General features: G+C 44.2%; 1 protein-coding gene across 1 annotated transcript; it reads right to left on the bottom strand.

The window, feature by feature from the left end:
• Positions 1 to 14035: 14035 nt before the first annotated feature.
• On the bottom strand, positions 14036 to 71637 carry LOC147443229 (uncharacterized). The gene is made up of 10 exons (XM_086529138.1): positions 71586 to 71637; positions 71305 to 71374; positions 38444 to 38599; positions 38254 to 38370; positions 15922 to 16050; positions 15653 to 15829; positions 15434 to 15574; positions 15143 to 15334; positions 14993 to 15064; positions 14036 to 14235 (listed from the first exon to the last, which is right to left on the bottom strand). The coding sequence occupies exons 3-10, from the start codon at positions 38552 to 38554 to the stop codon at positions 14080 to 14082; spliced, it is 1095 nt and encodes a 364-aa protein (XP_086385264.1). The 5' UTR covers positions 38555 to 38599; positions 71305 to 71374; positions 71586 to 71637; the 3' UTR covers positions 14036 to 14079.
• Positions 71638 to 72089: the final 452 nt, after the last annotated feature.

The following is a 72089-nucleotide window of genomic DNA, read 5'->3' as shown; positions in this document are numbered from 1 at the left end:
ATAGGTGGACTTTGAAGTCTGCTATGAAGCTTGCTCAACTGGCTACCTACTTTAAAGAAGTCAGTGATGTGCCTTTGTGAATGTCTCCCATTGTCTTATCTCAGAGAGAGAGAGAGAGAGAGAGAGAGAGAGAGAGAGAGATTTTATTATTATCCTCGGAGGTCAAATATGACCTATGGGACCAAACTTACATGTGATGTAGTATGTGTGTGGCTGATGAATGAATTTTGATGCTCCCAAATTAAGGTGATGAGAGTCACAATGGAGAGCCCACACTGTGGCTAGGAGAGGAAAGTGTGTAGGTCTAAGTCATGGCTAAAAATGTGAGGGAAGCAAGTTTGGATGTAACCAAAAGCTGAGCACTCTAGTAGTGTGTGGTACTCAGACTTAAACTTGCAATGACCATAATGTGCACAATTGGTTTGACTTCTCTCCATTGCCCCAACACGTTGTCTCGCATCGAAGGGAGTGGGAGCTAAGCCGAATGAGTGCAATAGTGCATATCGCTAACAAGGGGATATGCTCAAGCATATCCCCTTGACAAGGGGATATGCTCAAGCATGTAAGGGGGAGTATAGTTTCCTCTTTCAACAAAGAACATGGTTTTGTAGTTGGGGGCAATATGGGTGGTGTACTACATGAAGCGCGACCCACCAGATTTCTCCAAAGCCGTAATACACTGGTGTTGTAGAAAAGCTTCATTGACTTGGGAGTCTATTGAGGCATGATATAACTCTTTCCAAGTAGACTTTGAGATGCTTCCTTGTTACCATATACATGTGGTAGTGATGTGTGTGAACACACTTAGGACCGTCGGGGCATTTTTTCTCTCACTAGGAGGTTTCCCCCACGTGCATTGTATATACGCCCATCACTCTAGGGCTATCTTATCTTTCCATTTCACACTAAGTAATACACTCTCTGTTGTGTGCCTTGAGCTTCCTTTGTCTTCTTCAAGCTCTGTGTGTTTTCTTGCAACCCTAATTTCAACAATTGGTATCAGAGTAGGTTGCGTCCTCCCGGGCTTAGTCACCAACACCTCCAGCACACGCCTGCTCGCTCTCTTCGATTTTTGTGAGCTTTGGTGAGAATCAACAGGTTCTGGGCTCATTTCAATTTGGGCTCATTTCGGCCTCCATTTCCACTACAGGCAATACTATGCATGCAATTTTTTCATTTTGTGTAAAATTTTGTTAGTGCCGTTTTTTGTATAACAGTTCCCTTACAGTCTTCTATAGTTTGTGCTATATAGAATGTGTTGTTAACACTCTATTTCTCCTCTTTTTGGACAGTTTTCACATCAGGTGCAACATTCACTATGGCTAACAACAACACAGATGCGTTCAAGATTTTTGTTGTTGAGGAAAAATTGGATGGGGACAATTACCCTATGTGGGATTACATGATGCACCATGTCCTCATGTCAAAGGGCGTTTGGAACATTGTGCATGGCATTGATGTACGTCCCGGTTTTGAGGATGCAGGCGATGTTGAGGATGTTGCAGGTTTTGGTGACAGTGTTGCTACTGCCAGAGCTGTTTTGCCTACAACTGAGCAAGCTCGTTGAGATGTAAAAGATGGGTAGGCTCATGCATTGATTGTGTTGTCTATGAATCGCACCATTACTCCTCACATTCATTCAGCAAAATCTACAAAACATGCTTGGGATATTCTGGTTGGTCTTTATGCAAGTCGCAATGAGGCAAAAATTGCATTGCTACGTAAAGAGTTGGAGTCGAAGATTATGCATGAGGAAGATGACATGGACACTTTCCTTGTTGTTGTCAAGGATATCAATGAGCAACTTATTTCTGCAGGTGAAGTCATTTTTGGCAGTTCCCTTGTGCAAATTGTTCTTGATGCTTTGTCGGATTCTTACCAGACTTTTGCTAGTACTTGGAGACTCAGGACCCAAGGAAATCTAGAAGTTGTCAAGTTTGATGCATTATGCACATTGCTGTTGCAAGAGTCACTTTCCAAAAAAAAAGGACTAGATAGCATGCAGTTGAACATGCCTTTATTGCTGCTCAAAGAAAAGGTGGTAACAACAATGTAGCCACTTCTCATGGTTCTTTTGCGAGTGGTAAATCACCTGTTCCTAATGCTTCTGCTAGCAGTAATTCGTCTAGGAATTTTGGTGACAAGGGAAAAAAGAAGATGCATTGCCATTATTTTAAAGCTAATGATCACTTGATCAAGTAGTGTCCTAAGTTGAAGGCCAAAGAGGCTAAGAAGAAAGAGGCTGGTTCCACTACAAATGCTGCTATTGTTGATTCTTCTATGAAAGGAGACTATGATGTTGATGTTGATGCAGAATGGGCTTTTAGTGCAGAGTGCACTTATGATCCTTTTGTCCATGATCTATGTTTGTCAATTGCTGCAGATGCTCAAGTGTGGTAGTTTGACACTGGTTCTACAAAGCACATTACCTCCCATCGTGACTTGTTTACCTCTCTCGAGGATATCCCACATGGGAATTCTGTCACTTGTGCCAACATTGCCTCTTATCCAGTCAAGGGAGTTGGAAAGATTGTGCTTGTGCTTACTGCTGCAAATGGTAGCTCTTTCACACTTGTTGATGCATTGAATGTACCTGGGATAAAGAAGAATCTTTTGTCTGTATTTGCACTTGCTAGACTTGGACTTGTAGTCAAATTTGTGGATGACAAATGTACAATACATGATCTCAGTTTCGGTGATGAAATTGTTGCATCTAGCATTTTATGTCGTGGGCTGTATAAGCTCACTTTGTATGACAAGTGTGGGAAAATTTTTACAAATGCATTTGTGGATTCTAAGGCTATTTCATATGAAAAACTTTGGCATGCACGTTTTGGACATCTGAATTTTGCCAGTTTGTTGCGTTTGTAGAAATCTGATATGGTTGCTTCTTTGCCACCTCTTGAGGCATTTGCCAAACATGTTTGTGAAGGTTGTATCATGGGTAAGATGTAGCATTCAAAGTTTCCAAAGGATGGTTTAGTTAGGGTCACATGCAGGTTGCAGCTTATGCATAGTGATGTTCGTGGGCCCATGCAAACTCTGTCCTTGGGAAATTACCTTTACTTCATGACTTTCATTGATGATTACTCCAGGCATGCATGAGTATATCCGCTCAAAGCAAAGTCCGAAGTATTTATGTGCTTCAAACAATTTTTGGCTATGGCTGAAAATGTCTCGAAATGTACTATGGACACCCTTCGTTCCGATTGAGGGGGGGAATATATGTCTTATGAATTTAATGCATTTTTGGCTAGTCGTGGGATAAAACACCAATGTACAGTGCCTTATATGCCTCAGCAAAATGGTGTTGCCGAGAGGAAAGATAGGTCACTTATAGAAATGACATGATGTATGGTCAAAAGTCAAGCTTTGCCGCATTCGTTTTGGCTTGAGGACATCATGTGTGCCACTTATGTACTTAACAGGATTTCTACGAAATCTTTGCAGTCTATCACTCCATATGAAACATGGCATGATAGAAAGCTTCTATTGAGCACATGCGTGTTTTTGGCTGTTTGGCATATGCTTTGGTGCCACAAACGCAGTGCAAAAAATTGGATGATAAGGCTGCCAAATGTTTTCTTTTTGTTATAGTGGTGAAAGAAAAGGTTACAGGTTGTATCATCTGCAAACAAAGCATACCTTGGTCTCACATGATGTTGTGTTTGTGCAAGATTCTGTTCAGCCCTTGCTGCCATGTACTAGAGATAGTAATGTAAGCTCGCAAGACATTTATGACACTTTGTTGCCTCTTTCCAGTGGTGGAAGCTTGAATGTAACTTCCAATGAGGCAAATGTACAGCCTATGGGGGTTTTTGAAAATGTTACAGATCAGCTTATTACTCATGCAGATGTACATCATGTACTTGATGAGGAAAGGGCTGAGAATGAGTAGGCTAGAGGTATGCCAAAATGGCTGGTGCATACTTTGCATGACAGTATGGATGCACCTTTGTTTAGTCGTACTCATTCAGGTTCTCGCCATGCATCTTATGCATTAGATTGTTATGCTTTGGTTGTATCTAGCTCACATGATTTTGAGGAACCTTTGTCTTTTGATGAAGCACAGAATTCAGAAAATTGGATGGCTGCCATGCAATCAAAATATGATGCACTTATAGAAAATGACACATGGACTTTATGTGATTTGCCTCTGGCAAAAAAGACCATTGGTATGAAGTGGGTTTACAAGAAGTTGAAACGCAAGCCAGATGGTGACATTGATCACTATAAGGCTCGATTTGTTGCAAAGGGTTATGCACAACAAAAAGGCATAGATTATGAAGAGACTTTTGCTCCCACTTGTCGTATGACTACCGTGCAAGCTTGAAGAACTCCAAGTGACACCATTTTTACTCCTCCCAAATCTTTGGCAATTAAGGAGTATGTCTTCTGATCAAAAGACGCAAATGTTTCATGAGGATTGGAATTATGCTCAAAATGTCTAAACAGAGCTAGGATTCAATGTTTAGCTCTGATTGATCTACCCTAAGCATTCAAAAGAAATCCAAGAAAGTATAATGTCAAGTGATGGTTTCCAAAGACATGCAAGAAGAAGTAGTACTTGGGAAACAATGGGTTGCATAATGCAAATGCTACCTATGAGCTACTAGTCTCATATCTCTTCCAAGAAAAGCAAGTCCTCAAATACAAGTACCTCTCATGGAAGATGCAACTCCAAAGTCAATTTTGGCTCCTTCCAGCCCACTGATTTCTTATCTAAATATCAACCAAACCACTTATCAAGAGAAGGGAAAAGTTGAAGTGGATATCACCAATGCCTCTAACTTTGAATTTCCCTACCCATCAAAGATCTAAATGTCAACAAAGGTCATCAAAATATCGGAGGAAGCAACCCAATTCTACCCAAGAAGTAAAGTTGTTACATGTACTTCCACGACCCACAAATATTAACAACACCTAGTACAAAAGTGGGTTCCTAAGGATCTTCTTATTGCCAAAGGCTACTACACATGAAATTATAAATTATAGCTCCACCTAGAGCAATATACAACATAATCAAAGACACAAGATGAGAGTAGATTATCACTAGTGGTGTTTGATTCAATAGAGAGCATATGTATCAGCTTTCCCCTCAAACTGGCCAACGTACAAGCCTTTAACTACTACTCCACCTCAAAATTCTTTTTCATTCCACTTATCCTCCTATATTCTCATTGTTTGATATATTGCTTTTGTTAACTTTGGAAGGTATGAGTCCCCGTTTGCCTCACCTTTTGGAGAATGTTTGATAGTGTATAAGCTGCTAAAATTTTCCTTTTTTCATTTATTTGGAGCTCTTGCATTTGCTTGTGCCAACACTGAGCCACAACCAAACATATATTTTCCATAATTTAGTTTCTTTCCTTCACTGTTTGTGCTTCTTTGATGCCCAATAATTGTGGATATAAACTTGTTTAGTGAGAGATTCATCAGTAGAAGTAGGCACACCAATTTCCATAGCATTCCATGTATATGGCCGCTCTGAGTCAACATGGCTAGAGAGGCTTGCGTGGCTTTCCACAAAGAAGAAGAAGAAGATTGTTTTAACGTCGTAGGAAACTATCCCAAGAGACCTTAAAGATGTATCCGACGAGGAGAGTTGAACTCAAGACCTGTTATTCAAGAGGGAAATGGCATAACCAATCTACCACACTTGGGTCATAGAAAGATTATACCATTGTCCTCTTTTAATTAGCACGCACGCACGCGCACGGGCACACACACACACAGAGAGCTTGTTTATGGAGGACGTAGCAAGCTGCACGTACGCATGCATGCACGCGTGCACACACACATAGCATAAATTGGCACTGGCTATGGAGGGCATTGGGCTTGTGAATTGGAAGCACAACAAGCTGCACACACACACACAAAGAGAGAGAGAGAGAGAGAGAGAGAGAGAGAGAGAGAGAGAGAGAGAGAGAGAGAGAGAGAGACTGTGGAATTCAACAGAGAGTGTAGTAGCAACTACAGAGTCGATCAACTCCCCTATTATCCACATTGTGAAGGTCCCTTAATTCATTGTTTGAAATGTTTGTAAAAAAGAAATGAAGCCATCATTTAGAAATGGTAAAGGCAATCCAATATGATGTCAATAACACTCCTTTTTGCACTTTCAACAATATAGATTCTATAGATGATGGTGCAAGTTCTAGCAATACTGTTGCTAGAATTGTTTTTCCTGCTACTTATTAGGCATATTGGGATGATAAGGATATGCAGGCTCATGCACCAATCGCATTTTCTGTCAAGTGTTCAATTATTCCACACATATGTTCAACACAAACAACAAAACAGACTTGGAATAGACTAGCTTCTTTATATGCAGGTTATTCATGAGGGATTGTATGGATGTAAAGAGCTAGAGTCTGAGGTTATGCACGAGGAGATCATATAGATCTATTTCTTGTAGGGATTAAAGAACTCAATGAGTAGTTAACTACCATCAATGAGATCAATGCAGATAGTCCTTGATATTTTGTTAGATTCTTATTAGACTTTTGCCTCCACCTTTAGAATTGCGACTAAGAGTAAACATGATGATGTAAATTCTAATGTTCTTCTCTATATTGTTGCAACAACCCCAACTCTAGAAAAAAAGGACCAAGCAACATGCTATTGAATAGGCATTTGGGGCTGCACAACAAAAAGAAAAATGTCATAGTTGCCAATTCCAATGCTTCTACAGGTAGTAAGCTTGCCCCCACAGTTCTTGGCTCTTTAAACGACAATAGATCTAAAAAATCTAGTGATAAAGGCAAGAAGAAGTTAAAATGTCATTCTTATAAGGAAAATGATCATCTCATCAAGCAATGCCCTAAGATCAAAGCAAAAGAGGCTGAGAAGAAAGAAGCAAATGTAGCCATTGCAGATGCTTTTTCCAATGCAAATTCGGCAAACATTGTGTAGGATGCAAAATAGGCTTTTAGTGTGTAGTGTCTATATGACCCATATATTCATGATGCACATACCGCAAAATCAGTGGACCATGTGCAATGCAACTGAGTACATTATGTCTCATTGTGATTTGTTCGCCCCTTTCATGTCACAATCGAATCATATATGTCAAGGGTGTATTTTGAGCAAAATGAAATGTTCCAAGTTTCAAATAATAGTTCTGTGCGGGTTACTAAAAAATTGCAGCTTACTTGTAATGACGTTTGTGGTCCAATGCATAGTGCATCTTTTGGGAATCATTTTTACTTTGTGACTTTTATTGATGATTTCTCCAAGCATGCATTGATGTATTCGCTTTAGGCAAATTTTGAAGTGTTATGTGCTTCAAGATATTTCTACTTATGGCTGAAAATGTATATGAGTGTAGTGTAAGAACTCTTTGTTTCCGATCAAGGGGGTGAGTATAGGTTTAAAGAATTCAATGCATTTCTAGTGAGTCGTGGGATAAAACACCAATACATAGTGTTGTATATATCAAAGTTGACGATGTAGAAGCGTAGAGGAATGGAAAGAATACGAGAGAGAGAGAGAGAGAGAGAGAGAGAGAGAGAGAGTACTGAACCAACCAACCTTGCCAATGAATTGATGATTATACAATGGGGGCTAGTTGTACTTATATAGTCACCTTAGCAAATTCCCCTACCAAGAATTTGACAAATAAAGTAAAATAAATACCTAAAGCCAAAATAAAATTTGGGATCACATTGGGTAGTTCACTTGAGATGCTATAACTTTAACACCCTCTCTGCATCTCATAGTAGACATAAATAATGAGGTCAAGTCAACGAAGAAGCTACCATGGATACCCCACAAGCTGTCGACTACTTGGTACAATGCCATCTTGAGCATCGATCGCCTTATAGAAAATTGAACTGTAGAACACTCTATGTCCAAGAATCCCCATTCGTGAATTGTAAACACATCACATCCAAAATTTCCACATTTCGTCCATAATCTGGCCAACAACAATGGATTGGTACACTCATGGATAGTGTTTTAGATTCATCTGATTGGTTCCTTATTAGATGCATGTGCCTTGAACTCCAACCCACAGGTTCAAACAACGATAACTTGACCTCCAACACAAGGGCCCAAATAATTTGTAGGGAGCACTGTTTGCCCCTCTCTACCACTCACAAGCCTCTCCCAGACTGAAGCTAGTGGCGACAACTGTCAACTGACTAGAAATATGGCATCATGGCCACTGTGGTCGCTACCATGTGTGCCATGCCAATCTCCTTTGTCGAATCTTTATCACGGTTATCTCTATCTAGCTTGCCTTTGCCTTTTCATCTTGGGAGTTCTTGCTTTTTCTTTGGCTTCGAACTCCTGAGCCAAACAAAGCATCGTGTCACATCTATAACAACAATTGTCGAACCTTGTGAGTACCGAGGCAACTAACTGAGTACTCGTACTACCATCCTTGTCAAGTTTTTCTTTGCCTCTTTCCTCTAGAAAACTAGTGCATTTGCTTTTGGCTTCACAATCTCGAGCCAAACAAATTGGCGGCTTCCTTGAGAACTTCACCCACACATAGGCTGCTAGCTGGAAACTGGTCGATCGGCTCTCCATAGCCGATAGTTAGTGTTGGTCATCACTATCGTTGGTGCTAGATCAAGGGGGTTCCATCACAAGGATTTCTTTGAAAATCGCTTTTACAGACCAAGGCGGAGAACACAAAAGTTCCTCTTGTCCCAAGTTACAAAACTTTAAAAAGGGGCCTCATGTGCCATTAAAAGAGAATTCTTCAAGTGCTCAAGGTGAAGCTTGAGGCCCCTCTCTTAATGCGTATAATCTCCCAAGGTAGGCCAAAGGAGCGTTACAAAACACTACCTGACAATGAGAAAAAAGACGCTTAAAAGAGTTAGGGAGTCTCAATGGTCGCCGCCAAACACACCATTGGGAACTTTCCCTCTCTAAATGTTGTCAAAGTTATAGCCGGCCAACTTTCAGGACAAAGGGATAGCCGGCCAACTTTCAGGTAGCATATGGAACTTTAGACATATAGACTATCTCCTCTTGTGTCTTTGGACACATATCCTTGGTTAGTTTAAAGCGACTAGCTAAAGGTGTAGAAATCGATTTTGCATCTTGCATTACAAACCTTTCTAGTGCCTTCTTGATGTAATCCTCTTGAGATAGCTTTATTGTCTTCTTCGTCCTGTCCCTTGATATCTTTATATTGAGTATCCGCTTTGTAGCACCTAAATCTTCCATTGAAAAAGATTTAAACAGCTCCTCTTTTAGGTCTTTGATATTTTGCATGTTAGCGCTTGTAACCATCCATGTAATCAACATATAGCATTAGGATGACTTCCCATCTCCCAAATTCTTTGTGTAGATACAATGGTCTGAATCTGTGATCCAACATCCATCGGTTGAACATCAAGTGCCACTATCTTGATGCTTGCTTTAGACCATACAAGCTCTTCTTTGATGTGCAAACCATTTTTTCTTACCCTTCACATCCCTTTGGTTGAAGCATGTAAATTTCCTCCTCTAAGTAACAACGAGGGAATGCCGTATTTACATCCATTTGCTCAAGATTTAAGTCATGAGGAGCCCACAAGGCTTAAAACAAGTTTAATTGAGTTTATTTCTACATTAGGAGAAAATATTTCATTGAAATCAATACCTTTCTTTTAAGAAAACCCTTTTATTATAAGCTTAGACTTGTACTTTTTCTTCCCACCTTCTTCTTCCTTCAGTTTCTACACCCATTTTTTTGTAGTGCCCGATTACCTTTAGGCAACTCAATCAACTCCCATGTTTGGTTGCAATGTGATGAGTACATCTCCATTTGCATTCCCTTTATCCATTCTTCTTTAGATGCGTGTTGCATAGCTTCTTTGTTTGATTCCGGCTCTCCAGAATCTGAGACCAAGAGATGGTTGAAGAAAGGAATGAGCATTTCTGGAGGTCTACTTGCTCTCATAGATCTTCGGGGCATAGGTTAAGGCTCCTCATTCGGTTGACGTTGTTGCACGTTGTCACCGTTTGCACTCTTTGAGTATTCACTGTCCTCAAACTCCATGTACTTATCACATATATCTTTTATTTGGTTTTTTTCAAGTAATCTTTGTACATATTTTGTTTGTTGAAAATTACATCCCTACTTCTAAAGATTTTACCATCTTCACGCTTCCATAGGCAATACTCAACGTCACCTTCTCTATAGCCAATGAAAAAACACTTTTTGGACTTTGCATCTAGCTTTGACCTTAGGCTTCTATCTATAGCCTCGCACCCAAACGCTTTGAGAAATGCATAATTCATCGGTTTACATGTCCATGCCTCTTCTGGAAACCCCCCCTCCATTCAATGCCGTTGAGGGTGATCCATTGATCAAGTACATAGACGTACTTTGTCATTTTGTTGAGGTTTTCTTGGGATTGTCTTTTGTCTCCGAATGCCATTGCTAGCACAAAAGCTTTTAAAAGCTTGACTGTAATATTTGTTTCCATTGTCGGATATGAAGCATTTAAGCTTGATACCCGCTTCATTCTTCACAAACGCTTTCCACCTTTGAAATATGAAAAACACATCAGATTTATTCTTCATTATATAATCCCATGTGTTTCTAGTTGCATCGTCTATGACTGTTACATAGTACAACGGGCCACCAAGGGATGGTGTACTTGTTTGCAGGACTCTAAACATCAGAATGAACCAATTTAAGTTTTTTTTTTTTCATTTCTTGTTTTTTGAAATTTAACCCTCCTTTTTTTTAGCATAAACACGATCTTCACAGAGCTCTAAATCCACTTCTTTCAAACCTGGTAGAAGCTTCTTTGATTGAAGGATTGCATTCCTTTGGCACTCATATGTCCAAGCCGATAGTGCCACACCGCACTATCGACTTATGTAACTGTTGCACAAGTTGAAGATTGCGTGTTGATCGTACACAAGTAGAGTATACCAATCTTTTCTCCTTTGGCAACCGCCAAAAATCCCTTTGATATCGTCCACCGTTTGTTTCCGAATGCAATACTGATACCTTCATTGTCCAATTGTGTTGTAGAAATCAAATTTTTGCGAAGAGAAGGGAAACATGCTTAATATCTTTAAGCTTCCATTCATTTTTATTAGCAGTTTTGACACAAACTGTACCTTTGCCAACAATTTTACATGCTTCATCATCTCCCAAGTATACATATCCAAAATTATCTTTGGTGTAATCTTGAAAATGCTGCATGTGCGATGTCGCATGGAATGAAGCCCCGAAATCTACTATCCAAGAATTAGACACATTGCCTAATGAGATAATTAAACCATCTTACTCTACTTCAACTGCTACATTGGCTTCAGTTCTAACATTCAAAAATTGACTTTGTGCGTGACTTGCTTCGCCTTGACTTTTCACAATCCTTTTCATTTTTGAACCTCTCCTTTGATCTTCCCCTCGTTTCCGCTAACAGTGCAGCACTTGATGATTCACATGTGCTTCTCCTTCCCATTTTCTCGCTTAAGAGAACACCCATAACATCATCAAACTTAAGAGTCTTTGTGTCAGAGACAAATTTTACTTACAACCATCACAAGGTTGTCCCAACTATTCGATAGAGACGATAGTATAAGAAGGGCTAGCAACCTTCACCGATCGAAGTTGACTTATATTGGTGTTAAAATCGTTTAAGTGTTCTGCAACTGAATCACTCTGTCATTTTTAGATTGAACAAACGCTTCATGAGAAATACCTTATTAGATGTCGATGGTTTCTCGTAAAAGTCACCAAGTGATTTCATCAAGTTCCCCGTGATCTTCATTTTTGAAATGTTGAAGGCCACCGTTGACGCCAAGCTTATTCGGATTGTTCCTAATGCTTTTCAATCAAAGACAATCCATGCTTCATCTGCCATTGTTGCGGGCTTCTTTGCAAGACCGCAGTGACAAATAGAGGTCCTTCTAGTAGAGATAGTTTTCAATTTACATCTTCCAATGTTGGTGGTTTTTGCCGTTGAACTTATTGATCTTGAGCTTATCTTCTTCCTTCATTACTTCCACTCAATTCAAGGAATCCTTTTTTTAAGACACTTTAGCTATGAGCAAACTTTGCTATGATACCAATTTTTAAAAAATAGGACGTAGCTAAGTAGATATTAAAGTAATTTACTTAATAGAGAGAGAGATAATTTTCACACATATAAGAGAGAGAGAGAGAGAGAGCACGATATACATGGTTCACCCATTGTGGGCTATGTCATTGGGAAAACAACCACTCAATGGCTTTAGTACTTCAAACTAGAAGTAGATTACAAAGGGATTATGCTCTTCATGAAACTCTCGCCTTGCTTCACTCTCACCACCTCACATTCACCTTGTTTCATCAACTTCACAACGTTTTGTGTGTGTAGAAGAGGCTTCCTTTTATAGGCTAAAAAAGGCTACTCTCTCTCATGAAAGGCAATCGTGTATAGCCATCCTTGTGTAAACAAGTTAAGTAAGACTCTACAATGTGCCCATATGTGACCGCCCTTGAGAAAACAAGTCTGCATAGAAATCGGCCACCGGCCGCCGGTCAACCGGCCATTAACTTCCGACCACCACCGACCAACCGATCGGCCGTTTTTCAATCACTTTCTGCCGTCTGGCAAGTGATTTTTCTTACGCACAATGGCTTCTCATAATAGGGGCTTTACAAATGGGGATCTTACAAATAAGGATCTTACAAATGTGTGTGTTTAAAAAAAACTAAAAGTTACAAGGGATAAATTAAGCTCCATACTTAACACGTGCCACCACTCTTCCCTAATCAAGGAACACATAGGTCTGATACCATGTCAAAGTTGACAATGCAAAAGTGAAGAGTAATGGGGACAATGAGAGAGAGAGAGAGAGAGAGAGAGAGAGAGAGAGACTACTGAACCAACCAACCTTGGCAATGAATGAATGATTATACAATGGAGATTAGGTGTACTTATATAGTCACCTTAGCAAATTTCCCTACTAGAGTTTGACAATTAAGTAAAATAAATTCTCAAATCCAACATAAATAATGGGATCACACTCGCAATTTACATGAGATGCTATAACTTTAACAATAGACCACTAAACAAAATAGTGTAGTTGGCACGATGTATGGTCAAAAGCTAAGCTTTGCCCCACACATTTTGACTAAATGTTTGTCATTTGTATTGTGTATGCACTAAACAAGTGTCCCGCTAAAGCATTGCACATTATCACTCCTTATGAGTTTTGGCACGGCAAGAAGATATCCATTAGTCACTTGTGTGTGTTTGGTTGCTTAGCTCATGCTTTGGTGCCTGAGCAACACTGCAAAAAATTGGATGACAAAGCTATGAAACATATTTCTGTTGGCTATAGTTTCGAAAGCACGGGCTACAGGTTGTATCATCCACAAACTAAGTGTATCTTGATTAATCAATATGTGTTTGTGGAAGATACAACCGAACCCTTATTAGCATGTACCAAAGAGACAAATGTGTGCTCACAAACTGTATATAATGCATTATTGCCTTTATTCAATGGCGGAAGTAAAAATGTAAGCCCTAAAGAGGTGCATGTGCAACCTACTCAAGTTTCAAATAACATTATAAATCAATCATTTTCTCCTACAAATTTACAAGATGTAATTGATGAGGATAGGGCAAGGAATGACTTGGCAAATAGTCCTTGGTTGAAAAGATCTTATTGCTGATATGTTAAATTAGAGGAGCTTCTCTTAGTAGAGCTCAACTCAAGTATTCAGTTGTTGAGTTGGGTACAATGCTAGGAGAGCCACTAAAACAAATCAACAGGATTGTGGATGGAAGTCTTATGGTTATGTCCTTTTAGCATAGTCATAGGGTACTGAGACTTACTATATTCTACCAATGGACTTCTATGAGAAGAATGGCTGCACCATTCTGTCTCGAGAGAACTCACCAGCATGCCAAAGACTAAATGAGTTGAAGAGAAAGGTGAGTATGCAGGATTCTTATATAAGTGAAAAGAAGACTTTTGAATCAGCCTTTCATTCCAAGTTCTCTCCGAGGTTATAGTAATCCATTCTATTTTTTATCTGATTCATAGGAGTCATTGCCCCAACACAAGAAAATTTGTAAAGCTGGACTTCAAGAAAAGGACCCTTTTCCTATCAAATAGTGCACAATGAAACTATACAGAAATTTTGGTTCCATCACTTTGCAATCCACTCAAATTGTTACAATGTCCAATATGTCTCACTCCAAACCTCCGTAATGATTGAGGATCAACTCCTGCCTTATGTGCAGCCATGATCCCCAAAGCCTCCCAATAGTTTGCAGCTCGAACCTGTAAGGAAAAACACTCTCTCTCTCTCTCTCTCTCTCTCAAGGTTGCAATGCCTTGGCAAGCATGTAGCCATATCATTCATGGGGAAGTCCACCAATTATCTTACCCACATGACGCTCTCAACGATTACACAACACAATAAAAAGAGCTTGCCAAATAACAGAGGGGACAAGGGAGCACCACACACAGAGATAAGCCAGTCACTTTATGTACCAACATTACATGCAGCTAGGAAAGGTTTTGCGCATGGCGGGTTTTCAATGGCGGCAAGAGCCAACAAATCCACAGTGAGCCATTTAATATGCACGACTTGCAGATGCCATGTATTGAGAATAGAGGACTAGTGGAGGTAGCTACCCCATTACACTACTAATGGAGTACAAGATACAAACATCTCCTAATGGCTTCCAAAAGAATAAACTCAGTACATACATAGTGCAAGGAAACCTTAAGGAGAAGAAATCACTGAGGGAAAGATAAAGAAAAAGAAGATTGCAAATGTAACATGACACACATATAGAATACACACTCCACCGCTTCTTTATATAGACATGCAAAGTCTTTGAAATGTAACATGACACACATATTGAATACACACTCCACATGCAAAGTCTTTGCCTTTCCACTTTCACAAGGCTTTTCACTTCCTAGACTCACCCTTCATTTATGCATTTAGAGGTTTTGAGAGAATTTTTATTTTTCCAAAATTGTGGAGACATAATGCCTTACAACTGAGTTGAACATCAGAAAATCATACCGCACTAATTTGAAGCTTTTCAGGCGTATCGTCCAAAACTGTCTCATTTTCCTCCACAGCAATGACCAAAGGCTGTATAATTTTCAGAATATAATGTCAAGTTGGTCACTAGAAAAGTACCTGTGTTTTTAATTAATTCACTCCACCCACCGTATGCTTCCTCTGACTGAAAGCAACCGTGCCAACACCTCCACATGCACTAATAGGAACCACAACACTATCAACATCATGGGCCCAAAGGGAACTGGGATGCGAGTACTGGACCGAGTCCTCCTTTCTGATTATGTATTGAGGAGCCCTGCTTAGACCAGCAAGTACAGAGGGCAGGAATGTGTACCCAATCTGTAGGTATCACAAGGCAAAACCAAGCTAAATCAGCAAAATCGCCACATGAGGGCCAAAAAAGTAATTACTGGTATTAGCAATGCCTTATCCAAATACCTCCTCAGCGGCTGAGCGGGGAGAGACGGTAGGATCTAGAGGGAGTGGAGAAAGAGCAGGCGCATGTGCACATGGAATTCGAAATGATTCAACAACCATATGACTTATAACTGCCTCAACACCTGCTAAGGCATCAACTCCCTGCTTTACATGTTAACATGAGTAAGTTTACAAATGCTCTGAAAATTGAAAATCAAGAGAATGCAAGGATTCTCTTACCTGGCCTTGACGATAATCATTAATGTCTTCTATGCTATCATCTGGAAAACGGGCAACCACTGCTATTGCATTAACATCTGTCTCATTCAGCATGGAGTCCACAGCTCTCTTCAATGAATCCGGATGAAGCAAACGGCCCGTTGACTGTCCCGTTGCCCCATCTATCCATTTTTCAACCTGCAAGTTCATGTATAAAGCAAATCATTAAACATTCATCCACTGTAGTGCCACCCATGATGAAATAAGCTTTGCACATCAATAAAACACACCCCTAGCGGCTCATCGGTGACAATATGGTCCACTATCGATAAGCCGAGTGATGCACGAGCTGCATCAATTACTTGCAGATGCCGAAGTTGCAAATCTCTTTCCATGCCCGAGTCTAGAACTAGTCCAATCTGATATTAGAAAAAAATGTTAATATGTTAAATGCATCAACATAAGAGAAACAGAAGCCTCTTCCGAGATCACAAAAACACCCTATTACAGCTTAGTGTGCTTCCAACAGAAACAACCAGTTTTCCACCCTCTTTCCTTCCCACCTGCTCACTATGTCTGCGGGCACGTGTGCGCGTGTGAATTGATGCAAGATGTCACGTGACACATCCCAACCCTATGTGTCCGTGGACAAGCTACACCATAGCAGGGTTCCCGTCAGTCAAGTCAAGTTTAGATTAGCAGTGATCTGGCACTTTTGTGAGTCTATTCGTAGACCGCGCATGCCCAGTCACTTAGCATAGATGCATATCCTCCGGTTGCACACAGCATGATCATCGGAATTCCCATCAGAATCCATTAGCATCAATTAAGGGAATTTTCCAATGCATTTAGCCTATTTTCCTATTTATTGGTTATTTTCACTTATTATTTTTAAGTGACTTTCCAACAAAAGTAGGTAGGGCAATTTTGCTAAGTTAATATATAAGCAAACCCAAGTTAGAACTTTCTGACAGAAGAGGCAGCAGGAGCTTCCCGCTCAACAAGCAACTTCTCAGCAGTACCCCCAGCACACCCAGTGTTTTGGAGTTCATCCTCGCCGGGCCAGATCCCCACCATTGGCGTTTCCCTCATTTGCAGATATCGCCGTCATCACCTAGATCCCCTAGCATTGCAGTTCCTCCCTGTGCTAGCAGTAGAAAGCCTAGCGTTTTTGCTTGCAAAAACGCCACAGCCCAGCGTTTTCTTCACAAAAACGCCAGCCACTTTGCAGATTCCAGCGTTTTTGCTTTGCAGAGTCGGATCAGCCTCGCATGCACCAGATCCATCAGCGTTTTGTGTTTGCAGATACAAATCAGCCTATCGTTTTGGTGAAAGCCAGATTCAGCCAGCATTTTGTGTTTTCAGCCCTAAGCCACTTCAGACCACAGGTTTTCAGCCATGACACAGTAGCAGGATCCCCGGCCTAGCCCCCATTTTCAGCCCTTAAAGACAGCCATAAACAGAGAATTCCAACCCCGAAACAGTCCAAGAAATTCAGCATTAAGTAGATCCCAGATTTCAGCCCAAGTCGCCGTCGTCATCGGCATAGTCCCATTGCATCAGTCCATTGCATACGCATTGTACACCTTTGTGCAATCAAAGTAGACCACTCTCGCCGACAAGAGTGGGGCCTTCGGAGGAGGGTTTTACAAACTCTCAGGTGTCGAATCTCTTCTCTCTCCTTCTCTCAGTCTCATTCACTTGCACACACAATCCCCTCACTTTGTTCGTGATCATAGCACTCTCCATAAGATGGAAAGCTCTCTTTCCCTAAGAACTAAAAGGAACCTTGAGCAATAAAGATCACTAATCTTGAGAAAATACAACATTCATTCCGCTGCACCTTACATTGGTATCAGCTTTGGAAGTGTTCTGCATTACTCAAGGAAAGAACCACAAGAATTTTTTTTTGCTTGTTGCGATCGCATGACATCAAGTTTACTTGGGCGTGGCGATTCCTAATCGTGTTTTGTTGAAGAGTGACAGGAATCCCAAGAAAGAAGGGCTTGTCCAGCCTCCCCTTGTGTCTCTTTTCACTCATTGAGAGCGGACCGTGCACTTAGCGGCCGGCCAATCAACGTGAGGTGGGAAAAAGCAACCTTGGTGTGAGCGCAAGGCCGCCAAGGGGTGCGCCCGCAGAAAAGAGTAGAACTCGGGTGAAGAGAAGATCCTTCTCAACGAGATTTGCAAGCGAAAGAAAACCTCAAGAACCCAAGACCCTCAAGACTCAAGAACCTCAAGAACCCAAGATTCTCACGAATCAAGGACCTCAAGAACCTCAAGACCCTCAAGAACCCAAGTTCCTCGCGAGCTTAAGAACCCAAGATTATAGTGCATGGTCGTCACCCGAAGCGGAATGGATACTTCGCATACAGGTGATGAGCATGAGAGAGGTGACGGAGACTCCTCCCGACCCGGAGATGATTTCTTCAACTCTCCACCTTCGCCATCTACGCCAGACCCTATGGAGGCAATGATGAAGCAGATGATGGCCATGATGGATAAACAGGAAGACAAGCGCCTTGCTTTAGAACGCGAGCGCGACGAAAGAAACGCAAGACTGGCCGCACAACAAGAAGAAAATCGACTTGCTCTCGAGCACGAGCGCGGTGAACGAAAAGAACGCAAAGCAGAAAGGGACGCCGTGCGTGAAGCTCAAAGGGAGCTTCGCAATCAAGAATTTATTGCCAAAGTCCTAGCCTCGAAGACCGAACCACCCAAGATCGTGGGAGTTCGTCAAGCGACGCAAGCCACGATGCGGATTCCAACCATCCAGTTACAGAAAAGTTGATTTTCAGTAAGTATGATGGTAAGATGGATGCTACTCTTATTCATTCTTGGTTGCATCAATTTAATGCTTATTTTGCGACAACTAAGAAGACAAGCAATAGCAAAGTTTTGACGGCAGCTATGTACCTTGCCGGTGATGCCATTAATTGGTACCACGCATGGCAAGAGGCACAGCTAGCCGGGCACCTAGAGACAGCCGACGATTTCACGCCCCTCTCTTTTAGTTGGGCTAATTTCCAAGACAAGCTCAAGGCGCGGTTTATGCCACCTCAGTACCTTGCACGATTGAAGGACGATTGGCGCGCTCTCAAGCAAAATGGTATGCCGGTTATGTCTTTTTCTAATCGTGTTTTGCAGCTAGGTACCCAACTACGCATGTCGGATGAAGAGCGAAAAGAGGCTTTTCTCTTTGGATTGGACGAGTATATCAAGTACGATGTCGAGGTATTCGATCCAATCGATCTCAACAAGGCGGTAGCGATTGCTCTCGCACAGGAGATGAAGCACAACAAGGGAAAGCCTAGGGAGAACAAGACTTCCACAAGTACCTCGCAGACTCCTCAGAACGGTAAGAATGGTAAGAATAGTAAGAATGATAACTCTTCTAACCAATCTACCAACAGTATCTCATCAAAGAATTCTTCCAATGAATCTAAGGGTAAGGCTAACACAACTGCTAAACCTAAGCTTACTCCATATGAAAAGGTAGCACAAGGAATTGTAGGAGGTTACATCACGTCGGAAGAACAAAGCACTTATTCTAAAGAAGGTCGTTGTTTTCATTGTCACATAAAAAGAACATGTCCTAAGCTTGAATCGAATGAATCTAAAGAACCCACAGCACCCACTACATCTGTCAATGCAATGAATGATAACACCATTGTGCCCACAGTTTCTCAGGACCCTCCCATTGATGATTCTCTCATTAAATGTTACGATCGTACGTCGGGGCACCGTTTTGTCATAGTGTTTGACCCAGGTAGTATGCATGATGTGATCAGTTCCTCTCTTGTTGAGAGAGCCCGCCTCGAAGTTAGTCTGAGATCTCCTATCGAGGTCTCTGGCTTTCGTCCTGGTATGGACGCTCTCATCACCGAGGAATGCCTTGATGTGTTATTTGCAATTAAACAGATTGTCTTCACTAGAAGATCTGTTGTTTCTCCTCTCTCAGGATGTGATATGATTTTGGGCATTCGATGGTTTCGTGATAATGACGCTCTCATGGATTTTCTGACTAACACTATAACTCTCAATGCCAAAAGTGATTCTCCTATTGTCATTCATGGAGAGGACATTGCTCATTCTCCATCTTTCATTGCTAATATGCAGGACAAGATTGAAAGGATTCGGGATAAGGAGATTATCTTAGTCTCTTTTTCTCCACAGCATGACACACAGGATTTGCATGATTATGAGAAGCATGATGATTTGATGGATAATGATTTGCATGATGATTTGGATGGAAAAGACAAACATGATGAATTGCATGAAGATGACGTGATTGTTCACAAGGATGATGTGTTAGTGGATGCTTTGCCTAGCGAAGCTAACCTCGTTGTAGATTCGATCAATCACGAAGATCCGATCTTGGCTTTCGAGTCGAGGTCCAAAGAACCCCCACAGGACGATTCGATCATTCAGAACGAAGCGATCTTGGCTCTCGAGCCTTGGTCCAAAGAACCATCACAAGAAGTATTATGTGTTCGCATGATTGGTACGCACGCATTGTTCGAGTGTTTCATTCGTGAAGGTTTCCTGTATTTTAGTCAGCATCGTTATGTGATCCCTTTTACTAGGCATGACATATTGTATGTTGAGCACGATTCTCTCATGGATGAGCACGAATGTATGCAAATTTTTTGTGAAAAGTTGAAAAGTTTGTATGTAAGGAAGTCGCATTCCATGTCTCTTCCTTGGCATGACACAGTTTCCGAAAGAACACATGATAGTATGAGCACCAAGCATGGGCATTTCCATTGTGATTTGCCACAGTTGATTGATTTTGATCAAACAGAAATGATTCGATCGTATTGTTTGCATATGTTTGATGAACGGGTTGTCACTCCGTCTCTATGTTCATCTACATTGCATACACAGTCTTTAGAGAAGAAAAGATTTTTTTCCTTCACTTTACATGGAATGGGTATGTTCATGGTTTTGTGTTGGAGATGGTTTCAGGAATTTTCAGCCATGGAGATTCTTGAAGACGAAAGAAGCAGGTCTCTAGACGAAGTTGAAGGCATCAAAGGAGCCACAGAAGACTTTGAGTCGCTTTCGGCGCGGCCCAAAGAAGCAAGCGTTCCAGACCTTTATGAAGTTCAAGTACCGCTCGACCCACACAGCAGAGTGGGCCGGCGAAGAGTCCCTTCCAGGGTTCCGGATGCTGTTGGCGATCTCTCTCGACGCCATACAGTTCGGTATCAATACCTCACTTTGAAAAGGAGGGGAAGTCACGTGACACATCCCAACCCTATGTGTCCGTGGACAAGCTACACCATAGCAGGGTTCCCGTCAGTCAAGTCAAGTTTAGATTAGCAGTGATCCAGCACTTTTGTGAGTCTATTCGTAGACCGTGCATGCCCAGTCACTTAGCATAGATGCATATCCTCCGGTTGCACACAGCATGATCATCGGAATTCCCATCAGAATCCATTAGCATCAGTTACGGGAACTTTCCAGTGCATTTAGCCTATTTTCCTATTTATTGGTTATTTTCACTTATTATTTTTAAGTGCCTTTCCAACAAAAGTAGGTAGGGCAATTTTGCTAAGTTAATATATAAGCAAGCCCAAGTTAGCACTTTCTGGCAGAAGAGGAAGCAGGAGCTTCCCGCTCAACAGGCAACTTCTCAGCAGTATCCCCCAGCACACCCAACGTTTTGGAGTTCATCCTCGCCGGGCCAGATCCCCACCATTGGCGTCTCCCTCATTTGCAGATATCGCCGTCATCACCTAGATCCCCCAGCATTGCAGTTCCTCCCCGTGCTAGCAGTAGAAAGCCCAGCGTTTTTGCTTGCAAAAACGCCACACAACCAGCCCAGCGTTTTCTTCACAAAAACGCCAGCCTCTTTGCAGATTCCAACGTTTTTGCTTTGCAGAGTCGGATCAGCCTCACATGCACCAGATCCATCAACGTTTTGTGTTTGCAGATACAAATCAGCCTAGCGTTTTTTGTGAAAGCCAGATTCAGCCAGTGTTTTGTGTTTTCAGCCCTAAGCCACTTCAGACCACAGGTTTTCAACCATGACACAGTAGCAGGATCCCCGGCCTAGCCCTTAAAGACAGCCATAAACAGAGAATTCCAGCCCCGAAACAGTCCAAGAAATTCAGCATAAAGTAGATCCCAGATTTCAGCCCAAGTCGCTGTCGTCATCGGCATAGTCCCATTGCATACGCATTGTACACCTTTGTGCAATCAAAGTAGACCACTCTCGCCGACGAGAGTGGGGCCTTCGGAGGAGGGTTTTACAAACTCTCGGGTGTCGTATCTCTTCTCTCTCCTTCTCTCAGTCTCATTCACTTGCACGCACAATCCCCTCACTTTGTTCGTGATCATAGCACTCTCCATAAGACGGAAAGCTCTCTCTTTCCCTAAAAACTAAAAGGAACCTTGAGCAATAAAGATCACTAATCTTGAGAAAATACAACATTCATTCCGCTACGTATCTGCTTCCAAACGTACAGGCTTTTCAAGTTCTACCACTTCATCTTTCACTTCCAATCAAGTAGTGTACAACCAAGATTTGGACACTAGGATCGTTGCACCAGTCTGAAATCTAAGCGTAGGCATGTCGAACAACAATTTCACTGACCAAAAAAAGCAGATGCTCACATTGTATTTAATGCTACGCATGAGGGATTTGCTGAAATTCATCATGCCTGGGAAAAAGCTGATAAGGGTTTTCCGGAGCTTGTTCTCTTCTTTTAGATCTCCTCATGTACATACCTCTTAAATGCTTTAGTTTTAATATTCAAAGGTTACAGGGTGAGCACCACACAACACAAGAAGATCATGAACTAGGTTTATGAGCTTTTGGAGAAAGGTTTGATCCAACCTAGTTCTTCCCCTTTCTGTTCCCCAATTCTTCTTGTGCAAAAGAAGGATGGATCGTGGATAATGTGCATTAATTACAAGACACTTAACAAGATTACAATTAAAATCGATTTCCTATTCCAAGATTAACAATATTTTTGACAGGTTAATAGGATCTTCTTGTTTTAGCAGGATTGATTTGAAGAGTGGCAATGCTATCATCAGATAAGGATAGCACCTGCAGATGTACACAAAACCACTTTTGGAACGACTTTTGGATTATATGAGTTTTCAATGATGCCATTTGACCTTACTAATGCTCCGGCTACCTTCAACCGAATGATGGACCGCATACTCCGACCACACACGAAGTTCGTGGGAACCTTTTTCGATCATATAATTGCTTTCTCTAAATCAAAAAGTGAGCATAGAGAATACTTGGCTCAGGTGTTTTCAGCCTTGAAGGACCATTGGCTGGTAATTAATGCTAAGAAAGGTGAGTTCTTCATGCAAGAGATTCATTTTCTTGGTCACATAATCCCTTTTGAAGATGTTTGCATGGATCCAACAAAGGTGGCAGCCATCCACGACTTGCCACCTCTTCAACATGTGCATGACGTGTGTAGTTTCTTGGGTTTGTGCTCCTACTATCGACGCTTTATTAAGTCATTTGCTGAAATTGCAACTCTGTTACATGCTCTTACGCGCAGAGGAGTTCCTTTCACGTGGGGACAGAAGGAGGTTACTTGTATTAAACACCTCAAGGAGAAGCTTACGATTGGACCTATTTTGGAATTACCGGATCTCCAGCATGGAGTTATATGAACCTTTTCAGATTTCTAAAAAGATCACTAACGTCTCTTTCCGTTTGCAACTGCCTTCTCTTTGGAGAATCCACAACGCTTTCCATGTAAGCCTCTTTTGCCCTGTTCAAGGGAAGGTACCAGAGGAAATGATTGATAATCAACAACCAGTAAGTTGAACAAAAGGAAGAAATCGTTCAGCCAGAAAAAGTCATTGCACATAAGGGAGTAAAAGGTAAGATCCACAGAAGGTACTTGGTCAAGTTCGAGAATTATCCTTCTTTGGATGCCAAGTGGTTGGAGAAGGATGATTTGGAAGATTATCCTCATTAATGGATCTTTACCTTGAAGCTTTTGGATTGACGGCTACCATTCCAAGAGTCCGGGCAGATTTAGCTGTTGACCATGATTCAGACCTTGTTGCATAGAGGGGAGTCACTCCACTCCCTTGTCTACAGGTTAACCGATTGTGATGAAAGTAGTCATGGATATGTATTTTCTTTTATGGTACATTTCAAATACTAAGCTAATACTGACAGTATTCTCCCTACAGACTACTTTGTGATTCAAAATCTTTCAATGTTTTGTCATGATAGACATGTTTACCGGAATGAGTTTGGTGAGATGAATGACTGCAACATTCTCTCTAAGTGCTCGTTCATTGGTTCACCCGCATACATTGGATGTGAAATGTCAAAACAAGGGTCCAATGATTAGTCTTGAACCTTTGATCAATGTCTAATGTGAAATGTTGGACTATGAGGTGAAATTCAATGTGAAGAGTTGGATCATAATGCAAAGTCCAAAGTGAAATGTTGGATCGACGTGCCATTTTTTATGGTTCTATGTTACTAAATGTTTTATGGGATGTGTAGGTCATCTTGCATAAATGGCTGATTTGCATATGTGATTGTGACGATTGCTAAACTTTAATGTCATCTACATGTGTAATGGGCGACACTTACTCTTCTTTTAAAGGGAGGGAATGTCACCAATTTGGCCATTGATCATCTGCAATTGTCGTATGCGCATAACATGTCGACTGAATTTTTGCAGGGATAGCTTGAGCAACATGTTGCAGGAGCTTGAGGAGCATCAATATATACATGCATATGTCCACAACCTAACATACACGCATGTATGTGTAGTGGTGAGCGCATATAAGTAAGAACTTGTACGTTAAGTACAAGTACTCCTATTTATCATACGGTATGGGAAGAATGATAATTACAAGTTTGAAATGCAACCTTGGGCCAATGTATGGCACATGCAAAGCAAGTGGACACTTGGACAAGGCATGCATGGTAGGTGGCACCTACAAATGTCCATTTTCAGCTAAGGCGACCACACACACATACTTGCAATCAAGTGACTGCCTAGCAGTGCCCACTTGTCCAAAACAGCCCATTACAAGCTGGAATTGGAGCTGATCTCTGTAGATAGCTGATTCCAGTGTTAGAATTTACAGCTACTGGAAGTCGTCAGTTCAGTCAGTGAAATTGGAATGGAATATGGAAACTGAATTGGAATAGTTAACTGAACTGAAATACTCTATTGGGACTAGAAACAGACTGAATGACTGGAAAAGTGTTTCAGGTTCAGATTCAGAGTCTATGAAGAACGAGTACAAGGTATAACAGACTGAAGCACAATTGACTACTGTAGTAATGATTACAAAGTAGAATTACAAGTGAAGAGATTGTAACTCAAGAACAGCTTCGAAAACTAAAACCAAGAGACTAGAAGTACAAGCAGCCCAGAGTACAATCAGCCCGATTACAATGTAATGGGTCCTATTTATAGCCTCTTGAGGTTACCGTGGTAACCGCCGTGGTTATTACTGACCGATCCACTATTCGGCTTCCATGAGACAGTTCCCGCCTGTTAAGACTGTCTCCGCCGTCTACAAACTTCCCTCCTTTCTTGAATTTTGATAAGACTCCAAAATTTCTGAAAAAAAATCCATCGTCTGATTCTTCTGAGGTGTTGAGGAACCTCTTTGCCTGCTTGTAATTGCTCGTACAGGAACTGGTTCTGGGGCCTTCACCTCAGTAGCCGCAGTAACAGGTGTTTCTGGACACTGAGCCGCGAAATGCCCATACTTACCACAAGTATAGCAATCACACTTCGACTCTGGAAATTACCACGACCCCGGCCCCGGCCAGTACCCCCTTGGTATCTGCCGCACCCCGTACCAGTACCTCTGATACCTGATTTCTCTTCTTGGGATACACTAGTAGTCTCCACTCTTACTGGTTCAGCATTGGTAAATGCAACCACAGACATATCTTTCCCCTTCTTGAAATGATGAATGCGAATGCCACAGTTGTTCCATAGATGGCCGTAAGCTTTGCAGTAAGTACACTGTGGACATTCATTGGAAACATGATCTTTGGATTTACACTTTTAACACCAGGTTTCCACTCTTCTTATTGGTTGTCTAGTCTGGCTGATTTCAACAATCTGTTGGGCCATCTCATCAATCTTTCTAGACCAAGACCCCTTCTTAGCCTTGTCTTTGCTCTTCTCATCCGAGCTACTTTCAGAACTACTAGAGGTCTTACCGAATCAAAATTCTTAGTAGAAGTACTGCTACCATTGGACCTCCTCTCCTTATGACTCCTTTCTTTCTTAGCCTGCTGTTCCAGCTTCAGGGCTCGCTGCACCAGATCATTAAATTTCTTTGTTGGTGCAGGTACCTCTTGTTCCCTAAGCTTCTTACTGTCTGCAGAAACCATTTAAAAACCATGCCCACAACCATTTTTCTGATGGTGGTTCCTGCAACTGCCTAGTCAGCTCCTTGATTTTCTCAACATAACTTCTGGCTGATAATTTCTTTTGCTTTATCGTATCCAGTTCATAGAGGATATCCTCATTTCTTCTGTTATCTGAATATTCCAGTCGGAAAGCTTTGAGTAGTTTGTTATATGATCTGAGTTTGCAAGCTGGGTAATGGTGGTACCATTTCCTTGCTGCCTCCTTTAATGTTTGAGGAAAGTATTCCCCCCAGTCATCTTCATCAATATTTTTCAACTCAGCATATGGTTACTGGTCATCTTTCTTCCCACCTTTGAACACTGGAAAAGAAATTTTCAATGAAGAGGTAATCATGTCGATCAGCATCGTTTCTGCCTCTTCTCACCTTAGGAACCTGACTCCTTCTTGAAGATTTCTTGTAATGGTCTGTGTCTGCATCCCAATCAATTTCTTCTTCACTCTCAGTTTCTGTCTCCTCCCTTGCTTTTCTATTGGAACTGTGGCGACTACCTTTACTGCCTTTGGCTCCTTCATCCCCATGTGTGGTCCGAGAACTCTTGGCCTTGCGTTCTTCCCTCTCAGCCCTTCTTCTTCTTCTGGACTGACTGGAGTGCTAAGAGTCCTTAGCCTCATCAGCCTGACTGTGCTCCTCCGGAGCCTCAGTCTCAGTCCCCGGTTCAGTCTTAGGATCAGAATCTCTTTCTGACTCCTCAAGGATAGGGTCAACGTGGTAGGATGGTTTACGACCATGGCTGGTTTTGGGTGCCATATCTTCAGCTGAAAATTCAAACTGGGAGAAGCGTTCTGGTCAATGAGCAAACAGCTCTAGCCATCGTGATCGCCAAAATGGAATTGGAGCTAATCTCTTTAGATAGTTAATTCCAGTGTTACAATTTTCAGCTACTGGAAGTCGTCAGTTCAGTCAGTGAAATAGGAATGGAATATGGAAACTGAACTGGAATAGTTAACTGAACTGAAATACTCTACTGGGACTAGAAACAGACTGAATGACTGGAAAAGTGTTTCAGGTTCAAATTCAGAGTTTATGGAGAACGAGTACAAGGTATAACAGACTGAACCCCAATTGACTACTGTAGTAATGATTACAGAGTAGAATTACAAGTGAAGAGATTGTAACTCAAGAACAGCTTCGGAGACTAAAACCAAGAGACTAGGAGTAAGAAGTCAAAAGTATAAGCAGCCCAAAGTACGATCAGCCCGATTACAATATAATGGGTCCTATTTATAGCCTCTTGAGGTTACCGTGGTAACCGCCGTGGTAATTACTGATTGATCCACTGTTCGGCTTCCAAGAGACAGTTCCCGCGTGTTGAGACTATCTTCGCCGTCTACACAAGCTCAGCTAGAAATAGAAGATTTGCACAAATGGCACATCTGCCCTTTTGATAGAGTCCAAAGTGGAGAGACAATTGCAAGCTATTCTCTCAAGGATGGATACTTGATGCAAAAATCCAAGTTGTGTGCAACGAGGGCTTTACTTCTAGAGACAATTTTCTCGTTTTGGAACCCTCTTGCATAAATGGATTGTACAAGCGTTTTGACAGATGTTATTACACTACGGTGGGCATCTGGCATGACCTACATATAGTTTTAGGTTAGGAATCCACCGAGCCATTCCCCGTGTCAATTGGATTCCTGGGTGAACAGATGTGCGACAGCTTCACCCAAAAACTTCACCGAAGTGAAGTCTATTTAATAAATCATTTTATGATTTATTTTTTGAACTTTGTATTCCAGTTTTGCTCTACCTAGACCATAAGTAATTCATAAGCCCTAAACCTTGCCTTTAAAGGGAGCTTGTGCAATTCAGCCCTAGTGTTTCCAGATTTAGCAGATCAGCCCTAGAGCTTTCAGATTTCAGCCCTTCCCTTGCTCGGATCTGCATTTGCTATCCTTCCCATTGCGTTTGGTACTTCAGCAGCCCATCGAGCTTCTCCTCAGCCATTCCCTCGCCGCATGAAGTACTCCCATTTTTGCCCATTGTCGGCATCATCGAGATCTATGTTTTCAGCCCTTCATTCCTCACATCAGGAGCGCAATTCAGCCCTTCATTCCTTTCCCAGATCCACCCCTTGGTGGCCATCTGCAGTTCCACGTCAAAGAGGATCCAAAGGTGCATCAAATCAGCCTCAGAGATGCCCTGTCTTGAGGAGTTGCCACGGCGACATTCACCATTCGAGTCTGCACTTGAGGTATTGCATGCGTGTACATTCCATTTACACAATCATAAGCAAATACCACATCGGCAACCGTGTGAGAGGCCCTAGAGAGTGTTGGTTGGGCACCCATCGCATCTCTCTCTCTCTCTCTCTCTCTCTCTCTCTCTCTCTCTCTCTCTCTCTCTCTCTCTCTCTCTCTCTCTCTCTTAAGAAGAGGAAAATGGTATAACCTTTCTATCACCCAAGTGTAGTAGATTGGTTATGCCATTTCCCTCTTGAATAATAGGTAATGAGTTCAACTCTCCTCGTCGGATAGATTTTTAAGGTCTTTTGGGATAGTTTTCTACGACGTTAAAATTCTCGTCTTCTCGGGTGTGTGTGTGTGTGCGCGCGCGCGCTAATAAGAAGAGGAAAATGGTATAACCTTTCTATCACCCAAGTGTGGTAAATTGGTTATGCCATTTCCCTCTTAAATAACAGGTCTTGAGTTCAACTCTCCTCATCGGATAGATCTTTAAGGTCTCTTGGATAGTTTCCTACGACGTTAAAATTCTCTTCTTCTCGGGTGTGTGTGGGTGCACTAATAAGAAGAGGAAAATGGTATAACCTTTCTATCACCCAAGTGTGGTAGATTGGTTATGCCATTTCCCTCTTGAATGAGTTCAACTCTCCTCGTCGGATAGATCTTTAAGATCTCTTGGGATAGTTTCCTACGACATTAAAATTATCTTCTTCTTCTTCTTCTTCTCTCTCCACATATCTACCGCTCTCTCTCATTTCCTCTCTTTAGGGAAAAGTAAAACGAACCATCAATCAAGCTAAAAGCAATCACTAATGCAAGGAAAGAAGTAAAAGATTTGTGGAAGTGTAATACTTAGATCTTCACCATTTCAATTCCGTTGCACCTGACATTGGCATCAGAGCTCTGGAGATTTTTCACTAATCCGCTAATCTTTGGAAAAAAAAATTCTCTAATATTTGAGTGTGTGTTGTAGCGTTTTGCACTAATCCGCTAATCTTTGAATTATTTTTTCCTCTAGTGTTTGAGTGTGTGTTGTAGCGTTTCGCCAAGGACGCTTCTCTCACTCATGGAACTGCACGACCTACCATTGCGCGTAGGGCCGTGTGCCTTAAGCGTAGAAAATGCAAACACTGTATACCGGGGGTTATAGTTGTGGTGCACCTAAGGGAGGGTGGTTAAATTCGTGTACACGCTCAATCACCTCGACGTAAAGAAATCCTAGCATGGATATTTGCAGTCATAGATCCTTCGAAATGATAGATCGCATCATTGAAGACATGCACTTGAACACAAAGATGTTGATTGCTAGTATCAGGATTTGTTAGCGGCCTATGATGACAAAGGAAGAGACCATCCATATCAACCTATTAGCTTTGGAGTCTTGGCATTGTTTGAACAATCCTCTCTCCCATCTGCTTGGAGAATTCCATCATTCTAGAAGAAACATTGCATCGTCATTGATCTGTACACATCTTTGGCAGCACATCTTCTTAGCAATCAGTAACCATCAATCTGGAGCCAAAGGATTCCAATCCGAGACAACCACCGCGGGAGTTCAATGGCATCGTGAGCCTACATTCACAGTCACATCCATTGCAAAGACAAAAATTCATCTAGAGCTTCCATCATACAGAAATCTAATCGAAGCCCCAAGAGGAGCCTCTATCTCTATCTTTAAGGAGTTACTTGGCGGTTTCGTGAGACATCATACAAACGACTTGTCATGGTTCGCATTCTAAAGGGCATATCCATCTCCATCTCCCATTCGGCGTTGCTCTCTCCAATCTTCCAACGTAGGGGCAGCACAGGTTGGCCGGTAACCTTCATGGACATCGGTGTTTGCATATCCTGCCATTCACTCGACGAGCATCCATTTGGTTTGCAGTATGGTTCACACCATCTGAGTTGGGGCAGCAAAGGTTATTATTCGCCAGTAACCAACAAGGGCATTGTTGATCCAAGAGGCAATCCATTGTTTGCAAGTAGATGCATAATTACCATCCTTGTGTTTTGGACATTTGCACATCACCCAAGGGAGCGGGAGCCTCTCTCTCAAAAGTCCTTGTGGAGGACATCATCTAGAAGGAACATCATCCGAGACTATCTTATGGCATGCATGGAGTTTGGTACCATTACCTCACCTTAAGCAGGAGGGGATGTCACATACACATGGCTCTATGTGCCACGTGGACATGCTTCATCGACTTCTAGAGCCAATTTTCCAGCTTTGGAACCCTCTTGCATAAATGGATTGTATAAGCGTTTTGACAAATGTTATTACACTATGGTGGACATCTAGCATGACGTGCACGTGCATATAGTTTTAAGTTAGAGGAATCCAACGAGCCATTCCTATGTCAATCGGATTCTCGGGTGCCAGTCTTGTTTATTTATTAAATCAATTTATGATTTATTTTTTAAACTTTGTCTTCTAGATTCATGACTTATTTTTTTAATTTTGTCTTCCAGTTTTGCCCTACCTAGACCTTAAGTAATTCATTAGCCCTATACCTTGCCTATAAAGGAAGCAAAGCTCCTAGCAGTTGAGACAGATTTGGAAGCGCTAGCTCGAGGAGCATCCGTGTTTTTGCAGTAGCAGACCAACCCTACCAATGTGAGAGGAATGAAAGGATAAAAACTGGCTGCAAAAACGCAGATTTGGCATGCAAAATGCAGCAAATCTATCGCGTAAAGCAAGGCTGAAAACGCGGATCTCGCGATGCCGATGATAGGCAGCAATAGGAGCACTCGATGCGGCAACGGAATGACCGAGGAGAGACTTAATGGGCTGCCGAAGTACAAGACCGCAATGGGAAGATGAAAGATCAAATCTGAGTTGTTTCCGGCGAGGAAATGAGGTTTAAGTCTGAAAACGCTGGCTGATCTGCTGAAACTGAAAGTGCCAGGGCTGATATGCAGCTGTAGAGAGAAAACCCAGGGCTGATGCAAAACGCTGGCTGATCTGAGGCAAAAAACGCTGGCTGGCTGCTGCCTTGCAAAAACACAAAGGCTAATCTGGCAATGTTTCCTCCAATGCCAAAACACTAGGCCTTTGGCTCCCTATCGGTGAGGTTTGGGGCTTATAAATCTCTCGAGGTCTCGGTAGAGCAAAAATGGAAGACAAAGTTAAAAAATAAATCATACAAAGATTTATAAAAGAAGCCTGACTTCAGAAAGTTTCTCGAGAAAACTGTCGCACATCTGCCCACCTGGGAATCCGATCAACGCAGGGAATGGCTTGTTGGATTCCTCTAACCTAAAACTACATGCATGTCATGCCAGATGCCCACCGTAGTGTAACAACATCTATCAAAATGCTTGTACAAACCATTTATGCAAGAGGGTTCCAAAGCTAGAAAATTGGCTCTAGAAGTCAATGAAGCATGTCCATGTGGCACATAGAGCCATGTGCACGTGGCATTCCCTCCTACTTAAGGTGAGGTACTGGTACCAAACTCCATGCACGTCATAAGATGGTTTCGGATGAAGTTCCTTCTAGATGATGTCCTCCATGGTGACTTTTGAGAGAGAGGCTCCCCTCGATAATGTGGAAATGTCCAAAACACAAGGATGGTGATGATGCATCTACTCGCAAACAATGAACTGTCTCTTGGACCAATCGTTACCGGCAAACAATAACCCTTGCTGCCCGAACCCGGATGGTGTGAACCAAACTGCAAACCCGATGGATGCTTGTCGAGCGAATGGCAGGATATGCAAACGCCAATGTCTACGAATGTTACCAGTCAGCCTATGCTGCCCCTATGCGGGAAGATTCCCGAGAGCAATGCCAAATGGGAAAGGAATATGGATATGTTCTTTATAATGCCCATGAACCATGGCAAGTCCTCGGTATGATGTCTCATGAAACCGCCAAGTAACTTCTCAAAGATAGAGGCTCCTCTTGGGACTTCGACTAGATTGCCGTACAATGGAAGCTCTACATGAATCCTCGTCTTTGCAATGGACGTGGCTGCGAATGTAGGCTCACGATGCCTGCGAACTCCCGCGGCGGTTGCCTCGGATTGGAACCCTTTGGCTCCGGATTGATGGTTACCGATTGCTAAGAAGATGCAGATGGTGTGGACCCGATGTGCTACCAAGATGTTCTTGGACGTTGAATTTGCTGATGACTCGGGCATGTTTCTGGAGGGCTATGAGACCAATTTGCACAGGTGTGAATAGTCCCTGGAGGTGATTTTTTGTGCGTCACGAGCATTAATCAATTGGCGAAAGATAGTGGCTTTTTGGGTTGGTGATGCTCCCAAGCCCGACCAATCGCATGGAGAGGGCTTTCATTGGATCCCTCCAAGGACGCGAGTTTGTTACTTGGGCTGCCAGGTTGGCCTAGACTTGTTGTCACCAAAGCGGTAGACTACTCCCCTCCCCTAGCCATCAGGAGGAAACTCCTTCATTGGAGCTCCACACGGCTATGCCTTGCTGGCAGGGCTGTTATGGCCTGCCAGGTGCTCTTGGTCACCATGTGGTACATCACTTCTTGTTGGATCTTCTCAAGTTCTTGCATCAACCAGCTGGAGAGGCTGATCAGGAACTTTCAAGTTTCTGTGGATAGGGAGAGACACAAAGTCGGCTCGGCCAAAGACTCTGGGTAGGTCATCACTCACCATGCTCTGAGGGAGGGCTGGAGATCATCGATCCAGCACAGCAAAGGCTCTCCTTGGGAAGCTCATTGTCAGAGGTCTTCTGTCAAGTGAGGAGCCCTCGAAGGAGCTTTTGCTTCACCCAATTGGAGGCCAAGTTCCATTGACGGGTGGCCCTTGGAGCCCCTCCACTTGTTGGATTTTCACAGAGATGCACAAAGTGGGCCTGAGCAGGAGATGGGAGGACCAGTTCGCTTTGAGCTTGCTTTGGTCTTTGGAGCAGCTATGGGTGGGACTTGAGCACCTTAAATCCAAATGCATTGAGGAGCGCTTGAGGCAGTGTAGCGCGGATAGTGTGTCGTGCTCTCTACAGTGGGTGCTCCTCACTGCAATGTACGTGACAATCTCACTCGAAACAGACTAAAAACAAAGGAACAATAGATAACAACTGAGCTCTCAGAGACACAACAGCAGACCAGAACATATGACTCGACTATCACAAAGAACCGATACAAACTATGGCGTGGCAGCACACTCAGCTCCAGCCCAGGACTCACAGGTACAATGGGGGTGTCGAGGCTCAGATGTGCAAGGATGGTGAAGACGTGCTGGAGGTTTCTCCTCAGAGGATGCTGACGACCATGCCCGGAGGTTTGCTTCTCTCTGCAGAGGTCGTGGCCTCAACCGAGAAGATGCCTACTTAGTACTCTTCCCATCTACCTTGAATGGTTTAGCAGACAAGTGGTACAGTCAGTTTGCAAAGAACCACTTTGCGACTGGGACCACTTTACGACAATAGTTCTGTGCAGCATTCAGGCCAGGCGACTACCAGGAAAAGGTTTTGGACGAGTTGGACAACATGGTGCTCCAGCCAGAGGAGACTTTTGCAGAACTCCTGACTAAAACCAAGTCTCTAGTTGCCAAGCTTCCTCAGCAACAGGGGAATTTATGGTTAAGAAGTGGGTGGAGAAGGCTCTGTGGGGCAGGAAGAAATCTCTCCTACAAGAGTTCACCCCCCTCAACATCACCCCCATTGGTGTCTACCTCTTTGACCAGAACAAAGCTCCCCTTTGTTTCTAGCGAACTCCCTTCACAAAGCTTCCTCAATACGGGACACAACAAAAACAATGTTGATTTCAAGCTTGATGAATTACCTGATCATGATATCTATCTGCTGGATGGCCATCTCCCCTCACTACCCCCTCCCTGCCTCCTCGCCCTTACTCATACCCCCCTCGCCGCACCCTACCCACCCCTAGATCCCCTATCTACCCCTCGCCCCCTACCCATCCCTCACCCCTTTATCCACCCCTCGCCCCTACCCACCCCTCGCCCCCTACCCACCCCTAGACCCCCTATCTACCCCTCGCCCGCGCATCCCTCAACCCCCCTACCCACCCCTAGACCCCCTATCTACCCCTCACCTCCTACCCACCCCTCGTCCCCCCTATCCACCCCTAGACCCCCTATCTACCCCTACCCACCCCCTACCTAGGGCTCGCCCCCCTACCCACCCCCTACCTAGGCCTCGCCCCTACCCACCCCCTATCTAGCCCCCCCTCGTCCCTATCTAGCCCTCAACCCCCCTACCCACCCTTTCCACTCTGCTCTGCCAAGGCTGCTAGCTTTGGAGTTTCTGAAGCAGGTCTTTTGGTGTTTCACAACAACGAGCAAGATTAAGAGCCTTTTAGCTGTTTCCTTGTGGCTTTCAAGCATTCACCTGGTTGCCATTCCGTTGCTGTAAATGGTTTTCGTTCTGCCATCACGATGGCGCTTAACCTTATTTGCGGTGTTACTCGAGCTTCTGATCATCCCTCTTTTCGAGAAGAGTGTTGTTGCGTAAGGTGTTGCAAGGTTCAGCTGCAAGCATGGACCAGGTCATTTTCCTCTCACTATGGGTATGGAGGGTAAAGATGTGCTGGATCCAAACCAAGCATATCTCTTTGTTGTGTAGCCTCATTCTGTGTTGCCAATTGGGATTCTTGGACTATGCAATCATACCGGGTTCCTGCCTATTCAATGGCTTAAGGCGTTTGCAAGCAGTGCAGTGTTTTTAACTCCACTTTTGAGGCATGTAAGGTCATGGTTGGGCCTAGCACCGGCTTCAAGAAAGACGTACAGATGCAGTACCTAGTGGTTTTCTTTCACAGTTTTTCTGTATTTCCACTCACGGAGACGGTGAGCGCAACCTGACTACAGTGTCACTTTCACAGGACACACAATTAATACAGTTGGTCTGGTCTGGTTCACACTGGACGGGGACTCTCTGGGCAGGTAGTGACCCTGCCACTGGGTTCTTTGAGATAGTCGAGTCATATGTTCTAGTCTGCTGTTGTGTCTCTGAGAGCTCAGTTGTTATCTATTGTTCCTTTGTTTTCAGTCTGTTTCGAGTGAGATTGTCACGCACATTGCACTGAGGAGCACCCACTGTAGAGAGCACGACACACTATCCGCACTACATGCAGCCTCTTACATGGAACCCGTTGGTCGGTACACAGCGAGGTCACATGGTCGGTAGTAGACCCCATGTCTCTTGGGGTCCCATGGTAGAGGGTCCAGCACGCACCCTGGGAGACTGGTTGCAGTTTACAACAGTCCCTAAGGAGATTCAGAGCATCCAGCTGCCTGGCATGAGGGGGGTGCAAAGCATGTGTTAGGATCTCGTCGAGGCTATCCTCATTGCAAACCGTCAGATCTTGAGACTGGATACTGGAGGTTATGGGCTTGGGAGAGTCCCCCTCGGTCGCTGGTGCAGTGGAACCCTCGGGAGCGGTTTTGGTGGGATCCTTTTGCTTCAGCCGATCACCCATGGATCCCTTTCTTCCAGACAGCACCACTAGGGCATCACGTATTGGCTGCACGGAGAGAGGACCGGCCTGTTGCAGTAGGTCACTGGCACAAAGAGGTTCTCACAATTGAGTTCCTGACAGACTTCTAGGGGCGCATGTGGGTTAGCAGACATCCAAGGAGAGTCACCATGTTCCAGTGGCTAGTCGCCCATCGAGCTAGCAGTTGGTTGGTCTACAGTGGCCATCCGGCGGGCTGTACCGCTTGTGACCACCCACTTGAGTCACAGTGGTATTGTTTATGGGACTATCCCATGGCACAGCAAGTTTGGCTTCAAATTTTATGGCTATGGGACTAGCCATGTCGTCAACCAGGCAGTACACTTGGGGTGTTGCAACCTGACCCTCACCGGCCTCGCACTTCATTTTGAGCTATATTCAACTAGCAAGATGATTGTGATACAGGAGGGCTGGCCTACACTCGAGTCGGCCACGGAGCTTACACCTTAGGATGGAGCAGTGATAGAAAGCTTCGTTGAGAGCTCACCTGCAGCTTGACTCTTTGGTTCATTAGGAAAGCCCGTTGCTTCCGCATCTTCGAGGCCCGCCCCATGCCACCAGTGGAGACTATACGAGACATCTGGCTAGAGCTGATCCATATAGGACAGTTCGAGAGGCTTCAAGGCAGCGCCGACCGTATGCAAGAGCATCGAGAGGCATTCCTATGACTCTGGCGTCCAGGGCCTTTCTATACCATGGTCCATGGGGCTCCTAGATGACATTACCGCCCACTTGTGTGGTTGTTTCCTCCTTCCATATCCTGATTTAGCCGTCATTAGACATATCTCCTTCTATTAGTTTGTAGCACGTTCGGCAATTTTGATTAACTAATAGAAGGATCTTTTTCTTGGGAAAAACAGAAGAAGCGTGAGGCTTTGCAAAAGTCTCAAGAACGGCAGAAGAAAGCAATAGACAAGTATTCACGCCACTTGAAGTTAAAGGAAGGTGATTGGGTGCTTCTTAAGTTTGAGAAGTCTGGATTGAGATTCTTTAAAAAAGATGAAGGGTAATAAGAAGCTTTATCCAAAGCTAAGTATGGGATACTATGAGCCCTTCCAAGTCTCAAAAAAGATCAATGATGTATCGTTTGAATTGAAATTGCAAGATACTCAAGAGGATTCACAATGCTTTTCAAGTGAGTCTACTACGACCTTCAAGAGACATTTGCCTAAGGACAAGGAGCCAGAGGATCATCCTGAAGTAGAAGAAACACAGGAGATTCTTATACCTAAGCAGACCCTAGTGCACAAGGAAAGAAAAGTGAAGGGTAAGCTGGTCCGAAAACATTTGGTCAAGTTCAAGAACTACCCTGCTCTAAATGCAAAGCGGATGGAGGAGGACTTGCCATATACTCCTTAGTTGTTAAGAGTTTTACCTTGAGGCTTTGGTTTGGTTGCGACCATTCCAATAGTGCACGTTAAATCAGCAGGTTGAGTCTAGTGCAATGCCTATTGCACAAGAGAGACGGCACTCAACTCCTTTGTCACAGCTCAACACAGATTGACAGAGATTTAACCATGTCGTCTTTGATATTTTGATGGGTATTGATGTGCTGACAGTACTTTGCCTGGTGACTGCTATACGATATGAACATATTATATACCATGATATATGACGTTACAATTGGGCATCCAATGTGATCGAATTGTCGTACTCTTTCAAATTGTATGTTTGTTTGAGTATCTGTGAGGTAGAATGTCCACGGAGTTTATCTCTATTCACTGTAGGGGTGATAATGATAGTTAAAATTATGAATTTAGTGCATCGAGACACCTAAGAGAGGAGGTCAATGATGCCTAGATGTGATGGCTAAGTGCTCCTTGTGATCACAATTTGTGTCTCAGGTCTCGACAGGGACAAGACGTGAATTTGACTGTTGATTGTTGAATGTTCTTTGTGCCAGGGCGTGTTTTGAGATTGTGTTGCCTTGTGTGTGATGGTCAAAAAGTATATCTGTATGGAGTCAAGGTCTACTGAATCCTGGTTTGTTATCTATTTTGCAGGCATAATCGAGAGAGGGTATTTGGGGCTTTTTTTTGGGGGGGGGGGGGGAGGTAATCTTTGATCGGACTGACTTTAACGCTACATCATGAATCGCGAGTGACACCTGACTCTTACTGTATTTAATGTCTACATGCAAGAGTAAGCCATCGCTTTTCAGCCGTATACATCTTACACCAAAAATTAAAGAAGTGAATTTCCAAGTGTTGTATGAAACAAAGTGTAAATCTTGAAGTAGATCCTGACCTAAGTGGAAGAATCGCCAAGCAGGCTTCCTCCTTTTCAATTACTTCTCTCTATGTCTTGCTTGGTATACATTGCACTACGGATACTTTTGTACATACGACAGAAACACTCCAAGGGGAGGGGGTGTTGTTTGCAGAAGTGTGTTCTGGCAGAGTCACTCAGCAGGTCCCTAAAAAGTGGCAGGTTGGTCAATCACAAAACAACTAAGCAAAGCCTCCTTGGACTCCAATGGAGAGCACGATTTTGCGGCTCGATGGAAAGAACAACTGCATTTGGTGAATGTAAGAATCCTTGAGCCAGTAACACCCAGTCAATACAGAAATGACAAAAAACAAGGAGCTCACCTTATTCTGATGCACTGGAGCCAGCCCCCAAGTTCCTTCCGCAAAACGATCAAGGGCATACCCTTCCACATAAAGAATATTAGCAATTGGCCAATACAACATTGCCGCATTGAGAACCTACAACAAACTTCAAAAGTGAAAAACCTTCCACTCCTGCAAGGCACAATAGACAAACAGACAATGAACATACATTTGGGTGTGTAATCAAGTTGTCACATAAAGAGGCCATAGCTCGGGCCACGGGAAGGGCGTCACCAGCGAAGCCACCAATACTGGAGCCAACACCGGTTGGAACAATCATAACAGAAGAGTACGGCCTTTCAATTGATAAAGAACCTGCTGCAATCTGAACTCAAACATACAAAAGAGTCATCAACTCTCTCTCTCTCTCTCACTTTGGCCTTTTGAAGACGTTAATATAACATTTCATTTCATTTTAATATAGAGACACTTTACTGGGGAGAGCTAGAGAGAGGCAGTCCCAGAGACACATTACAGATTTCTTTTCACTAGATATGGGACAGCCAGAGGAGCAGCCACCACTGCAGAGCTCGTCCCACACTCATTCGACCACTACTGGCACTCTCATCGACCGAGCATTGGAGCTACAGAGATACAGACGACCGCGACTGAGGAGAGGAGCTACACAGCATCGACGGAGACTACAACAGAAGATTCGAGCCATACTCTCTCGACATCCAGAGTGCAGATGAGGATGGATCCTCACCATTTCTTCCATCTTTGTTTCACACACTGTTACATCCAGTTTACCGGGTACCTATTGTATCAGCTGCTACACCCACGTAGTTTTAGATTGTAGTAGTAGTAGTAGTATTTTGTTCCACTTCTAGTTCTTTTCTAGTTCTTTTGTACCCAGACATGGTATTAGATTCACTATTTTGTAACTGATTGGTCTCATAGGTCATTTTGGCCTTTTGAAGACGTTAATATAACATTTCATTTCTGCCCTCGCGCACAACAGTGCTATAGGTTGTGTTGTGCAGGCGGAATCAAGGGTAGGTGCGCTCAGGTAGGGTTAGCACAGCCAACGCGAGAAACAAAAGCAGCAACAGGTCGCAAAAGGAGCCTCCACAGACATCTCGAAAGGTTTGAAAACCCTAAACACAGGTCTGTAGATCAGTGCCTAGTGGTCAGCAAACCCAAACGCGCAGCAGACAGTTGCTCAAAACCCTAAATCGCGCGTCAGAGATCAGCTCGACAGTCCCCTCCCCCCCCTTCTCTCTCTCTCTCTCTCTCTCTCTCTCTCTCTCTCTCTCTGCAAGTGTCGAAGATATTGCAAAAGCTCACATAGGGAACTACAGAACAGCATTGACAGAAATTAGCAGAAAAGGAAAATCAAAGAATCAGAAACTGTATGATTGATATTAGGAAAACATATGTATGCATTATGCGGGACATGGATGTATGCATAATGTAGATATAGTGGGTTGGCCTCTCTTACAGAAGTGCAGATTGTGTTTTTGATGGAGATCATGAGCGCTTCGCCAGTGTGTAAGCCCCATACGAAGGCAACCTTTGTGCTTACAAACAAGCGGATAACACAAATGGAAAGGGAGATGAAAGAATGGAAGGCAGATACGGAGGGATAGTGGAAAGAGAAGGCCAACCTTCTTCAAATGTTTCTCAACGAAGGCGCGCAATGGAAGAAGGAGAAAGAGGACTTGCACGCAGAGCTACAAGCACTTAAGGCGGATTCAAAAGCACTTAAAGAAGAAGTCTCAGCCCTCAAGCGAGAGCTTGCTGATAGAGCAAGCAGTGGACTAGAGAAAGGGGAATTCCATCCCTCGGTAATAGAGGAAATCAAGGTCATCAAGGAGCAGGTACGGATGATCAAAGAGGAGGAGAAACAGAATGTGGTAAAGACGTCTTCGTGGATGGATGTCATCACGAAGACACAAAAGAAGGCGGATGAGGCCGCGAAATGGATAGAAGTCGCTAAGAAAGGCAAAGGGAAAGAAACCACATCTGTCCCCACTCCTACAATCATCAACATGACTCTAGAAGAAGAGCAGCGAAAGAAAACTAGAGCTTTGCATATAAGAGTGATCGGTCTAAAAGACCGAGATGATGTGGAAGGGGAAGTCGAAGAACTTCTCCGCATGATGGGTAGTGAGGCTACTCATACAAAGGCATGGAGGGTAGGGAAGAAGACACAAGGAAATGGGGAGACTTCCAAAGAGAGAGCTTTAATCATCCGTTTCCCATCCATGGAGGCAAAGAAGGACTTCTTGAAGAGGCGTCCTACACTAACGAAAACGGGCATATTCCTTCGAGATGACCTCACTCTCACACAGCTTGCGCATATGAGAGAGGTAATGCCAGAGATTCAAGCGGCAAGGGAGAAGGGAAAGACGGACTTCTACAGAGATGGTCGGATGGTGATTGTAGAGCAGCGATCCACATGACGGTGCGAGACCTATGGACCACACTCAAAGTTGCCACCTGGAATTGTAATGGATCTATGCGCCTTGATGTGGGTGCTTTTGAGGATAGTTTTACGGGAAGAGACATTGTCTTCTACTCTGAGACACATCAGGCCCCTGGGCAGTCTATGCCTCACATTAGTGGATATAGATAGGAGACAGCTTGTAGTCAAGAGACACGATCAGAGCACAGAGGGCGGGGCTCAGGAGGAGTGGCAGTGTTATTCAGGGAGGAGTTGCAACCATTGATACATATAGCCCGCAGGGATGAGCAAGCTAGGTACATGTGGGTGAGATTGAGAGCAGAGACAGGCAGGAATCTTTACATTGCTATTTGCTACTTTCCCCCAAGTACGTCAGTTTATGCATCATCCAGAGGACAGTCCCCCTTTTCTATTTTGGATGATGACATATGGGAGTTCTCTAGAGATGGTGACATCATCATTCTAGGGGATTTCAATGCTAGGACTCCCCATCATCAGACAATATTTTTATACTTCACAGGAGATGCTGAGAGAGCTGGATGTTGCAGAGACGGGCCTATCCAGACTATCACATGATGGGGAACACACTGAGTATGGACGACACTTGATAGACATGGGGACTGCACATGGATTTGCCATCTTGAATGACCTACAGACTTGGGGGGTTTTACATGCTTTCCACACAGACATGGAGCCAGCACAGTGAATTATGTCATGACACAGCCGAGCCTCATCTCTAGTATCCAGGATCTCACGGTTGGACCCAAACCTATTGGTGTGGTAGTGGATCATGCTCTTGTGTCATTGACCATCTCTTTCAATTTAGTGTAGCGCACAAGCCACAGGCAGCAGCCCCTACTCGCTACACCTTCATGCGGGAGACGGACTCTGTATACATAGATGGAATCTACGGACGCCTGTGCACAGAGGAGCCAGGGCGACCTCTGGAGGAGCTTACTACTATACTGACACAGACACTACATGATGCAGCAATAGAGGCGTACCCACATGCCCAGCCTGAGCAGAGACGCCGTTCGGGGAGCATGCCCCAGAACAGTTGGTATGATGAGGAATGTCGGGACACTAGAGCTAGACTTCAGAGGGAGGTGCTTTTGGGGGACATCACTCACAGACAGTCATAGATTGACTTCCGACGCCTAGTGTGGAGGAAGAAGAGGGCATTTTTGGCTCGCCTAGAGCAGAATCTATACCAGCTATTCTTGAGTCAGGACTCGCGTGAGGCATGGCGGCTCTTTCATGAGCACTCCCCCCCCCCCCCCGATCCATGCCCACACACATGTGCTTTTTTCACCGCTGAGATGGTGAGGAAGGCCATTGACAGGATGAGGACAAGGAGAGCATATGATCATGATGGCTTAGTGGCTGAGCATTTCACGCATGCCAGAGTTATACTAGCAGAGCTTCTAGCAATTATGTTTAACCGTGCCATGTGTGAGGGCTTGCCTGATACTTGGAGTATTGTACCTCTCTTCAAGTCGGGAGACCCTATGGAGCCTGGGAATTATCGCACTATCATGATTGGACACACATTGGCACGGTTGTACGCATCTATTCTTGAGCAGCAACTAAGTAGATGGGCAGAGAGGGAGGGGATACGCGCAGCTGGGCAGGCAAGGTTCAGGAGGGGTTTTTCTACTCTTGACCATATCTTGATACTCATAGCCATTATTGAGAAGGACAGATCACATGGGAGACGGATCTATTGTAGCTTTGTGGATTTCTACAAAGCATTTGACACAGTACCCAGAGCTAGATTGATGCGCAGATTACAGCAGATGGGAGTATCCACAAAGCTCATTTGGGGGGTCATGGCATTATTCAGGTCAGTAGTGGGGCATGTACGCACCTCAGAGGGTCTATCCACACCGGTTCACTCAACTATTGGCGTGAAGCAGGGTTGCCCGCTCTCTCCTACTCTATTTGGTATGTATGTGAATGAGGTTTCTGACTACATTGAGAGAGATGGTGATAGAGGTGTAGGGACATGGATTCCACTATTGTTATATGCTGTAGCTTGTCCACGTACACATAGGGTTAGATGTGCACATGACATCCTCTCCTTTTCAAAGTGAGGTAGTAGTACCGAACTGTATGGCGTCGAGGGAGATTGCCAACAATGTCTGGAATCTTAGGAAGGACTCTTTGCCGGCCCACTCTGATGCGTGGGTCATGCGATACTTGAACTTCATAAAGGTCTACAATGTTTGCTTCTATGGGCCGCGCCGAAAGCGACACAAAGTCATCTGTGGCTCCTTCAATGCTTCAACTTCGTCTATAGTCATGTATCTATCTTCTTCAAGACTCTCCGAGGATGAAAATTCCTGAAACCACTTCCAATACAAAAACATGAACATACCCATTCCATGTAAAGTGACTGGAAAAAGACTATTCTTTCGAAAAAATTGTGCATGCAATGCAGATGAACAAAGTGACGGAGTGTCAAACCGATTATCAAACACACACAAACAACGGAATCGAAACTTGTCTTTCTGATCTAAATCTATCAACTATGGTAAATCAAAATGAAAATGTTGATGCTTGATGCTCAATCCTTCTTGTGCTTTTTCAGATACTGTGTCATGCCAAGGAAGAGACATGGAATGCGAATTCCTTGGGTGCAAACATTTGATCTTTTCATGAGTAATCCGCATACATCCGTGCTCATTCATGAGTGAATCGTGTGCATCGTACAATATGGCATGCCTATGAAAAGGTTTCACATAAGGACGGTGACTAAAATACAAGAAACCATCACAACTGAAACACTCGAACAATGCGTGCTGACTAATCATGTGCACACATAATACTTCATGTGGGGGTTCTTGGAACCTCGACTCGAGAGCCAAGATCGGTTCTTCATGATTGATCGAATCTGTAATGAGGTTAGCTTCACTAGACAAAGTATCAACTAAACCATCATCCTCGTAAACAATCACATCATTATCATGCAAATCATCATGTTTGTGAATAATCAAATCTTTATCATGCAAATCATGTGTGTCGTGCTTTGGAGAAGACAAGACTGAGAGAGTCTCCTTCTCCTGATTCTTTTCAATCTTTGCCTGTACATTAGAAATGAGAGATGATGTTGCTAATTGGACTATTTTCTTATTTTTAATATACCTAGATGAATCCAGGATAAGCCCATATTCACCCTTAAAGGAAAGTGCAAGGTATAGACCCATGGTAGTCATCCACAAGACAATATAACCATCAGCTCCATCATGCATAGTATTGAATAAATACCACGACATCCCCACTAACGTCGTCAGTGCCCAATAGTGGGTGTAGAAATAGATACTAACATATGCTCCCAAACACAACACACACCACGTGAGCATACATCAACACAAAGTTCAGCGTACTGAGTTTCTGTCATGACTCCAGAGATCAAGGGCAGACTCAGCCATAATAAAGCCTAGCACTAAAAGAAGCATTAAATCGAAAAAATTAGCATAAAAATGAGGTAGTTGATAGGGCATAGGCACCACAAAAGATAGAAAGAATTAGCACAATATCAACTGGTCGTAACTCAGACGAAAACTTCGCAATGTGAAGTCTACATGTCCGCTATACGACTAAAAAATATACCTAGATGAATCCAGGATAAGCCCAGATTCACCCTTAAAGGAAAGTGCAAGGTATGATTAAATCTCTTTTTTAGGATATTTTATTATGTGCACTAAGAACTGTTAAAAAGATTGTAGCTACAGGAACTGCCATCAGGAACGGACAACTCTGATGTGTCATTTGATGGGTGACGGTAAACATCGCGAAGGAGTTTCCGTAAGTTCGGTGGAAAGGGCCAGGTTACGAGTGCCTCTGATGCGTCACATGATGGGTGACGGGTGCATCAGTAAGGGGGCATCCCGTAGGCTAAGGAGGAAATCCGAACTGAGTAAGAAAATACGCGTAAGAACGCAAGCACAAGAATAAAGATGGGTTCAATGAAGCTTTTTACGAAAACCAAGAACAGTAGCGAGAGGAAAGATGTTTTCTCGCGAGGAGTCTGTGTCTGCATTGCATCTGTGTCGTGTCCTGCACCCGGGGACGCCTGGAATGTGTCCGTGTAGCATTGTTTTCACTAACTGAGTGAGTTTTTAAAGTTTGAACAGGTTCACACTTTATTTTATAAAGTGACCGGTCACTTTTAAGTGACCGGCCTCTTTATTAATAAAATAAAGCAAGAAAGGCTCTTATAGAAAAAGCCAGCGCTAAAACCAAGGCTCGGGGGGCTGAATTGCGATCTCTCTCTCTCCTCTCTCTAGAAAACGCGAGTTTCTCTCTCCTCTCTCTAGGAGCGCCAAGCTCTACTTTTGGACCCCTATTCTTGTCGAGTGTCAGACCCTATAAAAGGGTAGCCAGCGTTTCAGTTTGGAAGGCCGGGAGCAGCAGAAAGTACTAGCGCTGGGATTCTGGAGTAGAGCCTGGAGACAGAATTTGCGAGTGTTCGCGTGACGACTGCGAACGGAGGTTGATTCTCCGAGCAAGAAGCGACAGGTATAAGGTGTTGATACGCATTGAGAATTGTTGCTTTGTGTGGTTTGTTTTGCAGGAATCTCCTGTCTTACAGGAAGGCCCTTCAAGGGAAGTACGGCTTCGCGCCTAAGTCCCTTACGCGAAAGTACGGCTTCGCGCCGAAGTCCCTTACGGGAAAGTACGGCTTCGCGCCTAAGTCCCTTACGGGAAGGAACGGCCTGGTGCCCAAGCCCTTTACGGGAAAGCACGACCTTCGGGTCTAAGATTACAAAACAGAGGGGTTTCCTCGGGTTCTCGTGCTTGTAGAAGAATTCTCCCTGAATAAAAGAATACTCTTAACGGGGGGGGGACCAGCCCATCTTCTGGTCCCCAATACTGTGTCGATCTTCTCCCTTCTCTCATGTTTTCAAAGAATTATAATTTTCAGATTTTCTAAGTGCTAGTGCACGCTCCCGTTTTGTGACAGTGGTATCAGAGCTCGGACTCCTCTCTTTCTCTGCAAAGAAGGACGATTCCGGGAAGAACGGGAAGAACCATGTCGAGCCAAGGGAGAAGCGTTGAAGAGGAACTTCAACAAGTGCAAGCTCACCTTGCGGAGTTGCAACAAATTTTACTATTGCCGGACGTCCAAAAGCTTTTGGGCGGAATGAAGAAAACGAATGGAACTGATGCAGCCAAGCATCCAGACAACACTGTTGGCATGAGACCACAGGAGGCAAGAGAAGAAGCACGTGCCGAGGTACACAAAGGATATTCGGATCGGAATGAACGGCCTACTTCAAGGAAAGGCCAGGAAAAAGCGCTCTCTCTGCTAGACGGGAGCAAGGACATCTCTATCTCATCTCCATCTTACTCTCCTGATTATACTATTACTTCTCGATCATCTCATCAGAAGAAGGAAGCAGTTACTACCGCCACTACCATACATCAACCTAAAGATAAGCCTCAATTCAAGAAGCAAGGTCGCAAGTCTCAACATCGCATGAGAGTCTTCAAATCAGGCGACAAGGACATCAAGTTCGAAACCTACAACGGACGGAGAGACATCTCCAAAGCAATGTCCTTCATCAGACAGTTTGAAGTCGCCTTTACCATTGGGCACTTCACAGAAAAATCCAAATTACGCCATGTGGGGATGCACCTCAAGGAAACGGCAAGTAATTGGTGGTTAGCCAAGATTTTGGAAGGTTCTCAGGCCAGAACTTGGGAGAGCTTCAAATCTGAATTTTATGAACAATTTCTTCCACCTGACTTCGAGCAGGACATACGGAAGGAATGGGACTGGCTTGCCCAGAAGGAACATGAAAGAGTAACGACTTATGTGGACAAGTATTGGTCGGTTCTTCTGAAGGTCACTCCCTTCATGAAGATTGCCGGCGAGAAAAAGAAAAGAAAGTTCGAAGCGAGTCTCCAACCGCAGCTTCGAAAGAGTATGAAGGTGTATCCGCATGATACTCTTCAGAGGATGATGGAGTCAGCAATCATTGCTGAGGATTTGCACTCAACTGGGACGCCCAGAAAGATGGAGCATAGCACTTACCATGCAAGACAAAGAGGGGTCTACGATGACCAAGGGGGCCAAGGAAGAAAACGTCCTCCATCGAGGAATGATGATCATTCTAAGAAGCCAGAGGGCACTGGCAAGCGAACTAAGTATCTTTCTCCTACTCAACTTCAAACTTTCAGAGAAGAAGGAAGATGCTTCTACTGTGGCGAGAAAGGACATATGAAACCGGATTGCCCGCTAAAGCAACAACGGCAAGAACAAGCCACTACGAGGCAAGAGAAAGCAAGGAAGGAACCCGCACCACCAAGCTCGAACTCAATTCCAGATGTTCAAGGAAACACAGAAACAGAGAAAGGGCAGCGTCAACTTCTGAAGGGCTGGGGGTCTTTGAACAACCAGCGAGTATTGATTCTTTATGATCCAGGATCCACGGATAACTTCATCTCCCTGGATACTGCAGAACGTTTGTGCCTTACACCGGCTCAGCTTGGCACACCGGTTACATCCGGATCAGCATTCGAGGGGTTGACAACCAATGCAACTCCCGTGCAAGGACAGCTCAATCTTCGGATTGGCGAGTACAAGGACCGCGAATCATTTTTTATGGCACCCATCGAGGGATGTGATATCATCTTGGGTATGCCATGGCACTTTCACATGACACCCATTCCCGATTATGTGGAAAAGACCCTCATTTTTTATCATGGGGGTAAGAAAATAAAGATTCAAGCTGATGCAGGAGATTGGAAGTTCCCAATTGTAAGCCATATCTCCATTAAGAAAGAAATGAAGAAGTGTGTTTCTGCTTACTTGATTTTTGCAAAGGATAAAACTAGTAGAGACTCTCTCTCTCGTCTGGAAATTAAGCGTCTTCAATTTATTGAAAAGTACAAGGATTGTTTCACGGAAACACTTCTTGATGAACTCCCTCCGGTACGCCCGGAAGATCACCGCATAGATCTCATACCGGGTAGCTCGCCTCCCAATCAACCCCCTTATCGGGTGAGTCTTGCTCAGCAAGAGGAAATTTTGAAGCAAGTCAACGAGCTTCTAGAGAAAGGGTTAGTACGGCCAAGTGCTTCACCCTACTGCTCTCCAGTTCTACTGGTGCAGAAGAGAGATGGCACGTTTCGAATGTGCATAGACTATCGGTCTTTAAACAAGATCACAATCAAGAATCGCTTTCCGATCCCTCGGATTGATGATATACTTGATAAGTTGCAGGGTGCAAGTGTCTTTAGTCGCATAGACTTAAAGAGTGGGTATCATCAGATACGGATCGCCCCTGAGGATGTCCATAAGACTGCTTTCCGCACAACCTTTGGACTATATGAATTCTTGGTAATGCCTTTCGGCTTGACCAATGCTCCTGCGACGTTCAATCGCATGATGGACCGCATTTTCAGCCCGTATCGAGCTTTTACGGGAGTATTCTTTGACGACATACTCATCTTCTCTAAGTCAGAAGAGGAACATCAGAAGCACTTGGACTTAGTGTTTCAAGAATTACGAAAGCATGAGTTGCATGTAAATGCAAAGAAGAGCGAGTTCTTTCTCTCAAAGATACACTATCTCGGCCATATAGTCTCTCACAATCAAGTGAGTATAGATCCTGCCAAGATCCGAGTGGTAGAAGATTGGCCTATTCCCACTACGGTACATGATGTACGTAGCTTCCTGGGATTATGTTCGTATTATCGAAGGTTTGTCCGAGGATTTACTCATGTAGCAGGACCCCTTCATGATTTGACAAAGAAGAAGATTCCTTTCAGATGGGGATCGAGACAACAAGGAGCTTTTGATCAGCTCAAGTATTTGCTAAGCCATGGACCTATTTTGATAGTGCCTGACTTAAGGAAACCATTTGAGGTTCACTGCGATGCTTCAGGCGATTGCATCGGAGCAGTGTTAAACCAAGAAGGCCATGCAGTGGCCTACGAAAGCAGACGGCTTAAGGATGCAGAGTTGCATGCATCAATCTACGAAAAGGAACTCTCGGCTGTGATTCACGCCTTATCCAACTGGAAGCACTATCTTCTAGGAGCGGATTTTGTGATCAAGACTGATCACCAGAGTTTGCGATATTTTCTTACGCAAAGGAAACTATCTGAGAAGCAGATGAGATGGGCAAACTTTTTGTCTATGTTTCACTTCCAGATCCTTCACACGGCTGGGAGTAAGAATGTGGTCGCAGACACATTGTCTAGGCGGCCAAGGGTGAACGCTATCACTTCGGTGTATCACCAAGAATTAGAAGCACTACCGGATTTGTATCCGGATGATCCAAACTTCTTTACCATTTGGTCCTGCTGAGAAGTTGCCTGTTGAGCGGGAAGCTCCTGCTGCCTCTTCTGCCAATTACTGCTAACTTGGGTTTGCTTATATATTAACTTAGCAAAATTACCCTACCTACTTTTGTTGAAAAGTCACTTAAAAATAATAAGTGAAAATACCAATAAATAGGAAAATAGGCTAAATGCACTGGAAAATTCCCGTAACTGGTGCTAATGGATTCTGATGGGAATTCCGATGATCATGCTCTGTGCAACCGGAGGATATGCATCTATGCTAAGTGACTGGGCATGCACGGTCTACGAATAGTCTCACAAAAATGCCAGATCACTGCTAATCTAAACTGACTGAACTGACAGGAACCCTGCTATGGTGTAGCTTGTCCACGGACACATAGGGTTGGGATGTGTCACGTGACATCCCCTCCTTTTCAAAGTGAGGTACTGGTACCGAACTGTATGGCGTCGAGGGAGATCGCCAGCAGTATCCGGAATCCTAAAAGGGACTCTTCATCGGCCCACTCTGCTGTGTGGGTCGAGCGGTACTTGAACTTCATAAAGGTCTGCAACGCTTGCTTCTTTGGGCCGCACCGAAAGCGACACAAAAATCTTCTGAATCTCCTTTCTTGCTTCAACTTTGTCTAGAGATCTGCTTCTTTCGTCCTCAAGAATCTCCGTGGCTGAAAATTCCTGGAACAATCTCCAACACAAAACCATGAACATACCCATTCCATGTAAAGTGAAGGAAAAAAATATTGTCTTCTCTAAAGACTGTGTATGCAAAGTAGATGAACATAGAGACGGAGTGACAAACCCTTCATCAAACACATGCAAACAATGGGATCAAATCTTTTCTGTTTAATCGAAATCCATCAACTGTGGAAAATCACAATGGAAATGCCCATGCTTGGTGCTCATACAATCATGTGCTCGTTCGGAAACTGTCATGCCAAGGAAGAGACATGGAATGTGACTTACTTACATACAAACTTTTCAGCTTTTCATGAATAATCCGCATACATTCGTGCTTATCCATGAGAGAAACGTGCTCAACATACAATATGTCATGCCTAGGAAAAGGGATCACATAACGATGCTGACTAAAATACAGGAAACCTTCAAGAATGAAACACTCGAACAATGTGTGTGTATCAATCATGCGAGCACACAATACTTCCTGTGATGGTTCTTTTGACCAAGGCTCGAGAGCCAAGATCGGTTCGTCATGAATGATCGAATCGTCCTGTGGGGGTTCTTTGGACCTCGACTCGAAAGCCAAGATCGAATCTTCGTGATTGATTGAATCTACAACGAGGTTAGCTTCGCTAGGAAAAGCATCCACTTACACATCATCCTTGTGAACAATCACATCATCTTCATGCAATTCATCATGTTTGTCTTTTTCATCCAAATCATTATGCAAATCATTATCAGTCAAATCATCATGCTTCTCATAATCATGCAAGTTCTGTGTGTCATGCTGTGGAGAAAAAAAGACTGAGAGAGTCTCCTTATCTCGAATTCTTTTCCAGCTTGTCCTGCATATTAGCAATGAGAGATGGAGAAGGAGCAGTGTCCACTCCATGAAAGACAGTAGGAGAATCACTTTTGGCATTGAGAGTTAAAGTGCTACCCTCCCAATCAACGAGAGGGTTTATTTCACGAAACCATTTCATGCCTAAAATCATATCACATCCTAAGAGAGGAGAAACAACAAATCTTCTAGTGAAGGCAGTCTGTTGAATTGCAAATAACACATCAAGGCACTCCTTCGTGATGAGAGCATCCATACCGGGACGAAAGCCAGAGACCTCGATAGGAGATCTCGGACTAACTTCGAGGCGGGCTCTCTCAACAAGAGAGGAACTAATCACATCATGCATACTACCTGGGTCAAACAATATGACAAAACGGTGCCCCGACGTACAATCGTAACATTTAATGAGAGAATCATCAATGGGAGGGTCCTGAGAAACTGTGGGCACAATCGTGTTATCATTCATTGCATTGATAGATGTAGTGGGTGTTGTGGGTTCTTCAGATTCATTCGATTCAAGCTTAGGACATGTTCTTTTTATGTGGCCCTTAATGTGACAATGAAAACAACGACCTTCCTTAGAATAAGTGCTTTGTTCTTTCGACGTGATGTATCCTCTTACAATTCCTTGTGCTACCTTTTCATCTGGAGTAAGCTTAGGTTTAGCAATTGTGTTAGCCTTACCCTTAAATTCATTGGAAGAATTCTTTGATGAGAGACAGTTGGAAGATTGGTTAGAAGAGATATCATTCTTACCGTTCTTATCGTTCTGAGGGTTCTAAGAAGTCTGCGAGGTACTTGTGGAAGTCTTGTTCTCCTTAGGCTTTTCCTTGTTGTGCTTCATCTCTTGTGCGAGAGCAATCGCTACCGCCTTGTTGAGATCGATTGGATCGAGTACCTCGACATTGTACTTGATATACTCGTCCAATCCAAAGAGAAAAGCCTCTTTCCGCTCTTCATCCGACATGAGTAGTTGGGTACCTAGTTGCAAAACACGATTAGAAAAAGACATAACCGGCATACCATTTTGCTTGAGAGCGCGCTAATCGTCTTTCAATCATGTGAGGTACTGAGGTGGCATAAACCGCGCCTTGAGCTTGTCTTGGAAATCAACCCAACTAAAAGAGAGGGGCGTGAAATCGTCGGCTGCCTCTAGGTGCACGGCTAGTTGTGCCTCTTGCCATGCATGGTACCAATTGATGGCATCACCGGCAAGGTACATAGCTGCCGTCAAAACTTTGCTATTTCTTGTTTTCTTAGTTGTCGCAAAATAAGCATTAAATTGATGCAACCAAGAATGAATAACTGTAGTATCCATCTTACCGTCATACTTACTCAAAGTAAACTTTCTGTAACTGGATGGTTGGAATCCGCGTCGTGGCTTGCGTCACTTGACGAACTTCCACGATCTTTGGGTGGTTCGGTCTTCGAAGCTAGGATGTGGGAAATAAATTCTTGATGACGAATCTCCCTTTGAGCCTCTCGTTCATCGCGCTCGCGTTCGAAAGCAAGTCGATGTTCTTCTTGTTTCGTGGCAAGAGCAATGCGCTCACGTTCCTGAGCAAGTCGATTTTCTTCTTGTTTTGTGGCAAGAGCAATGCGCTCACGTTCCTGAGCAAGGTGCTCACGGTCTTGAGCAAGGCGACTTGCTTCTTGTCTATCCATCATGGCCATCATCTGCTTGACCATTTCCTTCATAGGGTTTAGTGGCGTAGATGGCGAAGGGGGAGGGTTGAAGAAATAATCTCCGGGTGGTGACGAGTCTTCGTCGCCTCTCTCATGCTCATCACCTGTATGCGAAGTATCCATTCCGCTTCGGGTGACGACCATGCACTATAATCTTGGGGTCTTAAGCTCGCGAGGAACTTGGGTCTTGAGGGTCTTGAGGTCCTTGATTCGTGAGAATCTTGGGTTCTTGAGGTTCTTGAGTCTTGAGGGTCTTGGGTTCTTGGGGTTCTTGAGGTTTTCTTTCGCTTGCAAATCGCGTTGAAGAAGGATCTTCTCTTCATCCGAGTTCTACTCCTTTCTGCGGGCGCACCCCTTGGCGGCCTTGCGCTCACACCAAGGTTGCTTTTTCCCACCTCACGTCGATTGGCCGGCCGCTAAGTGCACGGTCCGCTCTCAATGAGTGAAAAGAGACACAAGGGGAGGTTGAACAAGCCCTTCTTTCTTGGGATTCCTGTCACTCTTCGACAAAACACGATTAGGAATCGCCACGCCCAAGTATGACAAAACGCTGACCCTTCACATGACCATAACACTTAATGAGAGACTCATTAACGGGAGGATCATGAGAAACTTGGGTCACACACATGTTCTTATTTATTGCATTGACAAAGGATGTGGGTTCTGTGGGTTCTTTAGATTCATTAGAGTCAAGCTTAGGACATGTTCTTTTTATATGACCCTTGATGTGACAATGATAATATCGATCTTCCTTAGAATAAATGATTTGTTCTTCTGACGTGATGTATCCTCCTAAAATTCCTTGTGCTTCCTTTTCATCTGGGGTGAGCTTAGGTTTAGCAATTGTGTTAGCTTTACCCTTAGATTCATTTGGTGAGTTCTTTTCTGAGAGACTAGAGGAAGATTGGTTAGAGGAGTTATCATTCTTACCGTTCTGCGGGTTCTGAGAAGTCTGAGAGGTACTTTGCGAAGTCTTGGTCTCCTTAGGCTTTCCCTTATTGTGCTTCATCTCCTATACGAGAGCAATCGCTACCGCCTTGTTGAGATCGATTGGATCGAGTACCTCGACATCATACTTGATATACTCGTCCAATCCATAAAGGAATGCCTCCTTGCGCTCATCATCCGATTAGCGTAATTGAGTGCCGAGCTGCAAAACACGATTAGAGAAAGACATAACTGGCATACCATTTTGCTTGAGAACGCGCCAATCGTCTTTCAATCGTGCTAGATACTGGGGTGGCATAAACCGCGCCTTGAGCTTGTCTTGGAAGTCGTCCAAATTGAAGGAAAGGGGCGCACCTTCGTCAGCTTCCTCTAGGTACGCGGCCAACTGTGCCTCTAGCCATGCGTGGTACCAATTGATGGCATCACTGGCAACGTACATGGCTGCCGTCAAAACCTTGCTATTCCCTGTCTTCTTAGTTGTCGCAAAATAAGCATTAAATGATGCAACCAAGAATGAATAACACTAACATCCATCTTACCATCATACTTACTGAACATGATCTTCTCTGTGACGGGGTTGTTGGAGTTCGAGTCTCTGCTACTTGATGAACCACTGGCATCTTTAGTCGGCTCTGGTTTCGAGGTAAGTATCTGTAGGACCAACTCTTGTATGCGTTGGTCTCTCTGCCCCTCACGCTCTAACTCCAAGGCTACCCTTTTTTCTTCAGCCGCCAAGCGCGCTTGCTCACGCTCACGCTCCAAGTCGGACTTTCTTTTTTCACGTTCGCGATCCAATTTTCCTTTTCTTTCTTCGACCGCTAAGCGTGCTTGCTCGCGCTCACGCTCTAAGGCTACCATTCTTTCTCAGTGTTCACGATCCAATTCTGCCTTTCTTTCTTCGCGCTTGCGCGCCAAGGCAGCGCGTTGCGCTTCTTGTCGTATCATCATGTTCATCATCGTCTTGGCCAAAACCTCCATAGGACTTGGTACAATCCTTTGCGTAGATGGGAAAGAGGGAGGGTCGGAAAAACCTCCTGGTGGGGAAAATTCTTCTTCGCCACCTCCATGCTCATCACCTCCATGCGAAGTATCCATTCCGCTTCCGGTGATGACCATACACTGAAGTCTTGAGTTCTTAAGTTACGAGGTACTTGGGTTCTTGTGGTTCTTGAGTTCTTGAGGGTCTTGAGGTTCTTCTTTAGCTTGCAATCTGTGTTAGAGAAGGATCTTCTCTTACCCGACCTCTTCTCTTTCCCACGGACGCACCCCTTGGCAACCTTGAACTCACACCAAGGTTGCTTTTTCCCACCTCATGTCAATTGGCCGGCCACTAAGTGCACAGTCCGCTCTCAATGAGTGAAAAGAGAAACAAGGGGAAGCTGGACAAGCCCTTCTTTCTTGGGTTTTCTGTCACTCTTCAAAAACACGATTAGGAATCGACACGCCCAAGTGGACTTGGGTTACGTCCGACCACAACAAGCAAAAAAAATTCTTGTGGTTCTTTCCTTGAGTGATACAAAACACCGCCAAAGCTCTGATACCAATGTAAGGTGCAGTGGAAGTGAATGTTGAACTTTGCTCATGATAAGTGCTCCCAACTATGCCCAAGGGTTCCTTTTACTTAGGAAGGGAGAGCCTTCCATTCCTTTAGTGAGATAGTGCAAATGATCACATCAAAGTGATAAACACTGTGAATGAAGGTGCTGAGACTGAGAGATAGATAGAGAAGAATACGACACCAGAATCTTGTCAAACCCTCTTCCGAAGGCCCAACTCTCTATGGCGACAATTGTCTACTATTGGTTGCACAAATCTCTACAATGCAATGGACTTGCCGACGATGTCGACGACGATGAGGACGACTGTAGCAGCCTACAGTCACTTTCACAGGACACACAGATAGTACAGCTGGTCTGGTTTGGTTCACACTGGACGGACTCTCTGGGCTAGGCAGCGACACGTGGCAGGGATACGACGGTGGTTCTAGTGGACATCGTGGCCAGGTCACCACCACCTAGATGCTGACATTTATGAGCCGTTGGTGGCTCTTTACAGTGGGACATGAGTAGTAGCTGTTGGGTCATAGAGATCATCTTCTTTATATATGGTCCAACGTCGTCGTCTAGAGTAGCGAGTCTATACACAGTACGTCATCACCATCCCTGCACATCTGAGCCTCAACACCCCCATTGTACCCATGAGTCCTGGGTTGGAGCTGAGTTTGCTGCCATGCCAGAGTCTGTGTCGGCTCTTTGAGATAGTCGAGTCTTATGTTCTGGTCTTCTGTTGTGTCTCTATATGATCAGTTGTTATCTCTTGTTCCTTTGTTTTCAGTCTATTTTGAGTGAGATTGTCGCGCACATTGCACTGAGGAGCATCCACTATAGAGAGCATGACACATTATCCGCGCTACAACGGCAACGAGATGGCGGGCTGAAATCTGTAAATCTTGTATCTGCTGAATCCTGACTCTATGTCAGTGACGACGGCGATGACGGCGACGAGCGTTGAAAACACAGATGCTGAAATTTGCGAATAGCGGGCTGAATCTGCAAACACTGGGCTGATCTAACCAATATACAACCAGTTAGCATATGATGTTCTCAAAGCATATGTTTATGATAAATAATCTAAGTGGGAACAATATTTGCTGTCACAAACTGCTGACGTGCCAAGTCACTTAAGAGCAGAGCCAACCTTCATATCACGCCCGAGGGGCCTAAACCCTAAGAAGAACAAGCAACAACAGAAGAAGAAGTCCTACCAACTTATGGGACCCCGTCCGATGGGGCCCGAGTGACATAAAGGCATCTAAATAAAGCAGGACCCACACACACACAGAGCGTTGCGTGGAGCTGATAACGTGGCAACAACTCTACGGATCTCCACAATTTGCGTTGACATGATGACGTGGCAGACTGTACGGATTTTCACGATTTTCGATGACTACTAACGTGGGAGTTGTACGGATTTCCGTGACTTACGCTTGTAGCTTTTGGGCATTGCTTTTGGACCAGATGCTTTTGAGTTTGAAGCCTTTTCATGTAAATAGCTTTTGGGCCTAGGGCCTTTAAATATAAGGCCATGGGCTCATTCTCTGGCATGCTTCTTGAAGAAGGTGCACAGTCTGGAGTACCGGTTTATACTGTGCTTATACAATATATAGAAATACCGAAAGGGGCGCCAAGGTTTGGGGCCAATACTCTATGGGGTGGAATTCTGCCACTGTGTCGCGTGTGCTGATGCTCTCTCTCTCTCTTTCAGTTCAGTTGTTATTGAAGTGTTAAAAGTTTGTTCAGTCTACTCTTTTCTATTGGCACGTGGTGCCCGTCTTGTGATAGTGGTATCAGAGCATCAAGCGTGTGCTTTTCTAAAAGCATACCGGTCCTACAAAAGAGCAAACAAAGCAAACCAAAGACTACTGGAAAGTTTTATTAAGTATCTTCGGCTCCCGACACCGGACCTATTGTCTGAAGGAGTACGAGCGGAAGTGCGACGCGAGAGAGAGTGCGAGAAGAAGAGCACGACGATATGGTGAACTCGCTCTGTTGTAATGTACAGAGCATAGTGAGTTCTTATTAGGTTTTTACAAAAGAATATGTGTACATACCTGGCGGCCCGCCCACTTACCTGGGCGACCACATTGGGCTTTATACCCCAACAACCTCCCACTTAAAGTCCAATGTGGTACTTTAAGTGTGAGAGAAGCTACTATACAAGCTAATATACAAGAGATGTAGAGAAGTGATGTACTACCCTACACCTAACTGCTTGCGAAAATGCGCAAAGCTCTCTGAGGGAAGTCCTTTTGTAAGTAGATCAGCAGGATTTTCTGTGGTGTGAACTTTGACAAGCTGAAGTTGCTTATCCTCGAGCATTTCCCTGATGAAATGATACTTCACATCCACATGCTTTGTCTTTGAGTGATAAACTGGATTGCGAGCCAATTGTATAGCACTTTGACTATCACAATATAACACAGGCATCTCTTCTTTGATTCCCAAATCTGTTACTAGTCCATTAAGCCAAATTGATTCTTTGCATGCCTCTAATGCTGCAACATATTCAGCCTCTGTAGTAGACTGAGTAACACAATCTTGTAATCTAGAACGCCATGATACTGCTCCACCAGCCAATGTAAAGACATACCCTGACGTAGACCTTCGGTTGTCTAAGTCACCTGCATAATCTGAGTCTGTAAAACCCTTTACACTTAGCTCCTGACTCCCATAGCATATACGCATACTCTTTGTAGCTTTCAGGTATCTCAATATTCCTTTCACTGCCTCCCAATGTTTCTTGCCTGGGTTTGAAAAGTATCGACTTACTACTCCCACTGCAAATGCAATGTCTGGGCGAGTAGCAATCATTGCATACATTAAACTACCCACTGCGGACGCATATGGAATCTTATCCATTTCAGCCTGTTCTTCCTCAGATACAGGACAATCTTGTTTGCTAAGTTTCACATATGGTGGCAATGGAACACTCAATGCCTTTCCCTTCTCCATATTGAAACGTTGCAAAACCTTGTCAATATACTCTGTTTGAGATAACCAAATCAACTTCTTTGATCTATCTCTCTCAATGCGCATACCAAGTATATGACTTGCCTCACCCATGTCTTTCATGTCAAACGATTTTGCCATCTTTGACTTCAAAGCTGAAATTTCTTCCAAGTGCTTGCCAGCAATCAACATGTCATCCACATACAAAATAAGGATCAGCCAACTACCATCCTTAGCCTTCTTTGTATATAGACAGTGATCGAACTCACTGCGTTTGTAGCCTTGAGAAAGCATAAACTTGTGGAACTTATGGTACCATGCCCTCCGTGATTGTTTTAAGCCATAAAGACTCTTTAACAACTAGCATACCAAATCTTCCTTGCCTTTCTCAACAAACCCTTCTGGCTGCTACATGTAAATTTCCACATCTAGATCACCATGCAAAAACGCTGTCTTGACATCCATTTGGTGCAACACCAAATCTAATATGGCAACCAATGCAAGAAAGCATCTCAATGTAGTCATCTTGACCACCGGCGAGAAGACTTCATCAAAGTCAATGCCTTGTTCTTGCTTAAAGCCCTTGGCAACAAGCCTTGCTTTGTACTTTGGCTGACTATCATGAGCGGTGATCTTATACCTCTAAAACCATTTACAAGGTAGAGCCTTTTTGCCCTGTGGTAATTTAACTAGCTTCCATGTCTGGTTTTTATGCAGAGCTGTCATCTCTGACTGCATGGCCAATTGCCAATTCCCGGAGTCCTTCATTTGCACTGCTTCCTTGTAACATGAAGGCTCATTGCAATCAGTCAGCATGACATAGTTCATAGATGGAACAAACCGATCAGGAGGTCGCGTGATACGTCCAGATCTACGCAAAATAGGTGGCTCAGGCTCAGCCACAACCTGTGGTTCCAATCTATCTTGTCCTTGCTCCTCTTGAGCCCTGACATTTTGTCTTGCACGTGCAGGTCCATCTTCTTGGAAGACAACTCTTCTAATCTCCTCAACCCTCTCTGGTTTAGAATGATATTTGGATTCATTAAAGTGAACATCATTGCTGCGGATAACCTTTCTGGATTCGGGATCCCAAAGTCTGTACCCCATCTCACCAAAATTACCATAGCCTAGAAAGATGCACTTTCTACTCTTTGGCTCAAGTTTGTTCCTAAATTCCTTTGGAACGTGAGTATATGCCTCACAGCCAAAGACTCTGAGATACTTGTATGAGGGCATTTTGCATGACCATACCATCTCTGGCACTGAATCCTTCTGTAAAACCTTGCTAGGAGATCTATTTACAAGATGAACAGCTGTTGATACAGCTTCAGCCCAAAACCCATTTGGCAGTTGTGCATTAGACAACATACTTCTGACCTTCTCTTGTATGGTCCTATTCATCCTCTCAGCAACACCATTTTGAGGAGGATTGTAAGGAGCAATAAGTTCACGTTTTATACCTTTTGACTCACAAAAGTCTTGAAAGGCCTTTGAAACATACTCTCCACCATTGTCAGTGCGTAAGTATTTAAGCTTCTTGCCACTCTGATTCTCCACAAGTGTCACAAACGTTTTGAAAACACTAAACGCTTCATCCTTGTGCTTGAGAAAGTAAACCCATACTTTCCTCGAGTAATCATCTATAAATGTCATAAAGTAAGAAGCTCCCCCTAGAGATAGGTTAGGCATAGGTCCACACAAATCACTATGAACAAGTGCCAACTGCGTATCTCTTCTACTGCTTCTATGCTTATGTGGCTGCTGTGTTTGCTTACCATACAGACAATGTTCACAGAATTCAAAATCATTAAATGAAAAGCCAAGCAAATAACCAGAACGAGACAAGATTTCCATTCCCTTCTTGGACATATGTCCTAACCGGCTATGCCACAAAGAAACGTTCAGCTGCTCGGTTACATTGATTACATTTTTAGAGACATGTGATACATAAATCATGTAAAGTCCTCCAGACTTTACTCCATGTGCTACTGTCATCGAACCCTTGGATATCTTCCACATGTTTTGTGTAAAAGTGGTGACGTAGCCAGCATCATCAAGTAAACCTGCGCTGATCAAGCTCTTTGTAATTGCGGGAACATGTCTCACATTCTTCAGCGTGAAAGAAGAGCCATTCTGAACTTCAATTGAACATCTCCAACACCTAAGATCTCACATGTCTGCCCATTGCCTAACCGAACATGATCTTTAGTGGTCACATAAGAGGTAAACCACTCCTTGTTTGGAGACACATGAAGTGATGCCCCTGAGTCTATAATCCAGTCACTCAGTGCATTTCCATTAGATGATGTAAGAAGAGCTGAGTCCATTGTATTCTTCAAGAAGTAGATGTCTCCTGACACTAGACTGTCATCCTCTGCAACAGTGTTTGTCATATTTATTTCTTGAATCTTCACTGAGGACTTATTCTTCTCACCATGGTCTTCAGCTTTCTCTTTGCCTTTTTCTGCTTTTCATTCTCTGCAGTCTCTTTTCATGTGACCCTTCTTGCCACAATGGTAGCATTCTATGTCACTCTTGCCTTTAGCACTGCGGGACTTGCTACGAAACTGATTCCTCTTTCCACCTTTGTACTTTTCTTTGGTCCTTCCCCTGACAACTAAGGTTGTTCCTTTGCCTTTGTCCATTGTCTTTCTATTGGTTTCTTCAGTAAGCAGACTTCCTTCTACACCTGCTATGTTCAAACCATCTGGAGGTGCAGAATTACTCAAAGCTGTGCGAAAAGTGTCCCAACTTTCCGGCAATGTGATCAACAGGAACATAGCTCTAACAGGTTCATCAAACTTGACACCTTGAGCTGACAACTGACTATAGATTGTGTTGAATTCATTCAGATGATTGAACATAGGTGTTCCTTCTTTCATCTTCAAGTCAACAAGCTTCTTAAGCCAGTATACCTGTGAAGCTGCACTCTGCTTCTCATAAAGATCACTCAGCTTTAACCATGCTTGATAAGCCGACATCTCGTCTGCTACATTGAAGTAAACGCTTTCTGCCAAAGTCAGCATAATGGTAGAAAGTGCCAATTCATCCATTTCCTTTCATTCATCTTCGTCCATATCTTCTCGTTTTATCCCCTTGAGCTTTATAGGTTTTATCTGCTTCTTTTGTACCAACACGTGCCAAATCTGCTTCTTCCACAATGGGAAATTGGGTCCATCCAGCTTCTTGATATTGTAAAGAGCAGCGTCCTGTGATCCAGCCATAGCTACGCTTTATAGTAGTTTACTTTCCTCGGAAAAATTCGGCAGAGTTTCCCCTGTAAATTGACCTCTGAACCAATATCAACCTGTCAAATGAACCAAGAAAGCTTCAGATTCTGCAAAAAAATTTGGCAGTCTCCTTTGTAAAATGGCTCTGGTGTACTCAAAAAACAGACCAGAAACAGCTAAAAAAACCACTGTCTCTCTAACATTGTAAGCTGTGGGTAAACCTGTCCTACACCTGTACAGTCTCTCACTGTCCTGTCACTGTCCTGTAAGCATAGACTGCGACAATGCCTCAACGGCATTAAAGCAAAGATGCAATCCCAACTGTCTAACTCACAGTCAATACATCCTAGCTGCCTATCTAAGGGTGCTCGAGGGATCGCTCCAAGACCTGTATCACCGAAAGGATCTCAACATTCGATAATCCCCCAGCTCAATAAAACCTCACTCGACCCTCAACAAAGGCTGCAGTAAATCTGACAGTACATAGACTTCCCACAAAGTCATACATCCACAAATTTCCCACTGTATGCTGTAACCGCTGCGGCGGTTGTTTGCTGCGTGACTCACAGCCAGCAAACCCTCAACAGACATACATCATCTCTGACAATACATCCCATGTGGAAGTACCTGCAATGTCAGGATGAAATCTGGAATATCAAGTAGCAAACACAAGCTACCTGATGAACTAGTGGATGTCGCCTACAGTCTGTGTAGGTGCGCCCGTGTCGTATGTGACGCCTCCAAGAACTGTGAGCCATCCTTTGTTGTGTAGACAGCCACAAATCAACACTCTGGAAGTGTAGATATCCTCAGCACTTGCAGTCGTAGGCCGAAACCCCAAATTTGCAGAGTCGAATCTGCACCCGCCGAGACCACATAGTCGAAAATGGCCTACGCAGAACTTTGTCGAAGCCAAACGGTGGCCGAGATGACTCAGAATGAAATTCTGAGAATTTGGGGCCGTGTCTTCGCCTGTCGAATTTTACTCCAATCTGAACAGGTGACTCTGGCTACCTGCAAATGCTGCCCCGAGCCTCGATCTGAGCTCTGATACCAGTTGAAGGAGTACGAGCGGAAGTGCGACGCGAGAGAGAGTGCGAGAAGAAGAGCACGACGATATGGTGAACTCGCTCTGTTATAATGTACAGAGCATAGTGAGTTCTTATTAGGTTTTTACAAAAGAATATGTGTACATACCTGGCGGCCCGCCCACTTACCTGGGCGACCACATTGGGCTATATACCCCAACATTGTCAGGTGCAGCGGAAGAGAATAAGGATTTACTTGGATCTAGTACTCCGCACACAAACGCAAGGGACACTTTACTTCTCTTGAAAAAACTGAATTGAGCTAAAACAAAAAGAGAGAGACAAGAGAGAGAAAATAACATAGGGATGTCGGGTCCCAACCCTCAAGGGCCCCCTTGCTCTGTTGCCAGAGCAAGTACTTTCTTTATTCTTGCACATGCCACAAATGCTACTACAATGATGCTGATGCTAATGGATACTGATACTATTGATGTTGGGGACTATGACAATGATGACGATGGTGTCGTCATCAAGTCCGGGATCTGCGATGATGGCGACGAAGATGTCATCGTCAAGATCGGGATCTGCGATGACGAAGGTGTTGTCGTCAAGATAGGGACTGCGATGATGATGATGGTAACGACAACGACGGCGTCTAGGCTGAAAACTGAAAACGCTAGACTTCCTGTTGGGGGTTTGCTACTGTTGCGGCACTGCGGCTTGGATCTGCAATCGCCGAGTCGCACTTGAGCTAAAATGCAAAAACGCTAGGCTGATCTGGCTAAAAATGCAAAACGCTAGGCTGATCTAGGTTCTGCTTGGCCGATGCGGCAAGGATCTACAACGGAATGGGGAGGATCTGCGAAGCTAAGGGCTGAACTGAAAACGCTGGTGGCTGATGGCTGAAAACACTGATTTGCTGATGCTGAAAACGTTGGGCTCAACTATTGTAAGGTGCAGCGGAAGTGAATGTTGAACTTTGCTCAAGATGAGTGCTTCGTACTGTGCTCAAGGGTTCCTTTTACTTACGGAAGGGAGAGCCTTCCGTTCCTTTAGTGAGAGAGTGCAATGGACACAAACAAAGTGGTGAACACTGTGATTGAAGGTGCATGAGATTGAGAGATAGAGAAGAGAATACGACACCAGAGACGTAAAACCCTCCTCCGAAGGCCCCACTCTCTATGGCGAGAGCGGTCTAATTATGATTGCACAAATCTCTACAATGCTTGGACTTGCCAACGATGTCGACGACGATGAGGACGATGACGAGACGGGGCTGAAAATTGAAAATGCTCAGGGCTGAAATCTGCAAATCTTTATCTACTGAATTATGACTCTATGGCGATCACGATGTCGATGGCGACGATGCGACGACGATACGCTGAAAACGCAGATGCTGAAATCTGCGTTTTCCGGGCTGAAACTGAAAATTTTGCGGGATCTGACCGTGCGGCGAGGATCTGCTGCGGGAAGGTGAGATATGCGAGGTTCGGGACTAAATCTGCAATGTCTAAGGGCTGAAAACTGAAAACGCTGATGCTTCTTGGTGTTCCGTCGCGGTGAAACTGCAAAACGCTATGCTGATGCAAAAACGCTAGGGCTGAAAATGGTCCTGCTACTGCCGGTTGTCCTGCAAGTGTAAAACGCTAGGCTTCTTGATTGGTCTTGCTGCTACCGGGGCTGATCTGTTGTGCAACTAATGCCAGGCTGCCTGTAGATGAAAATGCTAGGTCCTTGCAGATGCAAAAACACTAGCCTTGTTAATGTGGGGGGGTCTTGCTGAGAAGTTGCCTGTTGAGTGGTACTCCTGCTACCTCTTCTGCCAGGAAGTGCTAACACTAGGTTTCTATTTATACAAACTTACTCAATTTGCCCTACCTACTTTCCAACAAAAGTCACTTAAAAATAATAAGTGAAAAATGTCAAAAATAGGGAAAAAATAGATCTATGCACTGTAAAAATGCTACTGATGGGATCTGACTGGAATATGATGGTCATGCTGTGTGCAACCAAAGGATATGCATCTAATCTAAGTGTCTGGACATGCACGGTCTGCGAACAGACTCACAAAAGTGCCAGATCACTTCCTATTCTAGACTGACTTGACTGACTAAACCCTGGTTGTGATGTAGCTTGTCCACGAACACACAGGGTTGGATATGTCACGTGACATCCCCTCCTTTTCAAAGTGAGGTACTAGTACCGAACTGTATGGCGTCGAGGGAGATCGCCAATAGCATCCGGAATTCTAGAAGAGACTCTTCGCCAGCCTACTCTGATTTGTGGGTCGTGCGGTACTTGAACTTCATAAAGGTCTGCAACGCTTGCTTCTTTGGGCCGCACCGAAAGCAACACAAAGTCTTCTGTGGCTCCTTCGATGCTTCAACTTCGTCTAGAGTCATGCTTCTTCCTTCTTCAAGAATCTCCATGGCTGAAAATTCCTGAAACCACTTCCAACACAAAACCATGAACATATCTATTCCATGTAAAGTGATTGGAAAAAATCTCGTCTATAGAACAAACTGTTAGATGAACATAGAGACGGAGTGCCAAACCGTTCACCACACGCACGCAAACAATGAGATCTAATCTTGTCTTGCTGATCTAAATCAATCAACTGTGGCAATTCACAATGGAAATGCCCATGCTTGGTACTAATACTTTCTTGTGCTCTTGCTACCACTGTGTCATGCCAAGGAAGAGACATCGAATGTGACTTCCTTGAATGCATACTTTTTAACTTTTCATGAATAATCCGCATACATCCGTGCTCATTCATGAGTGAAACGTGCTCAACGTACAATATGGCATGCCTATGAAAAGGGATCACATAAAGACACTTACTAAAATACAGGAAACGATCACGAATGAAACACTCAAACAATGCGTGCTGACTAATCATGCGAACACATAATACTTCCTGAGAGGGTTCTGTGGACCTAGGCTCAAGAGCCAAGATCGGTTCTTCATGATTGATCGTCTCTACAATGAGGTCAGCTTCACTAGAGAAAGTATCCACTAGCACATCATCCTTGTGAACAATCACATCATCTTCATGCAAATTTTCATGCTTGTGAGAAATCACATCTTGGTCATGCAAATCATCATGCTTATCATTATCATGCAATTCATCATGCTTGTCATTGTCATTCAAATCATCATGCTCATCATTATCATTCAAATCATCATGCAAGTCCTATGTGTCAAGAAGACACTCAGAGAGTCTCCTTTTCCCGACTCTCTTGCATCAGTGCCTGCACTTGAGAAAAGAGTCGCAACATCTCTTTCATGTGTCGGGCGCTCTGTTTGGCCGCCAAGCGCGCTTGCTCACGCTCACGCTCCAAGTCAGCCTTTCTTTCTGCTTTTCTTACTTTGGCTTCCAAGCGGTACTTACACTCTATGGCTACCACTCTTTCTTCATAGTCACAATCTATGGCTGTCCTTTCATCGAGTCTAACTTCCTGTCCATAAACAAATGCGGCAACTCCTCCATAGGAGTTAGTGCAATCCTTGTCGTAGATGGGGAAGGGAGAGAAAAACCTCCTGGTGAGGAAAATTCTTCTTTGCCACTCCCATGCTCACCACCTCCAAGCGAAGTATCCATTCCACTTCGAGTGATGACCATCCATTGAAGTCGTGGGTTCTTGTGGGTTCTTGTGGTCTTGGGTTCTTAAGTTCACGAGGAACTTGGGTTCTTGGGGGTCTTGGTTCTTGGGGTTCTTAAGGGTCTTGAGGTTCTTGAGTTCTTGGGGGTCTTGAGTTCTTGAGGGTCTTGAGGTTCTTCTTTCGCTTGCAATCTGTGTTAGAGAAGGATCTTCTCTTCACCCAAGTTCTGCTCTTTTCCGCGGGCGTATCCCGTGGCGGCCTTGCGCTCACACCAAGGTTGCTTTTTCCCACCTCACGTCGATTGGCCGGCCGCTAAGTGCACGGTTCGCTCTCAATCAGTGAAAAGAGGCACAAGGGGAGGTTGGACAAACCCTTCTTTCTTGGGATTCCTGTCACTCTTCAAAAACACGATTAGGAATCGACACACCTAAGAAGTCTTGGGTTACGTGCGACAGCAACAAGCAAAAACAATTATGTGGTTCTTTCCTTGAGTGATACAGAACACTGCCAAAGCTTTGATACCAATGTAAGGTGCAGCGGAAGTGAATGTTGAACTTTGCTCAAGATGAGTGCTTCGAACTATGCTCAAGGGTTCCTTTTACTTACGGAAGGGAGAGCCTTCCGTTCCTTTAGTGAGAGAGTGCAATGGACACAAACAAAGTGGTGAACACTGTGATTGAAGGTGCATGAGACTGAGAGATAGAGAAGAGAATACGACACCAGAGACGTAAAACCCTCCTCCGAAGGCCCCACTCTCTATGGCGAGAGTGGTCTAATTATGATCGCACAAATCTCTACAATGCTTGGACTTGCCGACGATGAGGACGATGACGAGACAGGGCTGAAAATTGAAAATGCTCAGGGCTGAAATCTGCAAATCTTTATCTACTGAATTCTGACTCTATGGCGATCACGATGTCGATGGCGACGATGCGACGACGATGCGCTGAAAACACAGATGCTGAAATCTGCGTTTTCCGGGCTGAAACTGAAAACTTTGCGGGATCTGACCGTGCGGCGAGGATCTGCTGCGGGAATCTGCGAGGTTTGGGACTTGTTCTACAATGTCTAAGGGCTGAAAACTGAAAACGCTGATGCTTCTTGGTGTTCCGTCGTGGTGAAACTGCAAAACGCTATGCTGATGCAAAAACGCTATGGCTGAAAATGGTCCTGCTATACTGGCGGTTGTCCTGCAAGTGTAAAACGCTAGGCTTCTTGATTGGTCTTGCTGCTGCCAGGGCTGATCTGCTGTGCAACTAACGCCACGCTGCCTGTAGATGAAAACGCTAGGTCCTTGCAGATGCAAAAACGCTAGCCTTGCTGATGTGGGGGGTCTTGCTGAGAAGTTGCCTGTTGAGCGGTGCTCCTGCTGCCTCTTCTGCCAGAAAGTGCTAGTGCTAGGTTTCTATTTATACAAACTTACTCAATTTGCCCTACCTACTTTCCAACAAAAGTCACTTGAAAATAATAAGTGAAAAATGTCAAAGGGAAAATAGGTCTATGCAATGTAAAAATGCTACTGATGGGATCTAACTGAAATCTGATGGTCATGCTGTGTGCAACCAGAGGATATGCATCTAATCTAAGTGTCTGGACATGCACGATCGCGAACAGACTCACAAAAGTGCCAGATCACTTTCTATTCTAGATTGACTTGACTCACTGAACCCTGGTTGTGTTGTAGCTTGTCCACGGACACATAGGGTTGGATGTGTCACGTGACAACTACTCAGAAACGTTGGGGACCCTGAGGGTGCCTGTCGGTCTGCTGCAATGCCTGCCCTTTCTGTGTCTCTGCTTCTTCTGCTTCTACTGAGTGCCCAATGGGTTTCATTTATAGGAATTATATGTTGGGTAGGGCAAGCTTCCCAACAAACTTACAAAAAAGAGTTCCAATAGTCACTTTTAATAAAATGACTTATAAGAGGTGGTTCACGCAGTAAAATGCATGCATGATGACATGATTGTTCTTATGCAAGAGAGGATATGCAACTATGACCGGCCTGGGCATGCACGTCCTACTAGAGGCTCACAAAGTGCCACGCTCATTCCTACCCTAAAACTGACGCTAGACTATGGCAGAAGCGTGTCCACGTGGCGCAAGTGAAGTGCGCATGTGACACCATTACTTCGTTGCGCATCGGACGCGCTCCCGTCTACATCGCTCTGTCTTACAGGGCATAAGCCATAAAGAACCCAAGACATGGCGTTCATGGATTTAGTAGAATATTTGCAATTTTTGCTCGACAAGCTTCACGACATTCTTTCGCGGCATCCTCACCAGAATCTTCCGATGCTGCAACGTTTTCAACAATTTTTGAACTACATGCTACCCCCTCTGATGCCCCAAGTTATACCTCCTCCTCCTGTACCAGAAAGTACGAGAGCTTCCAACCGACAACCTTCTCAGCCGTCTGTTCTGATCGGGGGAGTCTTCATCTGACCATGATCCAGTGCAACTGCCTTTGCCACCGCCATTGCCCCCACCTCCACTGCCACTAGGCTACAATGGTTGGAGCCCATATGGATACCCTTATTATCCATACCCGAGGGCCAGGATATGCGCCTAACCAACCCAAAGATTTCAAGGATGGCGGCACGACAGTCAAATTTTTCACTTTTTCCGGGGTGAAAGATCGGAAGAAAGCATTGCAGTTCCTACAGCAATTCAACAACATCTATGCTTTGGGGAACTATACAAAAGAATCCAAGATTTCTTGAGCAACGGGATTTCTTAAAGATAATGCTATGCGATGGTGGAGTTAATCGCGACACAACCGCATGTAATCACGAACGATTACTTTCTTTCAAGAAGGGGGGATGTCACAAACTGCTGATGTGTCAAGTCACTGAAGAGCAGAGCCAACCTTCAGATCACGCCCGAGGGGCCTAAACCCTAAGAAGAACAAGCATCAGCAAAAGAAGAAGTCCTACCAACTTATGGGACCCCGTCCGATGGGGCCCAAGTGAAATAAAGGCATATAAATAAAGCAGGACCCACACACACACAGAGCGTTGCATGGAGCTGATAACATGGCAGCAACTGCACGAATCTCCGCAATTTGCGCTGACATAATGACGTGGTAGACTATGCGGATTTCCGCGATTTGCATTGACTGCTGACGCAGCAATTGTACAGATTTCCATGATTTATGCTGGCAGCTTTTGGGCATTGCTTTTGGACCAGATGCTTTTGAGTTTGAAGGCTTTTCATGAAAATAGCTTTTGGGCCTAGGGCCTTTAAATATGAGGCCATGAATTCATTCTCTTGCATGCTTCCTGGAGAAGGTGCAAAGTTTGGAGTACCGGCTTATACTGTGTGGATGCAATATAAAGAAATACCAAAAGGGGCGCCAAGGTTTGGGCCAATACTCTCTGGGTGGAATTCCGCCACTCCGTGTTGCGTGTGCTCTCTCTCTCTTTAAGTTCAGTTGTTATTTAAGTGCTAAAAGTCTGTTCAGTCTGTTCTTTTCTATTGGCACAAGGTGCCCGTCTTGTGACATTTGCCGTTAGTTAGGCTCTCTTGAATGATTCATTTTCTAGTGCAATCAATCGTACGCCATACAAGGCAGCCTTTGGTCGATCATTTCAATCTTTGTTGACTAGGTCTATTTCCAAAGTTCATGCTAATTCAGTTAGTCAATCCTATGCGGAGGTACTCGAGAGTGTTAAGCTCATAGTCACATGGGGACTGGGACAGGTCTCAGGGACGTGACGGGTCCCGAGGACGGGGACGTGGCAAAACAAGGGACGGGGGACGGGCCAGGGGACACGCATTAAAAAAAACTTGTTTATTCCACCATGCCCATGTGAAGTTGGGGGAGGAAGGGGGCTGAGAAGCCATGGTGGGGCAGAAGGGAGGAGAAGGAGAAGGGCTTAGAGAAGCTCCGGATCCATCTTGAGATGCCATAGATATTAGAGAAAAATTAAAAATGGAAGCTCGGAGATCCGGAGAGAAGGAGAGAGGGGTAGGCTTCAAGGCTCCAAAGTCTCGACTTCAAGAGGAGGAGAGATGGCAAAGAGAGGGGAAGGAGAGAGTCGAGACTCGAGAGGGGAGGGCACGGCTCAAGGCTCAAGAGTCAAGCTTGAAGCCCTTGGGTATGTAGTATGTAGTATGACTCATGCGGCCTTAGCAAGCTAGCTTGAAAATGTGTCCTCCTTGGGCCTATTATATAGAAAGACCCCCCTAGTGAAACGGCCACAAAACGGCTCCGTTTTTTACTTCTGAAATTTGAAAAAGTCCCCCCTATCTCCCCCTGTCCGCGTCCCATCTGCACCCATCACCGCGGACACGCGTCTCGCCTGCGCACCCATGTGAGGGACGCCTGAGTGTCTCATTCCCGCGTCTCGTCCCCCATCCCCGGGTCCCACGTCGCGTCCCTATCGTAAAGGCCCCCGTCCCCGGGTCCTCTGATTCTTAAGCTTCGGCTTAGCAAGGCTCAAGAGTCCTATTCAAGGCATGCTAATAAGCATCGACAGGATGTCTCATTTAAGGAGGGTGACTGGGTGTTTATAGAATCATCAAGCAACGTCTCAAGCAAATTGGTAAGAGGTATGCTAAACTTTCCTTTCGTATGTCTGGTCCTTTTCCTATCATCAAAAAGGTAAATGATATTTCCATGCAACGCTTACCACCTTCTTGGACAATGCATAATGTTTTCCATGTTTCTTGGCTTAAATTATCTCAGGACAGTCCTCCAAAGAGCATTCCAAACAAGGAGCAATCGGAGATAGTTGACGAATCCAAAGTTATGGAGCCCGAACAAATCCTTTTGCATCGATTCAAGCACGGAACGAAAAAACAAGCGAGGCAATACTTCTTGAAGTTCAAGGATTGAGAAACACATGAAGCTGCATAAGTGAACAACAAATTTTTCATTGACTATCCAGATTTGCTAGCCTCATACAAGGAGACCATGCAGGTCGGTACCTGTACCTCACCTTAAGCACATAGGATGTCACGTGCACATGGATCTGTGTGCCGCGTGGACATGCTTCATCAATTTCCAAAGCCAATTCTGTACATATCTCTAGATAGGAATGTCTACAATCCTAGGAAGATTGGTACCGGCAATTTTGTGAGCTTATATGCGGGACCTGCATCAATTGAAGAAGGCTCTCTGAAGAATATCCCTCCATGCACCATAGGGAGAGAGGTGAAGTGAGGCAAATTTTTCACAAGAGAGGGGTGAAGAATAACCAGATTGCTCACAAGAGAGGGGTGAAGGATAACCTGAAGAGTAGGAGTGTATATACCATAAACGGTGCTCCACCCTCACTCGACACTTATTAACTATCAACCTCTTATAAATGTGGCAAACATTCTGGCAGTAAGCTTGAAACAGCGAGACCCTCGCCTAAGCTGGCATGATCCATTCCCTGCGTCTATCTACACAAATAATAGTAAGCTCTATCAAAGCCCAAGGCATTCCATGCAAGAGGCTGACTACCCCAACCCGATGTCTCAAACTGGACCTTGCAACAACCTTTTGCCAAAGGAGAGAGAGTCATAATTTCAATCCTCAACACCTAAGTCATGAATGGAGTGAAGAGTATTGTTAAAAGAGTGACTGTAACCCTCAGAGTCCATGATACAGAGATATCTCGTCTCCAAGACTGATACTGTAGCATTGAATGTAACCCAGGGGAGTCAATGTACGGTGACCCAATGGGATTCTCTACCAAAAGAGCAGCTTACCAAAAAAAAAACGACACAACTGCAATGAGGCACTCCTCCCAATAAGGACACAGATACTGAAACCTGCGAACGAAGACCACTCACCTGGCCTAGTCTTCGTTCCCTGGCGTTGTCAAATACACTTTGTTTGCACAATGCCAACTGAAAATACTCCCTGGCGTTGTCAAATACACTTTGTTTACACAATGCCAACTGAAAATACTCCCAAACATAGGAAATGTGTACTTGAGTTCACAAGAGCTGGATAATCAGTAACATATGAAACTAAGTCTCATGCACCGTCTTATGTGTGGAGCCATGGTGTCTGTCTCTCTCTCTCTCTCTCTCTCTCTCTCTCTCTCTCTCTCACACAGATGGGACTATACCCGGAGCCTTCGCCTGAAGCAGCCCCAAGCAGAGATGGAAGGTGAGAAGCGAAAGGGAGAATGGCCAATGAAGCTGGAGCGGACGGTTGGCAGAGAGCAAGTCCCGTGAGCAATCATGACTGTTAGCCAGCGAGATCAAACGATTTTGCGATATTTTGTTGAATTCAAAACGTCGTCACTATCCACACCGGGTCAGCTAGGGGGAGGATCTAGGGCCAAAATTTGGGAGCGCGGAGCAACTTTGATCCCAGTAGTCCGATTGCCCGGTGAACTAGGGGTGAACTGGGGACAGAAATGGCACTCTGTGTTCACCCGCCTCGCAGGATATGTATCAAACCCGAGACGTTCCGGTTGTCACACGAAAGCCTTACCATCACACTAACGTGTGTCCTTGCCAATGTCGACATGGCACACAATCACACCCTAGTTTACCCGCCCCTAGTTCACCCTTAGTTCACTGGATGCTCCAACAGGTGAGATTAAAGCCACTTCACCCCCCCAAAT

The sequence above is a fragment of the Adiantum capillus-veneris genome, chromosome 14 (assembly GCF_014529385.1).
Source record: "Adiantum capillus-veneris isolate H3 chromosome 14, ASM1452938v2, whole genome shotgun sequence".
Taxonomy (NCBI): domain Eukaryota; kingdom Viridiplantae; phylum Streptophyta; class Polypodiopsida; order Polypodiales; family Pteridaceae; genus Adiantum; species Adiantum capillus-veneris.
This window is presented reverse-complemented; position numbering and strand designations above follow the sequence as displayed.

Coding starts and splice junctions, on each gene's coding strand:
- LOC147443229 (XM_086529138.1), bottom strand. CDS start 38,554: ATGATTGTTCCAACCGGTGTTGGCTCCAGTATTGGTGGCTTCGCTGGT. Junction 15,065..15,142: donor TCAGTCAGAGGAAGCATACG/GTGGGTGGAGTG, acceptor AAAATTATACAG/CCTTTGGTCATTGCTGTGGA. Junction 14,236..14,992: donor AAAAGCTTCAAATTAGTGCG/GTATGATTTTCT, acceptor TTTTCCTTACAG/GTTCGAGCTGCAAACTATTG.